The sequence below is a fragment of the Antechinus flavipes genome, chromosome 5, assembly GCF_016432865.1.
Source record: "Antechinus flavipes isolate AdamAnt ecotype Samford, QLD, Australia chromosome 5, AdamAnt_v2, whole genome shotgun sequence".
Classification (NCBI taxonomy): domain Eukaryota; kingdom Metazoa; phylum Chordata; class Mammalia; order Dasyuromorphia; family Dasyuridae; genus Antechinus; species Antechinus flavipes.
Window position 1 is genome coordinate 189002985 of NC_067402.1, and position 72089 is coordinate 189075073.

The window sequence follows — 72089 nt, forward strand, 5'->3', positions numbered from 1 at the left end:
CTAGCAGAAAGATAGGGGCAGCTAACTCTGGCTAATATAGAGTCAAACAGAAAATAATTCTAAATGAGCTTAATTTGTGTTTAGGGGCTCAGCAGTCTAATTAAACAGCTGTTTCCTGGATATGGTGGAGTGACAGTTTTGAAATGATATCAAGCAAAGCTTTAAAACAAAAGTGGAGTGGAAAATCTATTCTCCCCAAACATTAGGTGGTAAGGGGAAGATCAGTATAATTACAATCCTCTACTCCTTCGTATGTGTTGCATGAAGGAATAGGATATCTTCAGGAGAAATGAAAGATGAAAAATCAATTTTAAAAATACAGAAATAATGATATTAACATCCTTATTTTAAATGATAGATGGTGAGGGTAGCAAAATTCCAACCTCCCAATTATTTATTAATTGGACATAGTTCTAGACTAGGGAAGTAGTTTATTCATAATTCTTATTAGGTATGTTAATGACAGTTTTAGAAAAGCCAGTCATAGGCCAAGAGAAAAAGAGACTACCTTCAAGGAATGGTACTGTGAAAAAATTTGGAAGTTTTGTACAAGTTATGATTTCAGAAAGAATGAACAAAAATAATTCAGGGGATCTGATCTTGGGAATTTTGAACAGGAAGGGGGAATTTAATTAAGGGAAATTCTATGGATTGAATTGAAAGACAACAACTATTGGAGTTCAGAAACTTTGAGAAGAAGCTTTTTTATTCTAGGGTGAAGCTATAAATCTAAGGTTCCTTCCAATTCTGATTGTATTTTTTAAAAAGTGTAACTAGAACCAAACACAAAATGCTGAGTTTTGGCTAATTATGTGATCAGCTAAATTAAGTGATGAGGTCTTGGGTCCCTAGTGGAGTTAGTTCAGTGCTGATAAAATTACTCCCTGAGACAAGAAGGGAAGAGTACTAAGGGTTATCAGTTTAACTTTATAGTCCTACCCTCTGTGGAGGTCTTGGGTAGCCCCATCTTTTTGTGTCCTGTCAGAAATCCAGTAATGTCAAACCCCTGAGGTTGTTTCCTTCCCTATCAATCTGTCTATGGCCCATATCATTTAAACTGAATCCATTTGAGTTAAGCCCATCACAGCACTCTGTCTCGTGTTCTTTCCCCTTCCCTCTCCCTTATGCCATCTTTTTTCTCATTCCCCATAATACCTCATGGTGTTTTTCTCCTTTTTATAGCTAACTAACTCTTTTAGGGTATTAAATTCCTTTACGGGTTTACTCTGCCAAGTAAGAGCATACTCCAACCTCCTGTTTGTTAGTTCCACTAGGAAACTTGTCTTTTCCATTGTTAATTGTTATATACTTTTCCAATTCTATTTCATATTTACCATTTCTGATGTCTTTTGTATCTTTTCATTTTGTCAGCAATCACTTCTCCTAAATAAACCTATCTTTTCCCAAGAAGAATTGCCATTGTGAATTCTTCACATGATTGAACCCCAACATTTGATGCTTGAACCTCAATCTCATCATTTGGTGCTAACCCAAAAAAACATTATTTGGAAATTACTCTCCTAAATCATATCATAAGTATACTTGGTACTGTTTGGACTTCTTTCTTTCCTTGGACAGCTACAACATCCTGTTTTCAGTAGATTCTGCTAAATGAGTTGTTTCTTTTTCCAAAAATTTTTATACTTTGTTAGAGGGCTTTCTTGAAGAAAAAGGTTCAAAACTCAAAACAAATATAGCTTTAATGGTTAAATATCAAATGCAACGACATGCAACAGAAATTTTATTTTTTTAACTAAAGGTTGTTTTCTTACACTGTTACACTACCTCACAAAATAACCTATACATTTAAACAGAGCTTTCCTGAGGCTGAAATATGAATTAAACATGATCTGTGGAGTACTTTTTGTATTTGTATTCTCAGTCTAGTATATTTCTGGCATATAGTTGGAACATAATATATGCTCATTGATTGATTTGATCCTCTAGCCTCCCTTTTTTGGATTGTATTGGCTCCTTCAATATCCCTTCAGATATTCAGCTTCCTTTTGTTTTCTAATCAATTTTAAAATTCAATTTAATCAAGTAAATCAATTTTAATTTAATTTGATTTTTTTTTCTAAGCACTTTTAAAAGATTTTGTTATCATTTAAACTAGAACTGAAATACATTTCAATTGTGTTTACCTCCTCCAGGCTTAAACCTTTAATCTCTTACAGAGAAATGAAAGGCTTTGTTTCCTGTTAAAGGAATTCCAGGCAGTCAGGAAGAGGGAGGAGATTGTTGAGAATGGGGGTGGGTAGCTACAGATTAGGAGACCTCTACTAACTCTGAATTTATAAAATACTTAATTATTTAAAATCCCTATAAGTCGGATCAAAAAATATAACTGTGATCTTTATCACTCTCTCCCTGCCCCCATTCCACCTCCCCTCATCTGAGGAAGACTTCAGGCCAGACTTGTTAGAGGCTTATAGTATCTGACTAAACAGAAAATTAGAATTGGAAGGTAGACCTAGAAGACATTCCTGCTTAACCTGGACTTCAATAAGGATCCCATTTTTAAAATCCCCTGTAAATGGTTCATCAGATAATCTTAAGGATTTCTGGGAGCAGGAGGAACTCATCAAAAAAGGTTCTACTTTTGAATAGCTCTAATTGTCAGGAGATTTCTGTCCATTGTTCCTAGTTTTGCCATCTGGGATCAAGTAAAACAAATACAGTTACTTTTCATTCAGTCAGAGAACATTTATTAAATTCCTACTACGTGCCAGGAACAGTGCTAATATTGTAGATAGGGGAAGACAATAAACAAAAGGAAGGGGAAAAAGAGAAGTGAAAGAAAGAGATAATCCAAATTTCTCTTCTTAAATGGAAGTTTTGGAGCTCATGCATGGCCCTACTCTCCAATCAGGGGGCCTACTCAGAATTGCAAAAGACACTAATAAGATATGAATACCAAAATTGACAATGTATCAGAATAAAGAGATTTCCCAATGATATGGTTCCTGGGGCAAGAAGGCAAAAAGGACATGGTCAAACAAATCCAAAAGCAGTGCAGCTTCCACACTTCCACAGGTTTATTTGTTGTTCAGTCATGGCCAACTTCCATGGGAACATCCTTCAAATTCTTCGAGACAAGTATAGGGCATCCTGAACTGAACATAATACTGTAAATTTGATCTGACAAGGAAAAAAACAATGGCATGATTATCTCCCTAGACAGTCTCATGTCTCTCAATAGAGCCTAAGATTGTACTATATCACCTTTTTTGGCTGCTGTATCACACTCATGAGGTTCTGGGTAGCTAGGTTGGGTAGCAGAGAAAGCCTATAACTAAGATTACAATATTCTCAGAGGCAATAAGGGAAGGGCACTGATGGTATCAGCTCACCTTATAGTTCCACCCCTGATTTGGACGTCTTGGGAAATCCCAACTTACTGTATCCAATTGGAAAGCCAAGTTATAATTCCATATAAATTTCCCATATAAATCTGCTCATTGCCTAAGACTCTTTGTAAATCCCTTTTAGGAATTAGCCTATCAGTCAATGGTATATTTGCCCCATGACATATTTCCTTTCTCCTAGTTAATTGTGAGTTTCATTGGGGAACAATTTTCTATTGCTAACTTAAAAAATCCTTTTCCTTGCTAATTATAATATTTCCATTGATCTTCTAAATCTATTTCATATTTACCACTCCTAGTAACTATTTTATCTCATTTTGTTTGTAACCTCTTCTTATGAATGAAGGTACCTTTTGGCAAAGAGAATGCCATTGTGAATTCTTCACATGTGCCTTATACCTTGCGTCTTGGATGAACTAGGAATTGCTACCCCAACCCTACCAACACTATTGATTCATAATTAAACTTGAAACTCCAAAAAAACCCATAGATCATTTCCATAAAAATTGTTATTGTTGTTCAGTTATATATATTTTCTTGACAAAGATATTGAAATACTTTGCTATTTTCTTCTCCAGATAATTTTACAGATAAGGAAATGGAGATAAACAGGATTAGGTGACTTGTCAAAAGCTATACAGCTAGGTCACAGTCTGAGGTCATATTTGAATTCAGGCTTCCCAATTCCAGTTCTGGCACTCTCTCCACTATGCTAAATAACTACTCTCTACTACATCTATCTAATAATGTCTCTTCCATTATGGTACTTTTAAAGATGTTTGTTTTTAACCCACATGTAGAACCATAATTTGGAATTTTTGTGCAAAGTTATATGAAATATATTCTTTGCTTAGAAGAAAAGGAAGATGGTGAAAAAGACTTCAGGATAAATGTTGTTCAAGATATTGTTAAAAGTGATTTGTGTACTTAGAAATAAAAAAAACAGTATGGGGAAGGCACAATTTTCCTCTGGTTCATCATCTGTTAGCTTCTATGTTTTACTAATTATTCTTGCAATTTAGGGGGCAAATTCTATTGTTTTACATGTTGTTGAAATACTGAAAACACTGACAGCACCCTTTAAATCTGGAACAAAGCTCTGGTCAAATTTAACCCAAAAGTAGGACTTTACCTTTATCCCTATTTATATTTCCTCTTTATGGGCAAATGTCACAGTTAAAAGAGGATCAGCCTTATGTTCCACAAAAAAATACTTTAAGTTCTTTTTGTGACATATAACTGTGTGATCATGACAAGTTATTTAATCTCTCAGTTTATTGATCAATTCTAAAATGTTAAGTTCCAGGAATTGGAGGGAATTTCCTTACAGGGGAATTTCCTGTACTGATAAAATCACAGATCTGAGGGGGGAAACCTAAATAGATTTAACTTAGTGATCTAACCTCTTGCAGTCATAGGCTCTCAGTTGAAACAGAAGACACTAACCATGAACAAAAATGTTTTTTTGTTCTGTACCCAAATGATAAGTCAACACTCAATTAAATACCTTTAATGAGAGTAATCCATTTTGTCCTGCAGCAAATCATTTAAGTTGACATCAACCTGTTATGAAATCTTATAGTAAGTCTAAATTTGTCTCTTTGAAATATTTACCCATTGATTTGAGTTCTGTCCTATGAAGTCAAGAACCACTGATTTAATTCTTTTTTTTTTCCTTCGACATGAGAGTAGAGGAGTGAAATCCTCTACTCAATGATGAACATTTTCATGTTGATCATATCTTTCATATCCCAGCAATTCTGAACTCCTGTAGATCATCATCCAAATCACAGTAACACTCCCTATTATTGATTCCTCAGTCCCATGCCCCTCAACATTCCCTCCACAAAGTTTCATCCTGATTCTACTTAGTCCTTCCACTGTGCCCTCTGAAATACCTTTTCCATAGGCAACACATTTCCCTTTATCTTAAATTTATTCTTCTTTCACTCTTTTCATCTATTATCTGTCACTGAAATCTGGCTTTCCTCTGTTGAACAGCCTTTATGACTACCCTTTTCAGTACTGGTTGTACCTTCACTTATTCTCAGTGGTTTACTGATCAAAATAAGGGAGTTAGAATACTCCTTGTTCCCCCTGGCCACATGTAGATTTTCTTCCTTCCTCTTTTACTCAATAACTTCTCTTCCTTTGAAGTTCATACTACCCATATCTACCACCCAATCAAAAAGTATGGTAGTCATTGTTTGTGGCCTCTAGGCTACTCTCCTTTCTTCTTCAGTGAATTTGATTCTTAGCTTAAAATTTTCTTTCCTCCTCATTTTATTCCTTCTCCTTTCTTTCCTGACCTCATACTAGGGGACTTTAACATATGCATATTGATTCTCCTTCACATATTCCAACCATTTAATTTCTCAACCTATTCACCTTCCATGAACTACTCTTCCATTTTACATACACACACAAATGGTCATTTATTTGACTGTTATTTATTGACTTTTCACCTCTCCCTTTGCTTTTTTCTATAACCTTGCTCTTCATCCTCATTGTGACCTCCAGTCCTTTGACCCCTCGATTCTATCTCAAGCTATCTCCCTATAATAGCCATTCTCTCTTCTTCTCACACTCGTGATTCCTTAGTAAACCAATTCAACTTTATACTGTCCTCTCTTAAATCTCTAACCCTCTTACATTGCTGAGTATTCCCAGTGAGTCTCAGCCTTGGATCACTCCCATCCATTCATCATTTTCATACCTATACATGAGGCTGAATTAAAGTAGAGAAAATCACATAGCCATTCTGAATATACTACAGATTTTTTTTAAAATTATTTATTTTTAATACACATTGCTTTATAAATCATGTTGGCAGAGAAAAATCAGAGCAAAAGGGAAAAAAAAAAAAACATGGGAGAGATAAAATCTCTCTGATTTGTTGCAATCTCTGCTGGGCCTTCAATGCCAATGGCAATCTAATCCATTCCTTACCGCACTCTCCACAATAGTGATTCCAAACCTTTTCACCCCTTCTCAAACCATTGCTCCATATCCCCTACTCTCTCAGGAGAGACCCTTGCTTTATTTTTTTGTAGGAAAAAAAATGAGGTCATTCACTTTTTTTTTAAAGTGGCAATAAATTTCTTTTTTTAAATTTTATATTATAGCTTTTTATTTACAAGATATATGCATGGGTAATTTTTCAGTATTGACAATTGCAAAACCTTTCATTCTACTTTTTCTCCTCCTTCCCCCCCAACCCCGTCCCCCAGATGGCAGGCAGACCAATACATGTTAAATATGCTAAAGTATATGTTAAATATAATATATGTATACATGTCCATATAGTTATTTTGCTGTACAAGAAAAATTGGACTTTTTAATAATGTACAATTTACCTGTGAAGGAAATCAAAAGTGCAGGCAGACAAAAATGGAGGTATTGGGAATTCTATGCAGTGTTTCACACTCATTTCCCAGAGTTTTTTTGCTGGGTGTAGCTCTAGTGGAACTGATTTGGCTCATCTCATTGTTGAAGAGGGCCATGTCCCTCAGAATTGATCATCATATAGTATTGTTGTTGAAGCAAGCTTTTTTTTTTTTTTTAATAACTTTTTATTGGAGGTCATTCACTTTTAATTCCCTCTTTCTCCTTCTTCCTTGTCTCATATCACTCAGATTCCTTCTATCACTTTCTCCTCCTTCACCTCTGTTTTAAGTGTTAAAAAAGCCTTACCCAAGATTAAAGTTCCTATTTAATTAATCCCATTCTATCCCACTTCCTCCAACAAATTGTTCTCTCTATCCTAGGACTTAGATCAGAGAAACATAAGTTCAAATGAAGCTTCAGAAACTTATTAGCTGTGTGACTCTGTGCAAGTCATTTAACTTCTATCAGCCTCAATTTCCTTATCTGTAAAATGAGGATAATAATAGCATCTACCTCATAAAGTTGTTTTAAGGATCAAATTACACTTTGCAAACTTTAAAGTGCTACATAAATGCTGATTATAATAATGATAATGATAATAATAACAATAACAATAATAATTATCATTGTTATAGCTTGCTTACAAGGAGAACAAGGTAATTTGTCTAATACTCTGCTATATCCTAACTTATCACAGGATGTCAAAATGAAAAGTTGTCATACAGAATTCTCCTTCACTACCTCAAAACATTAAGAAATATGACAAATGAAGAAAAAATCCCAATCATCTAAAGAAAATGAGGAAAATAGAATAGTCTTAGGTAGTTACTGAGGGAATAAAACAAAAATGGAGGATTGTCCTATCTCCTCCTTGCCCTGCTTTATATCCCACTTGTCTCTCACCTCCACTTCTTTTAAGCCCAGTGTCAAGAAATTCCCAATGTGGTAATTAGAGTCAGAAGAAGGCTGACTCATAAGCAATAGGTGGAGTAAAGCAACACTAAAGGCCTTCTGCCTCTGGGTCAGTTCTCTCATTCTGCACTTTGAGTTATCATGCTCCACACTTCAAGAGATATATATATATATATATATATATATGTAATGTATGCTGATAGTAGCAGTAGTTTCAAAGACAGAAGACCATTAGATCTAACAACAGATGAGAGAGAGCCAATATCAATAAAACAAGCAAAACTATTTGCTCTTATATAGCTTATATTCTAATGGGAGGAAAATAAAATGTAAGAAAGCTATAAAAGGGAATAGGGGAAGAGATATGACATGGAGGTGGCCACGAAATGGGAGGGAGACCTGGTTCTGAATAAAGAAGGGTAAAAATTCAGCCAAATTTCTCAGGGCTGAGTGCCAAGATTGGAGGGTAGAAGAGGAGAAGTGACTGATTACTGGAGTGGAGAAAACACAATGTGAAGAAGTGCTTAAGAAGCAACTCTGAATAAATTCAGGGACAGAAGAGTGATGGGAATAAAAGTAGAGGGACTAGGCTTTTGCCAGCTATTTGCACTACTTCTTCAACAATTTATTCCAATCCCTCCACAGTTCAGCTATAAGAAGGTGAGGAGAAAAGGCCTTGTAAGAAAAAATAAAATTCAAACTTAATTATCAGAATGAATGAGAAACTGAATAGCAAAAGCAAACTATTAATATAATGAAATAATTCTATGGGAGTATTAGAGTTCCAGAATAAAAACTGAAGAAGAAAAGAGTAATTCTGTAACCAGATTCTGAAATGACCAAAAGAAAACCTAGAGAGTTTATATGACCTAATAAAAGAATTGCATGGAGAAATATGGATTCAAATAGAAAATTTTAATGTAAAACCTTAAAAGGAAAATAAAGCCTTACAAACTGCAAAACCCAAGCAAAAAAGTGGATACTATAAAAAAAAAAATAGGGAAAAAATTCACTGATACAAGATATGTTTGATCAAAATCAAGACACAGAAAAAAAAAAGAAAAACATAAGATTGATTCATTCTTTAAAACAAACAAACAAAAAACCCTCTAGTAATAATGTTAGGGTTCTTGCTGTGATAGTTGAACTATAAGGAAAGCTAAATATTTCAATATTTTCAAATTGTGGTGGAGAAAATTTTTGAAATTCTCAGCATATCAATCTATATGTAAAGAAAGTATTTCAAACTTTCACTGGATGGTCAAATACTGAAGCTGAAACTTAAATATTGTGGCCACATAATGAGAAGATGGGATTCAATGAAAAGATTCTGATGATGGGAAAGATTGAAGGCAAAAGAAAAAGGGATAACAGAGAATGAGATGGATAGATAGTATAATGGAAACAATGAAGATTAATCTGGACAGATTTTGAAAGCTTGTGGAGGATAGAAGGGCCTGGTGTGCCATGGTCCATGGGGTCACAAAGAGTCTAACAGGACTAGACAACTGAATAATCACAATAGTAAAAGCCAATAGTTGGGGAAATTAGGCACAAAGACAATCTAAGAATCATTGGTCTCTCAGAAAAGCAGAATTCAAGAAAAAACTTGTATACAACACTTTAAGAAATCACAAAAATCACCCTATTTCAAGAAACATGGAAAGCAAAGAGCAAAGTTTAAAATAATAGTCCCTGAAAAGAGAAACCCTAAGTATTAAATACATAGAGATACTATTGGCAAGTTCAAAAGTCCTCAGGTCAAAGAAAAAAAAAAGCCAAAATAGTGAGAAGAGACAGATTACACATGAAGGAAACCCAATCAGATTCAGGAAAGGTTACATGTCAACAACATAAAGGAAAAAGGTAGAAGCAAAGGAAAACGATATGTATCTAAAATAATACTCTTCAACTTTGAGCACAATATTCCAGGGAAATTATACTTTCAATAGAATTTATAACTTCTATAAATTATAGTTTAATGAACCAGAGTGGGACAAAATCTTTGCAAGGAAATTTCAGTAGGTAAGTATAACGAAGGTAAGCAACTCTAAATAACTGAAAGTCTGAGTTTAGATCCAATACTTATATTCTGAAAAAAAGAAGAAAATATTATTGATCTTCTATAGTCCCTACAAGGTTCAATGGTCAGAGAAGAGAAGAGAAAGACAAACTATGGTTCAAAGTGTTAAAACAAAACAAAACAACAAATAAGATTAAAAATATAATCTAGTGAAGGAGAGTGAGCAACTTGGTGAACCTGGGAAGTAGGAGGGAGGTTTTTTGAATCAGGGTGCTAGGAAAAACTATTTTAAAGCAGAGAAGAATGTTGGGGAAGTGTGAACTTTGGTGAATCTTGATTTTATTTGGTTTAGGCAGGGTAATGTTTAAATAGGGAAGGAGGAAAAGTATAGTGGTAGAAGTAGATTAAAATAAGAAGTTTTCTATGAGGGATAGCAGTTTGAAATCAAGGGGGTGACATGGGGATGGATACTCTTAAGAGAAGGGAAAATGTGTGTGTATGTGTGCCTATGCTCCCGTGCTGTGATTTCTGTCTTCTCTACTTTTACTTCTAAACTATTAAAGAGGAAAAACTTTTAGAACATATTGCAGGAAAAAATAAAGATTATAACTATACATGTAAATAGGTTGAACTTGCCCATAAAAAAAAAAAAATGTACTAGAATTAAATTTATGAACTAGAAAACAAAAAAACTCAACAACTTTCTATATATAATATAGATTTCTCTGGCTCTTTTTCTCAGGTTCAGTCCAGCTAAATCTCCTCTGGGTTCTAAGGTATTTTGAGGGGTTTAGAGTATGAAATGAAAATTTGATTTTTAATCTTATTTTATTAAGACTTAATCAAGCCAGATTTAATATTTCTCTTTATTGTTCCTTATGTTGTATAGTTTACAATTTGTACTTTCTTCTTGACCATGAAAGGAAAGGTTTGTTTAAATCAAAGAGTGATTTAAGGATGAGTGAAACTTAATCCTTATCTTTAAGTAATTCAGTTAAGTTAGTTGTAAATATTAGAAATTATAAATCCATATTTTATTAGTCTCTGGAACCAAAATTTGTAGATTATGGCCACTGTACTGTCCATTCCAGAATTTGGAATAATTTTCAATTTCTATAAGAAATCCTAACTACTAAAAAAAAATAGACTGTGCGGATTAAGCATTAGTTAAGTGATCCAACTTGTCTAGTGTCTAAAAACTGAAAAAAAACTGAAAAAAAAAAAAAAAAAAGATTTAATTAATCTTTCCCCAGGGCTGTAATATATTTACTTTTTTAAAGAGAGAAGAGAAAAAAGGGAAATTGAACCTGTTTGCAAGATTCAGTAAAAAGAGGAACTAAAACTGCAAATAGCTCTTGATCAGTAAATTTTCAGGAGCAAGCAGTTTAAATTTATCTGACTCTTTAAGAACTGCGTTCAGGAAAAGAAAGTCTTATGGCCATCTAAAAAGTAAGTAAACTTCAATTTGCAAGACAACTTTGCGAACTACTTTTTTAAGTAAGCCAGAGGCAAAGATCTAAAATTTATAGATCTTTAAAATAAAGATTTTTTTAATACATGTGAAGGCAAAATGTTTTAAAATAATATATTTTCAACTGTAATAAAGACAAATAAAGGAAATTTTTATTTTATTAAATAGAAATTACACCAAGAGCTTTATACTCAGCAACAGTATTATTCCTGATAGTAAATTGAGCATTTAACATATTTTTGAAACCACAATGAGTATTTTTGAAATTTATTTAAATAAAATACTTTACTTAAATATTATACAGTGTTAGTCTCTTTAGCACTTCATTGCAATAGCTCTTTACAATTAATATTGATCTTTGTTATTGTTCAATTGTTTCTTTTATTTTGTGACTCCATTTGAGGTTTTCTGGGTAAAGATACTGGAGCTGTTTGCCATTTCCTTCTCTAGTTCATTTTATAGATGAGGAAACTGGGGCAAAAAGGGTTAAGTGACTTGCCCAAGATCATACAACTAATCTTCCTGACTCCATTCCCGATGCTCTGTACCACATTGATGCTCCCAATTAGAAGTTGATCTTCTAATTCCCTAAACCCATAAAGGTCAATATATAATCTAAGAATAAAATTGTTTTATTAATGATATGAGGCATTTGGTGATTTTGATTGTTTTATCTTGAAAGTAATTTAAGGTGAGATGTGTTTTCCTATTAGGGCAATTATGGCAGATGAAAACTTAATACAAACAATACAAACTGTTGATATTTGGCATCAAGAAATTTATTGATTATGTGACCATAGGCATATTATTTTGCTTCTGTTTATCTCAATTTGTTCATCTGTAAAGTGATTAAAAATGGTACTTACTCCTAGATTTATTGGGAGGACCAAATGATATAATGATTGTGAAATGCAATGTTAAAAAAGTAAAGTTTATCTGAATAATTTTGAACCATAGATGAAGTTGTTAAAAGTATGATGCAGCCAAAGAACTAGAAGACATTATAAAATTAAATTAATTTAATTAGAAAGATTTTTTTTTATATATAAACAAAATGAATACAGTCAAGATTAGAAGAGAAGCAGGAAGCTGGGAAAAATTTTTACAGCTTGTGTTTCTAAGAAAGGCTTCATTCCTAGAATATATAGAAAATTGATTCAAATTTATTAGAATACAAGCCATTTTCCAATTGATAAATGGTAAAAAAATATGAACAAAAATGCAAATTAAGGCAACTCTGAGGTACTACTTCACATCTCTCAGATTGGCTAAAATGACAGGAAAAGATAATGATAAATATTGGAGCGGATGTAGGAAAACTAGGACATTAATGCAGTTGGCAGAGTTGTGAAATGATCCAACTTTTTGGAGAGCAATTTAGAACTATGCCCAAAGGACTATCAAACTAAGCAAGCCCTTTGACCCAGCAGTGTCTCTACTGGGTCAGTATCCACAAGAGATCATTAAAGAGAGAAAGGACACACATATGCAAAAAATATTTATAGCAGCCCTTTTTGTAGTGGCTAGGAATTGGAAGTTGAGTGGATATCCAACAATTGGGGAATTTCTGAATAAGTTATGGTATATGAATATAATGGAATATTATTGTTCTATTAGAAATGATGACCAGGCTGATTTTAGAAAAGCCTAGAAAGACTTACATGAATTGATGCTAAGTGAAGTGAACATAACTAAGAGAACATTGTACACAGTAACAGCAAGATTATGTGATGATGAACTGTGATGGACTTGGCTCTTTTCAACAATGAGGTGATTCAAGGATATTCCAATTGACTTGTGATGGAAAATGCCACCTGCCTCTAGAAAGGACTATTGAAGACTGAATGTGGATAAGTATAGTATTTTCACCTTTTGTCGTTTTTGTTTGTTTGATTTTTTTTCTTTTTCATATTTTTTCTTTTGATCTGATTTTCTTGTTTTAGCATGATGAATATGGAAATATGCTTAGAAGAAATGCATATATTTAACCTATATTGAATTGTTTGCTGTCTTGGGTGGGGAGGGAAGAAAAAATTGGAACACAAAGTTTTGCAAGGGTGAATGTTGAAAACTATCTTTGCATGTATTTGGAAAGATAAAACGTGATTAACAAAAATTAGTAAAAATGTGTTCCTAATCATTAGGAAGATTTATGTGTTATTTCAATAGATAATAAATAATGATAATCATTTTCTGTGAAATTTGATATAACAAAAGATATTATAAGATGTCTTAAGATCTTATTAGCCCTATTAGTAGTTTAAAGTGATTAAGTTTGAGGAATAATGCTGAAGTCTGGCAACATACTAGCAAATGGGCAAAACTTCAGTACTTTAAGATTTTTAAGAATTAGCCATAAACCCAGGCTAGAGTGTGACAATTTAACTTTAGTTGAAAATAATAATACATTTTATAGTTCCTCACACCTATTTAGAAATTACAAAGAGATTCCATATCTGCCTATTATAGTAGACTGTTCTAAGACAGAAACTTTTAACTTAATATACTAGATAATTATCATAAGATGAAAAATTTATAGGGTAAACTTGCTAATTTGTGGAAGAAACTGTTTAAGACATTTGCTATTTAAGCCTAGTAAAAGTGGGAGAAAATCTAATGAAAGATCATTTAGAACTCAGTAGTCTTTCTGCTTTCTAAGAAGTACATATTAACCTTAATTAAGATTTTGTATATGAGAAACTTCACATTAACATTAATATGTTAACTTTAAATAAATAATAATAGACAGTTATAATTTTACCTAGATGTTAGATCTAAAATGTTACATTGACTTCCTGAGAAGTTTGTGAAGAACTTACAGTTTTGCTTAGTATATAAAAGTGACTTAGATGATTTGTGATTATGAAAACAAAGGTAATCATCTAGTCCTGTGATCACTGAAATTTTGCTATTTAAAATTAAATTCCATGGTACTTTATTTCAATATTGTTTTAAATTTTGATTTCAGATATTATTGTCTAAATTGCTATGAAACCAATATTCCATCTTTGCAATTTCAGTGCTGCTAAAAAAGGAGTGTAGAATGAGGATTGCCACATTGCCTGGGAAAATGGAAGGAATGACCTTTCAAAAGCAAAGGTAAAGAGTCTCTTGATTCAGCTTTACATAGTGATATTTCCTCTCTGGATAAGAAATTTTCTCATTTGGTCTTTTCTGAGCCTGGCTTGTTACCCTGTGAATATGGTGGAGCTTTGCTTAATGATTGGCTCTCAATTATGACTCCAACCTGGATTCCAAACAGAATGAAAGGGGATATTTTCTCCTTGCATAACTATGTCCCTCCTTTTTTCTTTTATAACATCTTAAGGCTTAGATATGATAATTTGATAAAACAGACATTTCTAATGAGTTACTAGAAAGGAAACTTAATGTTTCTTTTCTTTTCCATGTGCTGCTATTTCTTTACTGAAAAGGACCCAATGGAATTTATGAATGTGTTGGTCAAGAGTGGTGTCAAAGAAGAAAGGATAAATTATTATAAGATTAAGTCTGATAATTTGAGGGCATCCCCTCTCAAATTACTCTGTTAAAGTAGAATATTTATACTCAAATTTCCAGTTCCTATTTCCACATTTTGGGTGAGATACCAGTCTACTACATGAACATATCAAGGGGCCTATGCCTTGTCATAGGGACTTTTGGTCTCATGATTGCCTTTTGGCTTTGATAAATTGGTGTCTAAGAAACTCATAGTAGTTCAAAATGATTCAATTTTTTTTTCATAGCATTTTTGCTCCTATGATTATTACTTCAAATTTATTAAACATAGAGTAACAGATCTACATTATTTTTACTACACTTTGACTTGTAACTTTAATCAGGCTAAATGACTCATGGGAGGCATACTCCCCCTTCCCCAAAGAATCAAAGGGAGGAATTGTGAAATTAAAAATTGACTTTTAATTCTAGTTTGTTAAAATTTGACCAAGCTATTTTGTGGTGGCTGAGAATTGGAAATTGAGAGAATACCCATCAATTAGGGAATAGCTAAACAAGATGTGGTATATGATTGTAATGGAATAGTATTGTGGTATAAGAAATGACAACAGGATAATGTTAGTAAAACCTGGAAAGACTTACATGAACTGATACAAAGTGAAATGAGAAAAAATAGGAAAATTTGTATACAGTAAAATGGAATGAAATAAAACGAAGAACTGTGAATGAGCTATTCTCAGCAATACAATGATCCAAGACAATCTCAAAAGACTCGTGATGAAGCAAACTATCCACCTCCAGAGAAAGAAATGATACTGTCAGAATACAGACTAAAACATACTACTTTTCACTTTCCTTTTTACATTTTTTTTCTATTTGAGTGTTCTTGTGTACTAAATGCCTAATATGGAAATATTTTATTGCACATGACTGCACATGTATAACCTATATTGAATTGCTTACTAGGCAAGGCAGAGGGGAGAAAGAAATTAAGAAATAGAATTGGGAACTTAAAACTTTTTAAATAAGTTTAAAAATGTAATGAGGAAAACCCAAAATATTATATTTAAAAATGCAAAAAAAAAAAAAAAATCTCACTGCAGAGTTTTGGGGGCATGAAGGGAAGAAGGGGAAAGACTTGACCAAGCTAGATTTGTTATTTCTCTATGCTGTTTCTTAACCTTGCAACTTTTTTCAGGTAACTAACCTCAGCTCACTTGAGCCATGATTCTGTTCTTGCCTTGAAACATTTTTGTCTTTTGGCTTGTATTTTCACCCTTGTAATTTCACCTCTTATTCACATACTTGACAGAAATTTGTTTAACCTAAAGGTCAAGCTTATTTAATCTAACCTGTTGTGGCAACTTCCAAGTTTTTAAATCACATGTTTTGTTTGTGGTTAAGGGGATTTCAGAAGAGAAGGTTCAAATTTTATAATATCAAAGCTTTGTGGGAAGTTTTTAACTTTCTAGCTAACCAGAAGATAAACCTATGATGCTAGAGGGTTTGTTCTGTTTTATTAATCATTATGTATAACTTTGTTCCTTCTTCCTGAGAGGCTTTGGTCACTGAGAGGCCATTGGCTCCATTTATTGGCTATTTCTAGCCTTGCTAATAAAGGGATCATGCTTGGAACTTTTTCTTAGATTTTTTCTTATGACAGAGCATATTTTTTCCCTATTATTATTGGTCTGAGTCTTATTCTGCTATATTTCCCCATTATTAGGGGGCTGTGACTATCACCTCAATTTCATCATTTAACATTGTTTGGCTTTTGCAAAGGGATGCTTTCTTCAAAAATATATCAAGAACAAATATATATGGACATTTCCCTTAATGGCTCAGGGGCATAATCCCCCTCCCCTATATTATTTTAATCTCTAGAGAAATTGGTTCAAAACTTAGTTCAGTTCTTATAGAGATCTGGTTCTATGAAGTTCATGTTCAAAGACAGCTTCTATATTAGATGAGACCTTACCTCTGCTTCCACATGCAGGTGAATCTAAGTCATTCTGAAGGGCTGATTTCAGAAAGTCCTGGAAAGACTTATATGAACTGATACTAAGTGGAGTGAGCAGAATTAGGAGAACGTTGTGAACAGTAACAAGATTATGTGATGATCAACTGTGATATATTTGGTGCTTCTTAACAACAAGATGATCAATTATATACTTCAACAACAATACTATATGATGATCAATTCTGATGGACCTGGCCATCTTCAGCAATGAGATGAACCAAATCAGTTCCAATGGAGCAGTAATGAACTGAACCAGCTACTCCCAAGGAAAGAACTCTGGGAGATGACTAAGAACCATTACATTGAATTCCCAGTCCCTATATTTTTGCCTGCCTGCATTTTGGATTTCCCTCACAGGCTAATTGTACAATATTTCAGAGTCCGATTCCTTTTGTACAGCAAAATAACGGTTTGATCATGTATACTTATTGTGTATCTAATTTATACTTTAATATATTTAACATCTACTGGTCATCCTGCCATCTAGGAGAGGGGATGGGAGTGGGGAGGGGAAAAATTGGAACAAAAGGTTTGGCAATTGTCAATGCTGTAAAATTACCCATACATATAACTTGTAAATAAAAAGCTATTTAAAAAAAAAAAAAAAAAAGATGATCAAAGGCAATTCCAATAGAGTTGGGATGGAAATCCAGAAAGAGAACTATGGAGATTGAATGTGGATTTTCACCCATTTTTTGTTTGTTTTATTCTGTCTTGCATTTTTTTCCTCTTTTGGTCTGATATTTTCCTGTACAACATGACAAATATGGAAATATGTTTAAAAGGATTATAGATATTTAACCTATATCAGATCTCTGGCTGTTTTGGGAAGGGAAGAAGCAAGGGAGACAGGAAAAAAAATTGCAACACAAAGCCTTCCAAAAGTGAATGATGAAAACTATGTTTTATATGTATTTGGAAAAATAAAATTCTATTGAGAAAAAAAAAAAAAAGTCATCCTGAAGATCACTCCTTGCTTCTCTGAGCATTAGTGAAGGACTGGATGCAACACTCAACCTGCCCCGACTGAGTTTGTAATTCCTGTGATTTGCAATTCCAAGTTTTCCAACTCCCAAAGTCAGAGACTCTATTTCCTTCATAGAGGGAAGAAGTCATTGAGATTCCTCAGAAGTGAATGGGGTGGACATGGTAGGTCACTGACAATTCTTTTTGAATGCCTTTGAAGTCCAAAGATTCTCCTTTTATCATCTCATTAGCCAAGTGGAATGAGATGGAAAATGTCTATGCATGCTCCCAGTCTCTTTAGGACTTTACACTTCATCATGTTCTTTTAGAACCAGGCTTCCTAGATTCTCTACCTGAAAAGAAGTCATCCTAAGGAGGTAAAAACATGTACCAGAGCCCTCATTATATGAACTTACATTTAGACTCAGCTTAAAGACCCCTATTTACAGAAAATTTGGATATTGTTACTGCATCTTTAAAAGAATAGGAATAAAATCTTGAGAAAAACTTAATTGTTATTCTATGGAGATGCTTGGTTGATGTACTCAGAGAGGACAAAGAGAAACTTTCTGGAGGATTTGAAGAGTTTGGCGAAATAATAAGTAAATTCATCTTGTATATTCTGGAGAAACAATTTTGGAGAACTAAGGTGTAAATCATTATTTTGAGAAGACTTTTTTGTTTTCTAGCAACTTAATATTTTCTGGGTTTTTTTACATTTTAAAATGTCTATGTTGGTTAAATTTATGATATAATGGGGGTTTATCAGAAGAGATGCTGACTGCTGGACCACTGGATCTTAGACCACTTCTATTGGGTCATTTATATTCTAGTTCAATGTTTAAGAACTTGTTGCTTTGGGATATTCACTTCTCTTTCCTAACCCTGTGTCAGTAGTAAAGTGATAAACAAGTTAAAAAAAAAAAAAAAAGAAAACTTCCAATATGAACCTATCAAATGGAAATCTATTTTTGGTCTTTCTATAGGTTGGGGCAGGAATGAGGGGAATTGCTTTTCTCATCACTTCCTGGAATGATACATGGCATTTACAAGTATATGTGCTACCTATCATAATGTGAATCAGTTTTCATTCATTTGCACACATTTCTGCTTTTTAAAATGTTTCTTTCCCTGAGCATAGGTGACCAAACAAAAAATCATTGGAAGTGACTACCTTGCTTGGAAATTCCTCAGTTCTTCAGTCAGAACTAGTTGCACTTTGGAAAGTCTTTTCCCGCAACTTTTACAATGCTTATCAGAGAAAAAGGTCACCAAGAAAAGAATGAATCCCAAAGCTTGGTCTGCCGTGTAATATAAGCCAGAAGACATGAACTTTGAAGAGAATTATTCAATAAAGACAGAGCCAAGATGAAACTGCAATGCCTATCCAACAGTCCCATTAAATGTTGTTTGTTTTAATATTTTAAGTATTTATTTCCCAGGATAATACATACTAGAATTTGTAGGTTACAATTATATTTGTTTTTAACATTTGAGTGTTTTGTATTTTTAGCATTTCTTTGAAGTAGAGGAAATAACTCTCCTATATCTGATCTATATTGTTCATTGAGAATCTTTCTACTTCCTTTTGGGGAGACAGACTTTAGATAAAAAGCCCAACCTCACTTTAAAGTGATTTTCTCTCCAAGTTCCAGTATAGTTCTGATGTAAAAAGCTAAAGAGTTTCAGAAAAAATAGCTTCTCTTTAGGAGCTAGGCTGCCCCAGGAATGAACCCAATTCACATGTGTGATTGAGAGCTTGGGGCCCCTTTAGAGGCAGAGGGAAAGTACCTAAGTTCCCCCATGCCAAGAAGTTCTGTGTTGTTACAATAATAAAAAGATGATTTTAATTATAAGTAGACATTATGTGAAGATATTCTGAGAGACTAACTTCCAACTTGAGAGAACTGAATTGTTGGAGACCTGCAGCATTGAAGAGAAGATTGCAATTGGTGAGAGGTGACTCGGGCTGTGCAATTTAATATGACTATGACAAATGATGCATATTGAAGCATATATATTTCTTTGCATTATTTATTACTGTTAATATATCACATATCTAATACTATAGATGTTTGTCTAAGTCTGTGAACCTGGAGGATGAGAATAACAAAGGAGAGAAAGCCTACGTGAATAGAGATTTCTATGTTTTGTGCTGAGGGTAGCAACTCAGAATAAACTGATAAATTAATGAAATAAGTTCACTGCCTGGGGCAGTTAGGTGGATTGAGCACACCCCCTGAAGTCAGGAGGACCTGAGTTCAAATCGGGTCTCAGACACTTCACATTTCCTAGTTGTGTGACCCTGGGCAAGTCACTTAACCCCAATTGCCTCAGCAGAAAGAAACAAAGAAACAAAGAAGGAAAGGGAAAAAAACGAAATAAGTTGTGTATTTGTGAGTCTTTGTGAGGTAATATCAGTACATACCCCTTGACTACCTTTGAATGTAACAAGAAAGAATTAATTAATACAAGTAAGTAGCAGGAAGAGAAATGGGAATTGGGGCATTTGTCCAGGGGAGCACCTGAAAAGTTTTGTTCTCAACACATGTTCATCCATGAGATTACTGCAGAGAAAGTAAACAAAAGGCCTTTTATACAAAACCATACAACATAGAAAGTTGCATACAGAGTCTGAATAAAGGGTTAATTATGCCCAGCTGAATTCAAAATAGTAGAAATGGCTTTTATGATCTAAGACAAGGCAAAAGCAAATATAGTTAAGAGAGGGAGGCAAGAAAATGAGGGACAAGCATCTTATGCTTAAAGGCACCATAAACAATGATAGTGTCAGTATAATTTATAATTGTACTGAATAGTATGGCATTAAAGTACTAAAGGAAAAACCAAGGGAACCCCAAGATAACCCAGATGGCAGATAATTGGTATGGTATAAAATATTTGTATGGTCAGAACTCTGGAAAAGTATACTTGAAACAAGGATAGTTACAGCAGAGTGTTTACTCAGTGTGATTGAGGAGATAATGGTTCTCTAATTCACATATACTTAGTATGGTGATGTAATGGTTCTACAATTGGCACATGCTCAGTGTGCTTTAGTGATGTAATTGTACTAAGGTATTTAAGGGCTGAGAGGACTGGAAACAGGGAGAGTGAGAAAGTTAGTGAAAGTGTGTGAACTCACACTCAGACTCCAGACTTGAGACTCAAGAATAAAGACTCCAGGGGCAGCTAAGTGATGCAGTAGATAGAGCAACAGCTCTGAAATCAGGAGGACCTGAGTTCAAATGTGACCTCAGACACTTAACACTTCCTAGCTGTGTGACCCTGGGCAAGTCACTTAACCCCAATTGCCTCAGGGGGAAAAAATAAAAGTTAAAAAAAAAAAAAAGCTTCTCAAAAATATCTCAAAAAAAAAAAAAAAAAAAAAAAAAAGAATAAAGAATAAAGACTCCAGACTATCCCTGATTACCCTTGGGATAACCCTCCTGCTAAGACCCAGGCCCATCCAGAGATCCTCAAGAAAGCTAGCCTGGACACTATAATATGGGACTTCAGTGTCATGTTATTCACAGAAGATCATATATCCATATCTCAGAGACCATTTAATCCAGACTCCTCACTTTACAAAAAGAAGAAATTAGACTTAAGAAAGTTACATGATTTGTCCAAGGTCACAGAGACAATAAGCTTCAGATATAGGTTTTGAACCCATATTTTTTTCACTTCTGTTCACTATACTATGCTCTTTCAGATTTTGAACAATCTAACAGAATGACAAAGAGATAAGGCTCTGAACAGAATTTTTTAAAGTCATGACGGATCTTTGTTGATTATTGGATATGAATCTTAAAGTGTATGCCTATTTTTCATCATTGTCTGGCATTTCATAAACACTGTCAGTTTTTTAGAATAGTAATCTTAAATTTTTTTAATTATTGACCTCGATCACAGTAAAATAATTTTTAAATAAAATAGCTTCATATATTCAAATATGATAATAATTATGTATACTGTGAAACTTACACAAAAATGATGGAGTATGGAAGCACTGAACTCTCCCCCAAATATATTGGATTTCAAGACTCTCTCTGTAGAATCCACCAAATGTTGGGATGTGGGATTTTTAAATCCAAAATATATTGGGATTTCAGGCCAGTGTCATAAGGTGTGTCAAAAGATTTGATAGGTTTAGACCATCTCCAAATCAATAGGCAAAGGTTTTATTATTTCTCTGTTGGCTGGTAGACTAACTTCCCCCAAAAGAGTAATTAGATATTGTGGCACTTAGCAAGTGCGCTAAAAGGAGTTAACAAAGAAGTGGGATATCATTAGGTTCTTTTATAGGAGAACAATAACCTCAGAGGTTGATATCATAACTTGGCTTTTTAATTGGATACAATAACTGTGGGGTCATGATGATTTTGTCAATGCAAGAAATTCAACAAGGACCAACTGCAATAAAGGCCCACTTAAGTACAACAAAAGGTCCCACTTAAGAACAAGATAATCCTGTCAATGCACCTCCCTGCTTGCCTCAGGTGGTAGTTTGGACTCCAGATTGCATACAGTAATTCAGGTTCTCTCTTATTAAAGCTCTTCCTTGTGATCTACCTAGCTCCTCAGGACTGGTGTTTTTTTTTTTTTTTTTTTTTTTCTGAAGTCTTATTTACTCCATCAAAAATAGAAATAAAAAAGAATGAGAAAAATAATATTTTTTCCTAGAGTTAATAGGAAAGCAACACGATCATATCTGTTCTTTAGGAATATTACTTTGCCAGATGAGTAGAAAATGAATTGGAAAAGGGACAGTTTACAGCCGAAATCAATTTAGAAATTATTGCAATAGTCCTAGTGAGGAGTGATAAGGGCATGAATTTAGATAAATGAGCAAAGATAACACTGAAGTTAACAGAACCTGGAAGATTAGAAGAATAGTAGTACCCTTGAAAGTGATATGGAAGTTTAGAAGAGGGGTAGATTGGGGGCTGGGAAAGATAATGTAATTATATTTGCAATGAAGATCAAAAATTAGATAAGTCTGCTTAGACTATGTCAATTTGTCTATCACAAGCAAGAAGAAAAGGGTGGGGAATTGTTTTTACTCCCGATCAAGTTTTGTGAATATAAAGTCTGTTTTCTAAGAGTGCTTGTTACAGCCACAAAATAATCTTGGGACAAGTGGGGGAGGGGGGGGGGATTTTTCCCTAATGGCATGTGCACAACTGATATTGTGGGGTGGATGCAAATCCTGAGTGGCCAAGAAGAGAAATGTTGGTAAAGAGTTGGGGTATAAGGGCAGATATGCTTAAATTGAAGATAAGCCCAACATTGATTACTTCAGAGAAAAAAATGTGAATTGTCTCATTTCCAAATTGATTTATCACACAATTGGGTCAGTCTATAACCCTTCTAGGGCATGATCACAGTTACTCAAAAAACCTCACCCCCACTTTGAAGACCACTATGTTAGACAGTAAAGAACTCAAACATAAATGCAGAAATTAAATTAAACCCTCTTTAGACATAACAATATAATAAAAGAGTAATCGGTAAGGGAATACAAAAAAAATAAATTTGGAATAAGTAATATTATCATAAAAATGAATGAGTGGGCCAAAGAATAAATAGAACAATAATATTAAAGAAAATTATATGACAACACGCCAACATTTGTTGCAGTTAAAGCTTTCCTCAAAGAAAAATTTCTATTTCCATATACTAGATAAACTAAAGGGAAAAAACCACTAGTGAGTCACATATACAGTACTAGAAATTAATCATCTCTAAATTAGTTTCAAAGTAGAAATAATAAAAATCAAGGAAGAGGTAAACAAAATTGTAAACAAAAATCACTGGCTTGCTTGCTGTTCCTTACAATACTTCATCACCTCTTTCTTTCCCTAAACACTCCACAGCTAAAATGTTCTTTCTTCATTTCTGTCTCCTGGCTTCCCTGACTTCCTCCAAATCTCAGCTCCTCTCAAATTCCAACTTCTAAAAGAAGCTTTTCCTATTATCTCTCTCTCTCACTCTGCTTCTTCCCTACTGGAAATGTCTTCCCTTTTTTATAGTGTACGTACTTATAGGTACATATGCAGAATATCTGTCTTCCCTCCCCCAACAATTAAAGAATAAAACTTTCTCCCTTACTGAAAAGTAGCTGTTGTGATACGGGAGCCACCTGCTAGTGGCTGCTGGAGGTTCAACTCAGATCTGTAGAATGGATATCTTCATGTGAGAAGATGATGATGATACAAGGAGACTGAGAAGCAGTTGCTGTTCTCTGACCTCTCTCCTCTTCCCTCTGCCTCCAATTTATTTCATTCCCATTCTACAAGGAACATCTGCATAAGTAAAGGTTGCTTTGCAACTCCTTCAAGTATTATGATTCACAGCTGTGGAGGCTCTCTGAGAATTGACCTGCCCCTTCACTTAGGCATGGTCCTTAACAAGTAGCCTCAAAAAAATTACTTTTAAACTACTATTTGTGAAATATAATTACAAAAAGTTTCAAAAGGATAAGCATCTAAATTTTTAAAATTTATATTATTAAATAAATTGAATCATAACAGGAGAAAATACTTCTTCCAACTATGGTTAAGGATAGGATTTGTAACTAAACAAAACATAAAAGTAATTTTTAAAAGAAGAGCTAGACAATGTAGAAGACATCAATTTTAAAAAGAAGAAAAATTTTTTTTCATAAAAAAATGTCCAATCATTATTGATGGGGGAAAATAATCACCTCTACTCCTTTTCTTGTTAAAAAATTCTTATATTCATATTTATGAGAGATATATGCTTTTATTTTTTTCACAAAAAAATTTTGTTTGACTTTATATATTTTGATTTATTCATTTGAAACTGATATTGGCATAGGGGAGAATATGCAGTTCAGTCCCTGAAAAATATAAACTAGGTGGGAACAAGACCTTACTTAGTTTTGAAGGAGCAAAGTTCTTGCAAGGATCATTGGATGAAAACAGAACAACTAAAAAAGAAATGTGTCATGACTGGCTGAATGAATCATACATATCTCTGAACCTATATATAACATAAGAAGCTAATTTAAAAGCATGTAGTGTGTCATCAAAGCAATAAATATTAGATACCTTTCAGATTCAGAAGCACTATAAGGAGAAAAGCACCAAGGGGAGAAGGGCAAAGATTAAGTCTATGGGAAGTGTTCTATTTCTCCTTACTCTTGCTGATACACTGGAAGGCCTGACTCAGAAGAAAATGCATCTAACTAGGAACTGGGAGACATGTTGAAAACAAACCACGCACACCTAGGACAAGCAAATTCAGGCCTCTATAAAGGCACTGACCTTTGGAGCCCAGCAAAATGCTACATTCCCTAAGGAAAACTTCATGAAGATTCTGAAAAAGGGAAAAAAAGACTTCCAGTAACCCCTTTGCTACACTACCATTATATTAAATTTAAACTCAGTTTTCCTTTAGAATTTCTGGGAACTTATAAGAGTGTGTGCTCTCAGATTTGGGGGAAGAAATATTTTATGTTAACCATTTTACCAATATGATCTATGGGGTGGGATTTGGTACCAAATGATGGTAGGTACTAAAAGTTGGGGTTTGGTTGTGTGAAGAATTCACAATGACCATTCTCTTTGGCAAAAGTTAATTTATTTAGGAGAATAGGTTATAGACAAAATGAAGGGATACAATAGACACTGGGCATAGGAAATATGAAATAAAGTGGGAGAGCATATGAAAGACAAGTTCCCCGTGAAACTCACAATTACCCAATAGAAAAGGAGCACCTCATGAGGTTGGGACAAGCACGTAGCTCTAGCTCGTAGGCTAAATCCTGAGAGGGATTTAGCACTCTAAAAAAATTAGTTATCTGTAAGGAGGAGAAATGGAGTTGGGAAACATAGTGGAGTTAGGGGAGATACCATGTGGTATGTGGGAAGGGAAAAGACACCACAAGGCAGAGTAGTGTGGCAGGAAGGAAGGAAGGAAGGGAGGGAGGAAGGAAGGAAAGAAGAAAGGTTCACAGCTTATTTCTGAAACAGACTATGTGACCATGGGCATGTTACTTGCTCTTCTCAAGTCAGCCAGCTATTTTAAGTCGACAAATTACAGAGGAGTTGCTGATCTGTATCTTTGAGGGGAGTTCTCATGGTGATTAAATCATAGGTCTAGATTCTCACTCTAATCTTAAGTTCCTGGACTTCAGTTTTATGAAAGCACACCAAGAAATGTAAAAAGCACTATAACAAATCTGGTAGGTATTGTTATCTGTATTATAGATTAAGTATAGAGAATCATAAATAAACAAACGCAGAAGGAAAGGGAAAAAATTGCAAATAATTGTCCAGAAGTAACAAATATGAGGTCCACCAATAGCCTTGAGTGTAGCCCAAATTAAAATGTAATTGTAAATGTAAAATGTAATTACACAAATAAATTAAAACATAGATAATATTAACATGATTGTCAAAGCCAATATGTAACTTTGTGGAAATCCTTATTTCAGTTTAGAGATCCCCAATATGATATTATTGCTCTAGAAGACCCCTTTTATCTTCCTATTACATTCATCTATCTTCCTACCATAGAATAACCATAGAATAAGCTATTCTTTGAAATATAGAAACTGTAAAACTTGTTTTTTCACATATATTAAAATATGCTAGTGTCTCCCTTCTATTATTTCTAATTTATTTTCTTTATACATAGTTATTTGTGTGTTATCTCCCAACTTGAAATATCTTCAATGCCTTTTAAATTTCCTTCTCCTAAGGACAAGAAACCATTAAATGACATAGAATGATATAGATTTGTTACATATCAAGCCAAAACTTTTGGGAGATTGGCCTGAGTCAGGTCCAGTCAAGAGTACTCTTCTGGATCCTTTTTCCTCGAGTTTTTGTAATTCTCTTTTATCATGTTTCTCTTTCTACCTTCCTGATTAATCTATTTCTGTCTCCTTTTATCATCCATGTCTGATCCCTATCAGTATATCTCTGTGTACTGCTTGAATTCTTTTTTTCCTCTCTTTCCAATCTTTCTTGGTGTTTAATTCTCTTTCTATGCTAATATTCTCAGATCTTCAAAAACAGCCCCCATTTCTCTCCTCAGATCCAATCCCAAAACCCTAACTGCTTACTCGACATCTTCACATTTATGTTTCACAGACATCTCAAATTCAACTTGTCCATCCCCTTAAACCTTCTTATCTTCCTGTTTTTCCTATTTCATTTCAGGGTATCACCAGCCTTTCAGTTAAAGAAACTGAACTTAGGAATCATCCTCAATTCTTCAATCTCCCTCATCCCACACCAAAAATCCTAGAATATTAAGAGTTAAAAAGGATCTCAATGGTCATTTAGTCCAACCCACAATGAAAAGGAATCTTCACAATAATATATCAGCTTTTGCTTAAGACATCTAAGGAAGACCTCATTACTTCTCAAAACAATACATCCCACTTTTAGACAACTCTAATTGTTAATATTTTCCTGACATGAAGCCAAAACTTGCCTCTGAAATTTTCATAAACTGCTCCTGATTCTTTCCTCTGGAGCTGTACCAAATAAATTTAATCCCCCCTCCAAATAATAATAGCCCTTCAAATACTTGAACACATGTATCATGTACCTTTCTGTATTCTCTTCTCCATATTAAATAGTTGCTTCAACCAGTTCTAGTATGACATGGGTTTAAAGCCCTTTATCATTCTGGATGTATCCCACCTAACACCCTCCGGCTTATCAATGTCCTTCTTAAATTATGGCACACAAAACTGAATACAATCCTTTGGAAAAAGTCTTTCCAGGGCAGGTTATGTTGACTATCACTTTATGTTTGAAAACTATTTCTCTCTTAAATGTAGTTTAAGATTATGGTAGGGTTTTTTTGGTTTGCTTGTTTTGTTTTTTCTTAGTGTCACATCCCATTATTGAACTATATTGGGCTAGCAGCCCCCTGAAACCTCAGATCTTTGTTATAACAATTGCTGTTTAACCATATCTAGCTTGTACCTCTGAAACTCATTTCTTATGACCAAGTATAAGTCTTTACATTTCTCTCCATCTCTGTCTCTCCAACACCCAATGACTTTTTAAGTCATTTCAATTTTATCTCTATAGCGTCTCTCATATTCATTTCCTTCTCTCTAGTTACATGGTCTTCAAAATGTCACCTCTCACAGGAACTGCTCCCTCTCATTGATCTCTCTGTTTCCAGACTCTCTCCCCTCTCCAATCTATTCTCCACACAGCTGTCAATTTGAAATTCCTGAATAACAGTTCTGCCATGTCACTCTTCTTCTAAAGAAACTTTAGCAGCTCCACGTTACCTTTAAGATAAAGTACAAATTGCTCTATTGGGCACTTAAAATCCTTCACAATGACATTCTAATATATCTTTTCAAGCTACTTATATATTGATCTCTCTTGTGCACTTTATATTTTAGCCAGATTGGTTTTAGTGCCATTCTTCTCCCTCTCCCACCTTTGTATTTCCTCTCCCACCTTAATACCTTTGCATCAATTTTCCCATAAACATGAAATGATCTCTGCCTCTTGAAATCTCTAACTCCCCGATGGCTCAGCTCAAAGAAGCCTTTCCTGATTCTCCCAGCTGTGATACTAGCACTATCACTATGCATTTCTTTATAATTATCCTGCATTTACTTCTATCTGAACATCTTCTATCTACTAGTAGAATGTAAAAGCAAGAACTTTCTCATTTTTGCATTTTTATCTTGGTTGCTTAGTATAATTCCAGGCATATAGTAGAATCTTAATAAATACTTGTTAATTTATTGATTGACTGGTGATCTTCTCTCATTAAGGAAAAAAAAAAAAACCAAAACATTTACTATTATGTTAATAAAGTGTCAAAAATGTTCATATCCTTTGATCCATAGATCCTATTGCTAGGCATATATTCCAAGGTCATCAACAGTAAAAGGAAATTTACCATGGTGCTCCAAAATATTTACAGGAGCACTTCTTAAAGTAGCAAAATATTGGAAACAAAACAACAAATGTAGTGGGGAATTACTAAATAAGTTGTATATGACCATGATGGATAGTATTTTTCCATAAGAAATGATAAATATGATGAAAACAGAAAAAGTATGGGAGGTTTTACATGAAGTGAAGTGAACAAAAACAGAAAAACTATGCACAGTGACTACCACATTGTATATGGAAAGGACAACTAAGTGTCATCATCTTGATTACTTTGGATTCAAATATATATTAGCTCTTTTTATTCTGTCCTTTCCAGTCTAAGTATAAATATCCTTGGAAGTATAAATATCCTTGGCAAAGATCATACGCACAAAATAGGAGTTTGGCAACTCCTAATCTCTATCAGTTGCCATTTTATCCTCTTTCAGAAGTTGATCAAGAGCTTCCTTATTGAGTTCAACTTCATGAAAACAGTGAGTCTTTTATTAAAACACTTGATAAGGGCTTCCCATAGAGAATACACACATGTTGGTACATTATTATAAGAAAATAAAAGTCAAGTTAATTTACTTGTATTTTTATTCTATTATAAATATTTTTATTCTGAGATTAATTTTTATAGTTTGATTCTTCTTTCAGAAAGTTACTCTTTGGCAGTTAAGAATTATCTTAATTTTGAAAACCAGGAGAAGAATGTACAATAAGACATTTTTCATTTGATATGAAAAAATGCTATTTCAATTTTATATTTCATCTAAATTGGTTTTAAAATTTTTAGTGAAATCATTTACTATTTACCTATTCTAGAAATAAATTTTGCAATTTTAAAATTTCCAGATCTTTACCTTTTTCTTATGACTAAATCTGGATTATCTGTGGGGGAACTAACTAATCAGAATAAGGGATTACGTGGAAGGAATGATCTTCTAATGTGAGAAAGCTGGTGAAGACTGATGAAAAAGTGATGAGTGGCCCTGCCGAGGAATGAATTATTGTTTTGTATAGTATAGCAATATTCTTACGCCTCAATTTGTTTAGCCATTTGATGGTAACTATTTTGTTTCCAGTATTTCTAGTAGTAGAATCTCTGGGTTAAAGAGTATAGATGTTTTGGTCATTTTCCAAAGCAATTCCAAATTGCTTTCCAAATGCCTCTCCAGGATTCCAAAATGGGTTTTTCAAATCAGTTACTGCCTCCAATAATACTTTAATTTGCCTACTTTCTACAATCTCTCCTTTACTGTTTTCCCAAATTTTGCCATGTTTGCTAATTTCTTGGTGAACAGATGGAATCCTGGGGATGTTTCAATTTGATATTTCTTATTAATAACTTAAAGCTTTCTTTCAGAAGGTTGTTAACTCTTATGTCATCCTCTGAACTCTTGTGATTTCTTGAAGGTTTTCTGAGACATAAGATAATTTTCATGGTCTGATCCCATCATCCCAAGATAGCAGAGGATGAGTCATATCCAGAAGACATTCCCTGAAAATGAAACAAGCATTTCATCTTTGACTTCAAGGAAGTTCTATGAGTTTCTGGAGAAGTTGATCAGAATCTTTGTTGGATATGAGTCCCTGACTTTCTGAGAGATTTTGCAACTCTACCATGTATCCTTGAATTCTCGGAAAACAGAGCTAATATATTCATTGCCTTTTGGTTCACAGGACTATAGGATTTATTGATAGGAAATAGAGATTTAATCCAGTAGTATTGAACTGTACATAAAGGATTTTTGCGGGCCATGTATTGACTTAGAAAACCACATGTTAATATTATCTGTATTCTACTGATTCTGTTAATATTTCCCAATTACATGTTAATCTGGTTTCAGCTCACAACCAACAATATGGTCCCCTGATCTAGTCCAATTTCCTTGTTTGACATATAAGAAAACTGAAGCCCAATGGTTAGTAGCAAATAGCAAATAGCATTGTCAGTATTTAAATCTAGGTTTTCTGACTAAAAATTTAGAATCTTTTCTACTATACCATGGCAATCTTTGAGTTCTAAACAGATCCTAGGATACCCAAAGTGCTAAAGACTCCTAAAGGCAGGTGTGCTTACTCCTTATAGAGATTATCTATTGCAATATTTGCCAACTTGAGATAAGACTGGTCCTGAAAAGTTAGTCCAGTATAACTCTGAGGATCTTAAACTCAGTTTTTTTTGATTCAGATGCCTTAACAGATATTCTACTTCCATTTATGACCTCCATTTATTTTAAATCTTGTACCAAATGTCAATATGCTTTATAAACAAGTCACTGAGGAAAGGATACTTAGGACTGATAATGGAGGTTTGGGGTGCTCAGGAGAGAAAAGAATTTGCACAGCATTACAAGTGTGGCTGGGAAAGGCAAACTTCCTTCAGAGTTTCTGATTGTATTTTTGAAAAGACAAGGCCTATTGGAAGTAGGAGTTAAACATCCTGTAAAAACGATGTTATTTACACTAACTTTCTGCCACTTCCTGGGGGCAACAGTGATGAGGGATGTTAATTCATACCCTTCATTTCTTAGGATCTGGAGAAGAATCAGCTTCTAACCTATTTGAGGGATTTTTGAGGTGATTTAGGAGAGAAGCAGGTTTGGAGTTGCTTGGTAGACCTTATATTATTTTGTTATCTGCTCTTTTCTTATTACTGTATACTAGTTCTTTGACCATCAGTTTTATGTACAGAGTAAACATTGACTATACAAGATTATGGTCCCTACAATTATGCAGAAGCAATTTCATTTTGCCAAGATCATGTGACAAGGGCTCACTGAAATACAGCTGGTTCTGAAAAGAGACTGGCGAGACCTCCGAGTTTGTAGGGATCTCATGGGGTAGGGCTCACCAGTGGGTGAGGGTTCCAAAGCTGAATTCTGATTGGGTAAATCTACATACTTACTGCTCATGAGACAACATTGCTGCAGAAAGAGAGACAAAGCTGAGAGATAGAAAGTCAAGGATTTAACACTATAGAGAAAATTTACTCACTCACCACTTCTGCCCCAGGAGAGCATGCACAGATTGTCAGGGTGAGTGTAAGATTGCCCAGGACCCAAAAGCTTTTTTCTAAACCAGAGGAGGTCAAAGACTATCAATACTGCTTGATAATTAAAGAAGTAATTTTTGATTTATAACAAAATAATGAATAATTCTGAATTTAAAATATTTTCACTTTTTCTCATAAAAAGTAAGTCTGCATAAAATGAATGCATTTTAAGGAAAAAGAATTGAATATACTAGTTGAATTTAGAATACAGTACATTTGCATTGGGCATTTGACTTACACAAATTAAACTATACTCATTCAGTAAAAATTGATACTCAGAAATTAATAGCAATTAGACAGTGTCTGAGGTTTTGCCTGCCATTCTATTTAGAATGCATAGGCTGGAGAAGGAAAATGGAAAGCTGTCCTTTCCCCCTCCCCCATCTCCAGCTCCAGATGCAATTTCCCCCTAACAGATGCCGCTTCCTTCCTCCAGAAGAAGGAAGGGGTTAGAATGAAAGAGGAGAGAGTGGGAAACGTGGGGCACCAGCCAGGAGAAGGGGGTACCTGATCCATTTTGAATTCAGAGTTTCTCTTCCCACACCATCTTGACAAACCCAGCTCTAAAACCCTTAGCTCTAAAAGCCTTATTGGAGCTGGGCTTCCAGACTTCCCTTACCTACAGTGTTTCTACTTGCCAGAGGCTGTTCACTGAGGAGAGAGGGGGAGGGGAAGAGAGAAGAGGGAGAATAGAAGGGGAGATGATAATTTTTAATCTATTCAATTTTGCCTTATGAATTTTGCTTTTAGAACGTAATCCACAGTAAAATGTAACTCCATTGTAATTCATTTGCCCTTCCATCAAGGAGCAGTTGACCTTCAACTCCCTTCACCTCTCTGTCTCAATTATGTCATAGGCAAGAAAGAGAAATCAATCTTAATCCTTAAATCATACACCAAAACTGAAGCACTGATTATATTGAGGAGCTGAATGAAGAAAGAATGGGGGTGGGGCTTGATTTCTTCTTTCCCCTCCTCCTATACCCTCCTCCTCCTTTTTCCTTCTCCCTCTTTTCCCTTTCTCTCACTCCTCTCCTTCCTCTTCCTTCCCTCTCCCACTTCCCCTTCCCCCACTCCTAGGTTCTGAACACTTCTTTTCATGTGTTAATTTATAATCCAAGGGTAGCAATCAGCTCTTTTCATCTTTTGGTCCTGATACCTGGAGAAGTTATTTCTATAATGAATTCATTATTTAAAAAAAAAATTACAGTTAGAAATGTTTTGAATAAGAGGGAGTTTTTAAGTAGTGAGATTTTATGTATAGTAATAATTACCCTTTTCTCTCCTTAATAAACTTTCATAATTTAGAGTAGTTATGAGATTGACTAGTATTACAGGTTTTGAGCTCCCATTTTGATGTAGGAGAACAAAACGGCATTTTCTACTAAGCTTCAGGCTTAAAAACTGAAGTCCCATTCTCCATCTCTACTCCTTCCCTGCCTGTACTCCCCGAGGTGACTGGCTTTGTTAGCTAAGAAGACAAAAGCCTTTCCATGGAGTGATTTTTACAGGTAGAACCATTGTCATTGGGTAACTAGGGCAAGAAAAAATTGAGCAGAATTACTACAGCTTCATGCTCCCAGGCTCTGCTTTTTTTCCCTGCCCCCTTTCTAAGCTCAGGAAAACAGAGGAGGGAAAAAAAAAACCAAACAACAACAACAATAACAAAAATCAGGTTTTTTCCCACTGCATAAACCCTCCATGTCTTTTCTTTGCTTTAGAGAAACAGTCTTTATTAGGCAGAGAACTATATATGGCTAAGTGTTATATGAGACGTTTGTGCAATACCCAGAAATACAAAATGCTTTAAAGGTGATGCACTGGGCTTAGCTTGTTATGCAACATGTGTAAAGGATGCAAACTGGTTTGTCTTCTTTAGCTGAGATGTGCATTAACTTGCCCTTTAATATTTGTAATGGTTCTAGTTGCATGTTATTTCTTCCTATCTGCATTTCAGATGGAGAAGAGGAAATCACATTTGGTTATCTCTAATGCTAATTGAAAGGTTCGCTGGGTAACTCGGTTTATCTCCCTCCAGGATCCTGAATAAGCCCCGGGCACTTCTGCAGTGGTTTTGAAAGCTTCAGGGAACATTCTCTGGGACCCAATTTTCTCTCCTCCATCTAAAAAGAGGCTATGGCGGGCGGGGATGGAGGATACTCATGGGTCACCCCCACAGGAATTCTAGAACTAATTCTGGTGGCTCCTTAGGGGAAATCCAAGATCTCAGGTTTCTCTAGATAATTCTCCCATTTTGAATTTAAAACCGTCCCTGAATGGGCGCCTCCCCCAGGTTCTCTGGGTCCCGGGGGCTTAAAGGAAGCAGGTATTTCCAGCGTGCTTTGCACTGAGTGGGTCCCGGGATTTAGGCATCCATTAGCTCCCCAGCTGCACTCTAACCACCATCAGAATTAGGTCTGATTATAGTTTAGGACATTCTGGAACCTGGGAGGAGGAAGGGGGGGAGGGGAGACTGGAATATAATACTACCATTGTAGAATGCGCACAGGAGTTTGCCAAGTGAGCCTCTGGGTTTATATATAGATAAATTCTGGACACACGTGAAAAAGAAGCGACGTGCTCCTCATGCAGCATGTGTTGAGTGTTCCAGGAACTATGAACATGTGTGGTTAGTGCATGGGCCACTTTTATGTGGCAGGCTCTCGGAAGGCAGATAGGAGAGGGCTGGGTGGGGCATGAAAGTGTGCAACGAGGAGCCTGGTGTGTCACAAGGTGGTGTGAACTGCCAAGGTGTGAAGGCTCTCATGCCCTTTCTGACCCTCTGGCATTTTTTTCATTCTTCTAAGAACCACAAAGGCACGAGCCTCCCCTCCCCCAACCCCGCTTGCTTTCTCTCCCGGAAAGCTGATACCCAGAGGCCCTTTTCCCTTTGCAAGCTATAATAAGGGGCGGCAGACAAGAAAATGTGGTCTGGATTTTAATACAGAAGTTGGGCTGTTTCTCTTTCTCTCTCTGTAATGGGCTATTCCCCTCCCTGCCCCCTTTATTCCAGTCCTTATATTTCATCTGACTTTTGCTTCTCCGGGAAACTTTTTTTCAGCTCTTGAGACTCCAGCCCGAATCCAATTTCACTGTAGAGAATCCAGTTCACATTTTCTACTCAGTCCTGGTGCAGTCTCAGCAGCTGCTGTTGTCTCATTCCAGCCTTGAAAACTGGCTCGAACCGCCCTGAACTGGTTTCTGGCTGTTGAGGCAGTTAGCTGCTGCCTCTTTGTTAGGGCGGATCCACCCTCATTCTTTTTCAGGCTCCCTCCCGCCTGTTTTCCCAATCACCCAAAGCACTCTCCCTCCTCCTTCTTCCCCAGTTTGGCATTTATATCCTTTTCTAGTCCAGTACCCCACGAAGTTTCAACTTTAATAGTCTAGGGCTGAAAAACTTAATGCTTTTATTTCATTAAGTATTTAATTCTGCTTTTTTTCCCATAATTTTGCAACTTTATAATTAATTGACATTGGGGGAAGAGGGTTTAAAAATCTTGGCATGTTAGGCTACCCTAATGTTAATTTTTATTTTTAGTGGATGAAGCCGTCTGAAAGGGGAAGCTTTTCATCTTGTGGCTAAAATTACCTTAAATTAAATTTCAAGATTTCTTTGCTGACAAATGACAATTAGCATGTATATGGGAAGCTGCAAGCAGCCGTCCAGAGTGGAATGTCTCATGAATTGTGGAATTTCTGGAGAAAGGCCTAGCCCAAGAGGGAAGATGTTTCTGATATTCGAAGATGAAATCTCACCTCTGAAAACAAATTGTGAGGATTGTGTAGTGAAGGAGGCTGAGCTCAATGGAGATTCAGCCTACCCTTCCGCCCAATGCAGGCTGAGGCTGGATTATTTCTTTGTAGGTAGGGAAAAAAATGGAAATGGCAAAAATGGTTTTTTTTTATAAAAAGTTTATACAAAGGAAATCATTATTAAGGGAAAAAAAGAGCATTTTTCTGTTAAAGAGTAGCATTTTTTTTAAGGCCTTTTAGAGATATTACATAAACATTTTATAGGCTGGGTGGGGCTCCTCGTGGGCTTGGAGACTCATTTGTCTCCCTCTGCTGGTCAAATTCTGCCAACTTTCTTTATACTCGAAAGCTTTCAGACTGCAAAATATGGAAGGTGAACATGGACGACATTGTTTGCCTAGAGGCTGCATTCTTTTTATGTATATTTTATTCCCCTTAATTTACGTACAACTTTGATTTTTACAGTGAAGCACAGATCTATTTCTTCTGCCGCATTGTATGCTGTACAAGAGAGTAATTAAAAATTAACTATTTAAAATTTACCCAGAAATCCCAACACACTTGGATATCTCAAATAAAAAACAAAGGAAATTGCTCAGTAAACCTCTGGGGAAAATGCCACAGAGGAAGGTCCGGAATAGAGATGTTTTTGTAAGCAACACGAAAGAGCCATTGCTTTGATGTTACGATTATAGATTTGGGTAGGAGAACCTTTACAATACAATAGGAAATAATATAAAAAGTAAGGAACCTTTAGATTGGCAGTATTCAGTTTTGTTATTTAGATAAATCTTTCAGAGTTATCTGGGGACTGATGTCAGAATTTATAAAATGTCAGGGGAGGGAGCTTGGTAGGGTCAAAAAGATCACCAGCCTCAGGGGAAGTACACTTGAATTTCAATTAGTTTAGATTTTAAAGACACTGTATAGAAGAGACCAGTAAGAAGGTGAATATTATGGTGTTGATGAGGTCCTGGAATATCCAGATACAGAATAGCTGAGAAAGTCTGATTCACTGTAAACAATCTGTAAACCTAGCTCCTCCCTGAGGCAAGCAGGGAGGAGCACTGATGAGATTATAAATTCCCTGAGGCAAGCAGGGAGGAGCACTGATGAGATTATAAATTCCCTGAGGCAAGCAGGGAGGAGCACTGAAAGGATCTTCATAATCCGTGAGGCAAGCAGGGAGGAGCACTGAAAGGATCATCATAATCCATGAGGCAAGCAAGGAGGAGCACTCATGAGATTATAAATTCCCTGAGGCAAGCAGGAAGGAGCACTGAGAGCACCAGCATAATCCATGAGGCAAACTTGGAGGATCACTGTTAGGATCATCATATCCTGGAGGCAAGCAGGGAGAATACTGATAAGATTATAAACTCCCTGAGGCAAGGGGTGGGTAGGGAGGGTGGGATTGGGGGAGGGGTGAAGAGCACTAATAAGATCATAATGCTCCCTGAGGCAAGCGGGGAGGAGCACAGATAGGATCATCTCAGCCTAAACTGGGCCTTTTGTGTTTATGTAGGCCTTTTGTTCAAGTGGATTTTTGCTTATAGTTCCATCACAGGAGGAGGTTTCTGGTAGTCTCACCTTTGCTGTAACCAATCAGAAAACCCAGGTTATGATGTCAAACCCCAGAAGTTATGGTTTCCCTATAAAAGGACTTAACTTTCTCGCTAGCTGTTAACCCCTTTAGCCCAGGATTAGTTAGTGAGCTAATTTCAGTTAGAATTTAGCTTGCCCTTAGCATCATAATAAAATCTTTGCTCTTTGATTTGGAGGCCTACATTCTTTTGAGACACCTTATGACCCCAGACTGTAATTCCAATATGCTTTTAGGTGGAACTCCATACCCCGTCATTTTGATGGGAAACCCCGTCATTTTGATGGGAAACCCCATCATTTTTGTGGCCCTATAAAGGAAAGAATCTGATGTGCACCCAGGAACCTCAACAGGGTTTTAGGATTTTTGATGATAGTGGAGCTAATTAATCTCTTTCTTTTCAAGGTTCTCTTATCAACCATCTAGTCACTCCTCTCTTTCCTTTGCTGAATTCATATCCACAAACATACTTGATTGACCATCTGTATCTGAAAATGCTCTGTCTTGGACCCTGAAGCAGGTATGTAGTAGAGTGGATTAGAACACTGGTCCTAGAGTTAGAAAGTCCTGAGTTCAAATTTGACCTCAGCCATTTACTAGGTATGCAACCCTGACAATTCATTTTACCTCTTTCTGCCTCCATTTTCTCAACTGTAAAATGGGGCAAATAATAGCACTTAATTTGCAGGATTGTTGTGAGGATCATATGAGATAATGTTTGTAAAGTGTTTAACACGATATCTGGCTTATAGTAAATGCTTAATAAAGGTTTATTTCCTTCCTTCCAATTCATTATCTTTCTCTTCAAATCTCACCCTTTTCCTACCTTACCTATTACTGTGGAGAGTTGTTATCTTTGATTTCTCACTTGTACTCAATCCTATATTCAATCTGCTGTCCTGTTCTGTGTTGTATATTCTATATTCTATATTCTCTCTCTCTCTCTCTCTCTCTTTCTCTCTCTCTCTCTCTCTTCTCTCTCTCTCTCTCTCTCTCTCTCTCTCTCTCTCTCTCTCTCTCTCTCTCTCTCTCTCTCTCTCTCTCTCTCTCTCTCTCTCTCTCTCTCTCTCTCTCTCTCTCTCCTCTTCTCTCTGACATAGCACCTAGTGCAAACACTTATCACCTCATTTCTGGATTCTTTCAGTAAATCTTTTGGCTGCCCTCATGAAAATATTTCATGATAAATCCAATGTCTTTCATTCACCTGTTGGATTAAATGTAAATTACTCTATTTGCTTGTAAAGTCCTTCCTATCCTTCTAGTTTTCTTACACTTTACTCCTCTCTACATATTCATTGATCCAGTGATACTTAACTTGCTAACACATGACAATGGGGACTCTGTGATGTACCTTTTACTAGTAGGCAAGATAAATGGCACAGCAATAAACCTGGAGTCAAGAAGACAAGTTCAAATCTGGCTTTAGATACTCATTAACTGGGCAAGTCACTTACTCTCTGTTTACCTCAGTTTCCTTATCTGTAAAATGGAGATCATAAAATGACACATTCTTGGCAGGATTGTTGGGAGGATCAAACGAAATAGAACAGAGTGTTCCAAAGATCTTAGTACAGTTTTTATCTTTAACAGCTTTAAACTACACAAAGACTTTTAGAAGCATGAAGACTTCAAAGAAGCTAGAGAAACAATGATATAAAGCTGAGGAATGAGAACATTTAAGATGTGGGATAACTAGTAATAATGGCAACTAGCATTTGTATAGAGCTTTAAAGTTTTCAAATCAATTTAAAAGCAAAGTATACCAAAAGTTTTAGCTTTAACAACTTTGAATTTCTTTAAGACTTTTGGAACACCTTGTATTTGTAAAGTGATTTTCAAACTTTAGAATGTTATATGAGTGCTAGCTATTATTATTACTACCATCCCCCATGCCTAGAATGCTTTTATTTTTCATCTCTGTCTTCATGATTCCTTGGCTTCCTTCAAGTTTCAATTTAAATGACATCTTCTGAAAAAGATCTTTTCTAATTTTTTCAATGTTAGTGCTTTTCTTCTGAGATTACCTCCAATTGACCTCCACACACACACACACACACACACACACACACACACACACACACATTCACACACATAAATATGTGTACTTGTTAGCATGTTAGAGCTTCTTGAGAGTATGACTGTCTTTTGTCTTTCATTATGTCCTCAACCCATAGCACAGTGTCTTCATGGGTAGGCACTTAATAAATGCTAATTGATGGCTGACTCATTACACGTCTGGAGCAAAAAAAAAAAAAAAAAAAAAAGGATTTGTAGAGGTCCAATTCACAGATAATAATGATGCAAAACGGAGTAACACCTTTTAGTTGTCTGAGGTCAGAACTGCTAGGTTGACCTTATAGCTCAGATCTGCTATTGGAATAAGATGAGATGCTCATAGGTCATTCAGTAAATAGAGCTTTACTAGCTTAGGAAGGATATGGCACTTAACTCAGGTAGAAGTGTGCTTTATTCCCTTATCTCTATAAGAAATGTGTGTGATCAATAAAGCAAAGTAGGGTGACTCACTTGACTTTTAATTAGCTTGAAATGTAAAGAACAAAGGAATAAGCATTTATATAGAGCTATGTGTTAGACATTTTTTAATTGAAGCTTTTTATTTTCAAAACATACAAGGATAATTTTTCACCACTGACCCTTGCAAAATCTTGTGTTCCAATTTTTCCCCTTCCCTCCACTCCCTCCCCTAGATGGCAAATAATCCAATATATGTTAAACATGATAAAAAATATATGAAAATCCAATATAGGCATACATATTCATGCAATTATCTTGCTGTACAGAAAAATCAGGGGAAAAAATGAGAAAGAAAATAAAATTCAAGCAATCAACAACAAAAGAAATTAAAATGCTATGTTGTGATCCACACTCAGTTTCCACAGACTTCTCTGGATATAGATGGCTCTCCTTATCATAAGATCATTGGAACTTAATCATCTTACTGTTGAGAAGAACTATCTCCATCAGAATTGATCGTCGTATAGTCTTGTTGATGCTGTGTATAATGATCTCCTAGTTCTGCTCATTTCACTTAGCATCAGTTCATGTCAGTCTCTCCAGACCTCTCTGAAATCATCCTACTGGTCGTTTCTTACAGAGCGATAATATTCCATAGCATTATATACTACAATTTACTCAGCCAATCTCCAAATGATGGGCATCCACTCAGTTTCCAGTTCTTTGCCACTCCAAAAAGGGCTGCCACAAACATTTTTATACTTATGGGTCCCTTTTCCTTCTTTAGTATCTCTTTGGGATGTAAGCTCAGTGGAAACACTGCTGGATCAAAGGGTATGCACAGTTTGATAACCTTTGAGTATAGTTCCAAATTGCTCTCCAGAATGGTTGGATCAGTTCACAATTCCACCAACAATGTATTAGTGACCAGTTTTCCCATATCCCCTCCAACATTTTAGATACTTTAAAAAAAAAAAAACAAAATTCTTCATTTGATCCTCACAACAATCTTGTGAAGTAGATGCCTACTATTACCCCTAATTTATGGTTAAGGAAACTGAGGCAAACAGAAACTAAGTGACTTGCCCAGAGTCAAATAGCTAGTAAGTGTCTGAGATTGTATTTTGAACTTAGAACTTCCTGATTTCAGTCCCATTGTTCTATCAACTGTACCACTAGTTCTCCTAAGGAGTCAATCTCTTACTCCTTGACTGTGGACCACTTTTGTGCCTTTAGCTGATCAGAGAGCAACATCAATGGCATCTGAGTCCATCAGGAAGCTATATTAACAGTGGCTTGAGTCTTAGACTTGAGTCTATCAATTTCTGTGGATAACTTTCTTGTCTTTTAGGGAAGAATATTCTAACTTATATAATGAGAATAGGGACAGTCCCTGGTAGATGTTGATCCTATCACACTGCCCCTTGGTTGCTAGGTCTTAATAAATGGTCTTCTAGAAGACCTTCCACCAATTAAGTGACTTTAGGATTATGACATGATGGTGATGGACATGCTATTAAAACAATTATATATGGGAGAAATTTTGGGCAAAATTCCCACATTGTTCTGATCCCAAAGTGGATTTAACTGACCTCTTGTCCTTAGGAAGTGCTCAAGAAATGATATGGAGACCTGGTTTTAGTTAAAATAAGCAAAAGCTCATCTATCAGAATAATGATTTTGTTCAACTTTTTGTAATTCACTGCAAGCTGTTGCCATTTACATTCCTCATAGGCCATATATATATATGGGGGATCAGTATAGCAAAGTAGTCTGCCCTCCTGCATCTCCATTAATGGAAGAAGCATCTTTTCACCCTAACCTCTGGGGACCTGAGATTGTTTAGTACAAACTACCCAGATTGCCTCAGGCAACACAAGAATTTTCACTTAGTTCTCCTACAACAATAAGACAAAAGAACTTGTACTGGTCCCAACTTCCAAGAACTTATCAGGGCCATCTACACAATATACTCATCTGGATTAGCTGCTATAACTGTGATCTAGATGAAGTAGTCCACTTAAATTCCTCCTAAAGGAATCTCATTTGGAAATTGGGTTGCCTCTATGTATGTACCTTTTAGACATTCTGATGACATAATAACCTAATTTTCAGCATCTAGTATTACTGATATATTTTGCACTCAGGTATATGACCTTTAGTCTCTTCATAGTCCTATAGCAATGGAGAGTTTCTGGGGAATCTTGAGATTGATCTTGTTGAAGGCCCACACATATAAAATTTCCTTAAGAGTAGATTAAAAGACTTATGTGACTCAGGACTGCAAGGCTAAGTTAGAGCTCTTAAGAATGGCTTAAACTCAAGTGGAACAGAAGGATCCTTATAGTCATCCTAGATTTCACAGTCCAGTTTTACTGGAAATCCATAGGCCAACTATTGATTGCTTTCTCATAAATCCCATGTTTCAGGAGCTTCAACAAAATCTCCCTTTGCCTACTTGGTGATTTTTGTACCTCTTCTCATCATCTCTAGAGCACCCATTTGTACAGACATTTGTATTTACCCAAATAGCTGCTGCTATTCCTATCTTATATTTAAATATCTTCAGTTGATTTGCCCTCTTATTTATGATTGTATGTATTAGAAGAGAATACTAGATAAAGCCTGAGCTATTCTGATGTGAGTCCATCTTGAGAGGGGAATCTAATTGAGGACTAAAGGCCTGGAAGCCTTACAAAATTAAGTCTGCCAAGTTCTGAGATAATTTGAGAAGTCTGGATATTGCAAATAGTGAACAGTTTTGGACTAACTCCTGCATCTCTATTAGAAGGCAGTGGGCAAGGTGGGGGAGGAATTTTTCTCTCTTTTTCTCTCACCCTCACTGGCCATGGCGTCATGTGATTGAGCTACTTGCTCAGCAGGTGACACTACACAAAGCAGGAAACAGAGAGAAATAAAAATATAGTGTTCAGTTCAGGAAACAGCTTCAAGGAACATGACTCCTGGCAGTAGAGAAGAGAGCCAACTATTGATTAAAAAGAGAACTAGCCTTGGCCAAATTGAGCAAAGAAGAATAGTCCCAGATAGTCTAACAAGAATTATGTATTTTTGGGAGGAGCAGTGTGAGGACACCACAGAAAGAAAGTACTTTGCAGCCATGTAGTACCTTGGCCACACATTTGTTACATTTGTACTTCACCATCATTATACTCTAAGTTTTTGTCCCCTTTTCTCACAGAAGCTATGTGTATTTAAGGAAAAGTAAGCTAAAAAAAAAAAAAAAAAAAAAAGTAAACTCTAGGTTTGTCAGGGAATGTTTTATAACTATAACTATAACTATAACTATATATACATTATTTAATTTCTTAGCAAATAGTTGATTTTGTTTTGAGCTAATTTTATCTATTAATTAAAATTCAGCACAATGTAGGGGACATTAGTTTGAGAATTGCAGGTCTATCCTATACATTAAAGTCTTAATTTCTTGGGAACCACCTACAAACTTTTGGGTATTAATAAAACTTGAAGGGAGGTAGCCCCCCAAAATACATAATACACTTAATGAATATAACAAACCTGCTTCTCAGTTCTGAACTATTATATTACCTCAGTATCTCAATTAATAATAATTTCAGGATAGAGAGAGGCAACTGGTGAACAGGCTATTGTTGATAACAATTTTTTTCCTCTTCCCTCATGTGCAGCTAGGGATCCTATGCTTTCTTTGGGGCAAAAAGCCCCTGGACATGAGGAGGGAATCTAGATCAGAATGCAGGCCTTATGGAACATCCTTCCTGTTCAGTTCAGAGACACAGAGAAATGATACTCTTTTTTTCATCTTGTTCTTGAGCCTGAGAACTTTTGGAAGAGCCCTATGGTTACCATCAGTGATTCAGAATATTGCTGACTACTGCTACTTCCTTGACACTCAAGATGCTATTTACTTATGATGGAAACTTCTCTGAGACCATTGCTCTCAAAGGGAAATCAGACCAGTCTCAAGATCAGGGATGTGAATGGCTAATGAGAGAAACAGCTACATGCAAAGTAAGTAGATTTTGAGCCTGCAGTCAGGAAGACCCAAGTTCAAATCTGGCTTCAGTCACTTAATAGCTGTGTGACTCTGGATAAGATTATTTAATTCTGCTTTCTTCAGTTTCCTTATCTGCAAAATGAGCTGGAAAAGAAAATGGAAGATCACTTTAGTATCTTTCCCAGGAAAACCCCAAATAAGGTCATGAAGAATTGGACATGACTGAAATGATTATACAGCTTCAGTGGGAGAGAAATGGGGATGCTGGATAGGGAAGAGGCAGAGTGAGCTATCTTTCCTGTTTTTCCACTTTTTCTTCTTAGCTTGCAGAGATGACTTTATGTGGGTTCCAGATATACAATCCTTTTTTTTCCCCTCATCTTTTCCATGACCTTGGGCAAGAAAAAGGGGAAATTAACAATGTCTCTTTGATACCCTAATAGGGAACCCTCTCCTAGAGCACCCTGAGAGGAACATTTGAGAAGAAAGAAGTGCTTCATGAAGGGGACAGTTAATAATTTTCCCTGCAATGTTGCTATGCTTAATGAATGATGTGGTTATAGAAAGCAAGAAAGAAAGTCAGTTGCCTGTGTTACATAAATACAGGGCAGTGGTCAACAAACTTTTTGGATCATGTACTTTTAAGAGGAAAAAACCGTTTTTGAGCACTGCTTCTTGGGAGAGTCATAATAAATTAGAATGGAAATGCCTTGGAGAGACTTTGAAGAATGTGCAGACATTATGTAACTGGTTCTAGTCTGCTACCATGTGGTGAATGAGAGTCTCTTTTATTAGCTACAGTTGTGGGGAACTGAAACTCTCTCAGGTACCGTCAAAAGTCCTCAGTTGGCCTCGACCTCTCTCTTAGTGTTGAACCTTTTCTCTTGGTTTGATTTCTTTATTGATGATTTATTGGTATCTTTATTGATACATATGATTTTTTAAATATATTGATCATATAGTAAAAGACTAATTCAGGGGACCGTCTCTTTTTTCCTTTTAAGGTCACCATCTAACCTCATGGATGTGAGCCCTGATTCTCTTCCTCAGAACTTGTTTTTACATTTTAGTTAAATTTAGAGGCTAGGACTTCACAGGTTTTAAAAGATCAGAAGACTAAACCAGTTAGAAGTCTTACAGTATGAAAGTTTGGGAAACTGAGAGTTCAGGAGTCTTGAGATGGGTTGTACCCAGAGGATGGGGATAATGGTCAAGTAGTGATCTTTGACTTTTTGGGATCCGTCCCAGGGACAAATTATCCAGCATGATGCATTCAGAAATTAAGTGGAAATAATATTGTGTAGTATTATAAGAATTCACTCTACACCCTGGCCCCCTAAAAGTGGTATAGGAAAGGATTTGCCTGGAAATTAGGAGGAAAAAGCTGTCTATATTTCTATTCCTTCTTTATTCTTGAAGTGAATAGTCTTTCCAGAAGCTAATTGATGTTAAATGGTCAAACAAAATTGAGGTGTTAGTCATTGTTGCTTAAAAGAGGGGAAACATACTTAAAATAGAGGCTTGAACCAATAATGTTATTGGCTCCATAATAATGTTAGTATGAAAGAAATGTAACCAGCCTGATTCTGGGATAGTGAGCCAAAAAAAAATCAGAAAATAAAGCAATTGGCAATATTGCTAATTAGGAAATTCACATTGAACTTCCCCTTGCCACCAACCTTATAATTGCTAGTAAAATGGCCAGGTTTGTGTCAGTTTTCTTGTCAAGAATTTCCCTCTTCAGTGCAGAAATATTCCCTGTGACTAGCCAGCTCCAATCAAAACAGATCCAGAACCTCCTACCTTTCAAATTCACAAGATCTCTTTCAAGTCTGAACAGGTCCATCTAGGAATATGGATTCACCTAAGATTAGGGAAAAAACAACACCTAAAGAGACAAAACCAGTCAGTGGCACTGACTAGTCTAGGCTGGACATGTGCTCACAGCTGCTTGGAGGCTCAGAGAGGCCCTTTCCCCTTCCCCCACCCAACTCTTTGAAACATCTCCAGGCCTAACATGCTTTACACACCGAAAAAAGAGAGTCAAAGGGGCTGGTTGATCTTTTTTGTACATTCACGTAGTTCACTACTCTAGCTCAGTAGTGGATTAGGAGACTGCATCATCTTGTGATATAAATCCCTTGATATGATAAGTCCTATGTACCTGGAAGGTGTCCCCAAAGCTCCAGCGCAGTCCACTATACCATAGTAGGCAACTCTAATTATATTCTACTGTTTTATGCATATGATTATTAAGTTAGAATTAATTTACACATACATCACTGCACTGATAATTATGTACACCTGAAAATTTACACAAAATAAAACTTTTAAAAATATGGGATAAAAAATAATAATAATCGATCTGTACTTGGTAGAGAATCACTGGAGTTTATTGAATAAAGTACTGACTTTGCTAATTTAGGGGAGGATGGCTTGAGAGGGAGACAGATTTGAGGCAAAAAGACCAATTATGAGGGTATTGCAATAGTCCAGATGATACGTGATGTCCTAAACTGGAGCTGTGACTATGTGAATAGAGAGGAAGGGATAGTTGTTAGAGATCTTGAGGAAGTGGAAACAAAATGTGGCAACTCTTTGGATATGTGGGATGGGGGAAAGTGAAGCGTCAAAAATTACAATGAAATTGTGAGACTGAATGATTGGAAAGATACTGATGTCCTTGTAATGGGTAACTTTAGAAGTAATTTGAGTTTTGGGAGGAAGATAATATAATAAAGTTAACTATGCAGATCATACTCCATCTGTGCAAGTTCATCTTGTATGACTAACTCTGCCCCAAGCAGGCAATGTGTGCGTGCTCCTAGAAGGGGAATTTTTTTTTTTTTTCAGTGCATATATCAGAATTCTTGATAGGACTACTGGGCTGGGGAATTGAGTATGGTGTTCTTCACTGGGCAAATTATATAGTAATGGTTTATTAATGATAAAATCATCCTGTGGATTTGTATAAAGTAGTATATGGGTTACTATTGTTGTTGAAGTGACTTGCCCTATTTGGAATACCCACCAAGTACACACTCTGTATATAACATTTTACTGTTGTATAGTGTATAAAATAGAACATAGTTAAGGGGATAATAGGAATTATAAGCAAGAATTTTTCAGGGTCTAAAGAAGGAAAGATTCTATTTGGGGCAATTAAGGAATTACTTTCTTTTGAGTTAGGCTGTAGGATTTCATCTGGTTGAAAATGGGATGAAAGATATGTAATGTAGTGCCAGTGGGAAAAGAGGAAGGGAAAGTAATGTGAGAATATTGTCCTTTCTGTCAGTGGTCATTTTTTAAAATACAGCAAATTCCTCCTGCTGCCAGCTATTCCCATTGAGGGTCCCAGAAGCTTCTAACATCTTAAATTTACAAGGCTGCCCACAAGACTAGGAATGTAGAGCAACACCCACATCTGTTAAAGGAAGGAAACAAAGCAAAACAAAATAGCACAAAATCACACTTATCTAGTCCAGTACATGTGCTCTGTCGTTTCTGCTAAGTAGCAACAGCCATTTTTGCATAAAGAAGGTCTCTCTCAGATTAAAGGGAGTCATATTTAAATGCAAATAAATAAAGAACAGTTAAGTTTTGGATAGTTTTTTGGAAATGACAACATATCTGAATCAATCCTCAATCCTACAATTGTATATGAATATAGCCAGGCAATGGCATGAGGCATCCTGATAGTGAGAGAATGCAAACCAAGGCAGCTCCCTGGAATTTTAGGATAACTTAGCAAGTGTACTGAAGAAACGATTTGAGTTTTTTGTTTATTTTAATTTAGCTTCTGTGAGACCAACCAGAATTGGTTGGTCCTGAAGCCCCCTCCACACACACAACACACACATACACAGAGTGAGGTTGATGTGGGAAAGCTTGCTTTCTAGATTCCCACCCTCTCCTAGTTAATAATGTAAATTGCCCTTTAACTCACAAATCCTGGTCCCTTTGAATTCCAATAGAAGATGCGGACCTGTCCCAGCCCCACCCGGATCTGAGTCGACTTTGGGGCTACACCTAAAAGCCCCTTGAGCTAAGTCTCCTATTATAAAAAGGCCCCGCTGGGAACCTGAAAAACTCTTTGCAGAGATTCCAAACATGGCTACCATGTGAGGACCCTCTGTCCACTGGACCCTTTGTCCAGTGCCCTTCTTATTTTTATCTTCACCTAATAATAAACCTCTTTTATCAGTCTAGTTTTCCGGGCCAATAAATGCTTTTATTGGGAACTCGCGCCACTACTAGACCCCCCTTGTGCCGAATCTGTACCCCAAACCTGCCACTAGACCTTAACCCTAATTTCATTTAGGTACCCCAAATTTAGACCTCAACAAGGTGAGAGTGAGAAGGTTAAAATGTATAACTCATAGTTTAAAAAAGAGAGTGTAAACTTCTTAAACTTGAAACAACATCCCAGTTGCCCTCACCAAATTAATTGGTGCACAATTAGAACATTTGTCCACAGATGATTAATCATTTCTAGTGCCTTTTCCAGTGATTTACACCAAAGAATCACAACAAAGATCATGACAAAATTCTGGTTGACCTCACAAATACCAGATTAAAATAAACAAAACTCAAATAGTTTCTTCAGCATATTTGTTAGATGATCTTAAAATCCTTTGGTTTTCATTCTCTCACTGTCAGGATCCCTTTTGCCATCCCTCCATTGCTTCACTGTGATCATGGAGGATTAATTCAGCTGCATGCTTTTTCCCCAGAAAGTCATTCAAAAACAAACTGCTTTTCCTCCATTCACATACAAATTTAACTTCTTCAAACTTGTAGGGGCCTTATTTCAGGAAACGCCCATGGAAGCAATTAGGTGACTATGACTATTAGCAATACAAAGACCTCCAAAATGGGAAAGCAAATTGTATTCTTCCTTATTTGCCATTTTGTAGCAACAAATTTCTTTTATTTTGCCACAAATTCAATTCTTCCTGGCTACTTCAGTAAATTGAACTAAATTGATTTTTGGGTAAATCCCCACCTGGAACTTGGAGAGGGCATTAATTGTACCAGGTTGAAAGACTCAGGCACAACCCAGCTGGAGGTCCTAAAAGACACTTTTCCACAATTATCTTCAATGTGTAGTTCTAAAGGACACTGAGCATACTTAAGTTGATCTGTTATCAATGAATGGCCATAGGCAATTGATTCTTTAATCTTCAAGTGACAAAGGAAACACTTTACCATAAGTAGGTGATATTTCTAGAGATAATGTCAAAAGAACCTTCAGCACAGCGACCTTCCCCTTAAGTGACTATCCCTTGCTTCATTATGTTCCATCCTGCAGAACTATGTCAATGATTTTAGGCTGAACAGCTCAGTTTCCTACTAGATTAGGTTCAAAATTGGAACTAAATGAGACACTTGTTGATCATTTAATGATTAGCAAAAAGATTTGCTTAGCTACTCATATCAGAAGAAGGATACCGTAAAAAAGAAAATTGCTAAAAGTATCTGTAGTTTTCAGCAGAAATCAAAGCTATCAATCATTATATTAAAAATGATTAATAATTAGAGAAATGAAAATTAAAACAACACTAAGGTTCCACCTCACACCAAATCAGATTTGCTAAGATGACAGAAAAGGAAAATGACAAATGCTGGAAGGTATGTGGAAAAATAGCTCCACTCTAGGTGGAGGTGTGAAGTGGTCCAACCATTCTCTATAAAAATTTGAATCTATGTCCATATGGCTGCAAAACTATGAATACTCTTTGACCCAGCAATCTCACTAGATCTGTATCCTAAAGAAATCCAAAAAGAAAAAAAAAAGAAAAAAAATCCATATATACAAAAACATTTATAGCACCAAATTGGAAACAGGGATTGCCTCTTAATTGGGAAATGACTGAGCAAGTATAGTTTGTGATGGAATACTATGCTGTAAGAAATGATGAACAAGAGTGTGAAAAACTAATGATCCATGATAATTCCAAAGGACAAATGCTTAAAACAAAACAAAAACAAAAAAAAACAAAAAAAAAACTATCAAACTCCAAAGAGAAAACTGATGAAATGTGAGAGCAGATTGAAGCATATTTTCCCTCACTTTTTTTTCTTGATTTTTTCCCACATGACTTATGTTTTGTATAACTTATACACACACACACACAGACACACACACACACACACACACACACATAAAATTGGTACCATTTCCTACCTTCTTAATAGTAGGGGAGGGGAAGGAGTGAGAATTCAGAATTGAAAGCAAAATTTTTTTAAAAAGTTAAAAAAGAATATCTGCAGTTGATTTACTTGTATTAAGGCTCCCTTGCCTAACTTGCCCATTATGATATATTACCCAAGTATTAGATTGGACTTGGAGCTGGTGTGTGTGTTTGTGTGTGTCTGTGTGTGTTTTGTAATTTAGCTATGTGGAAGATATGTCAACATTATGAGCTATTAGTCCCTTGAGTCAACTAAATCTCCATTATGTCTCAATGTCTTTTAAAGAAAAAGTAGCAAAACTTGCATGGAGAGAGGGGATGAGATAGTGATTCTACTATACTCTGAGACCTTAGTCAAATTATTACCTTTTAGGAATGAGTTTTTTTACCTGTATAAAGAGAAGGTTGGGCTAGCTCTAGTTGTGATTCTATGCACATAGTTTTAACTTAGGAGTAAGAACTTGAGAGTTGTGCTTGAAAAATAGAAGTGAAAGAAAGGATTATTAAATAAATAATTATTAATATTGGAGAGACACAAGATTTTTCCCTTTCTAAAATTTTATTCTCCACTAGTCCAAGCAGACATATAAAAGACATTGCTCATAATGAAATTCGTTTAACTTTCTACTCAATCTTGTGCAAACTATATCTAGTGGGGAAGTCCATTGTATTCTACTCAGATTTGGATGCATAAATTCTTTGACAAGCTTACCTAAGGGTAGGGTTGATTTGGAAATAAATGAAATGATCAAAGTCAAGTCCTCCAGTCTTTCATTAGAATAGGTGCATTTCTCATTAATTATAAGGTTGTGAGAAAAAAAGTGCAGACCATTAAGTAGCCTGAAAGAACTAGATATGTGCTAACTAGTTCAAGTATATTGGCCCTGTGACCTCACAATAAGAAGGTTATGCTACTTCACTGTCACTCAGTAAGTCGTTAATATCTTTTAATTTTTTCACTTATTCACTATCATATTTGCAAATCACTTTACATATATTATACCATTTGAAGCTCATGACAGTGCTGAAAAGGCAGACTGGCCAATGAGAACATGTGGAAAGTACTGCTGATGCAGTTTGCCAAGTGGAAAAGGCTGGGGATTCTGGGAGAGTTGTGTAATCCAAATGCCTTGGAGAGACTTTGGAACATGTATAAACATTCCATAATTGGTTCTGGTCAGGTGAATGGAAGGCGTTTTAAAATTTGCTGTAGAGGAATTTTAAAAGGGAATTAATCAGCTTCCATTCCTCTCTTTTTGTGGAATCTTTCTTTCTCTTTCACTGGATTTCCTTTTAAATGACTTCTTCCTGATACAACACATCTGGTAAAAGGCAATATTGTAAGGGGAGAAGCCTTCAGCTACTTCCCTAGCTAAGGCTAATATTTGGCATTCTGAATGTAGGCCCAAGTTCTTTGCTTGCCTTGAAGTTTGATTTTTTTGTTTTGGATTAAGGAGATCATCTAAAGCTTATGATTTTGAGAGTTTCCAAATATCAGGAGATAAAGCCATCCAAAAATACAGTCTGACAGACTAGTCCATGCCAGATTTTGAGCTAGCCCAAATCATGGGTCCTCTTCATTGATCCTCCAGCTGAAGGGGCCACATGCGATCTTTTTTTCCTCCCCTAACAAGTTGGGAGAAAAATTCAAGAAATTTCTCTTCCTGGCAAGTATGCTGAAATCTCCCTTTCTTCCCACAGTTTCCATAGGAACACTGCAATTCGGGAACATTGTATGTGAATTTCTTTCTTAGGCAGAGTGGATATGTACATATTTGCTTGCCATGTGCTTTGTGAGGAAAAAAAAGGAAAAAAATCTATCACTGTCCCTACAACTAGTACCGCTTGTTGGATCAGGAAAGTACACTTTACTCCAGTCTCTGACTTCTGTTCATGTAATTCTGTCACAAAATCTCTCTGACTAGTTCCTGAGGGGAATAGACTGTAAATGTATAAATGTCTTCCAGATAACTCTAAAGAACAACTCTTTTGGGCTGTGCTCTTCTCTATTTGAACAGGAAGAGGCAAAAAATTCTCTTTAAAAGCCATACTGATCTATCCTATAACATACAATGTATAGGATATCTCAAAAATGTATTTTTTGTCATTTTATGTCATTTTTTAAAAGTTTATCTTTTAAAATTTAATTAAAAAATAAATTTAGTTTTAGCTTCTAAATTAATGTAGTTCAGTTGATGAATAAATCTAATATATTTTATATGATTGAATGTTTAATAAATATTTGTCTTAAAAATTAAAATTTCCTGGGCACTTATCCTAATGAAATGTGCACTATATATATGCCTATAAACCTCACAAGAATGATGGCTCCTCTGACAAAAATCCATTCTCTTGATCTTGGAGGCAACCCTCATCACTGAAAATAGATTAGAAATTGTACTTGTCATCTAAACTAAGTACCAACAGGTATACATCCCTATTTTTTCAGTGGAGAAATAACCTTTGGATCCTAGAGAAAGGCTGTTGTTCTGTAAATTCATAAAAATGATCAAGGACTAGCCCTTCCCCTCCCCCATTCCCAACACACACAAACATATATACAGGCACATGCACATATTCATACACTAAAAGTAACAAAGACCTTCAGAAGGTAGAATTTTACAAATTGGTAAAAAAAAAATCAGTTGGGGAAGGAAGATTGAAAAAGTCTTTCTGCTCTGGGCTCTACAGTTCTATACATGTAGAAATAAGCATTTTATGAAGCTGTTGCCTGTGGGAAAAAACAGAAAGATGAACAACGAGGGAAATAGGATTAGAATATTCATTGATTTTAGTCCTTTTTTTTTTTAATGTCACATGAAGGTCAGAGTTCTTGCTCATGATCTCTAGGAGCGGCTACAATGACTACTTGTTATAAACAGGGGAGGGATGTCATGTAAGTAGTCTCAAGTTGGGGGTAGGAAATTTAACATAAAAGAAAAAAATAATATTTCCACATTCACAGCAGAATACAAACGAGGATTCCATAGGAAATGGATTCTGATATACAGAAAAAAAATGATGTAATAATTTTTACACTATGCTTTTAAAACTGTCCATTTGTCTTTGTTTCCTTTTAAACTTCCTTTTGTTCTTTTCTACTTATTTATTTTGGAGAGAGGGTAAAGTGACTTACCCAGGGTCACATGGCTACTAAATGCCTGAGGTAAACTCCAGACCTCCTGCTTCAGGGCTGGTGCCCTTAAAAAAAAAAAAAAAGTTACAATAGTCATTTTTGGGCATTGCTCTTGGTTACTCTTTTCCCCTCATTCTTTTTCCCCAATTAATAGCTGAGAGAAAGGAAGAGGGGGAAAACCAAACTGCCTGTAACAAATATGCATGGTCAAGTAATCCATATGATGGCCATTTCCAAAAAAGTATTCCTGCACCCTGTGTCTATCACTTCTCTGTCAGAAGATGAGTAACATGTATCATTATAAGTCCTTTGAAATCTTAGGTTAGTTATTGCATTGATCATAATTTTTAGGTCTTTCAAATTTTTTAAAAATAATGTTGCTATCTTTGTTTATATGAACTATTCTGGTTCTGCTTAGTTCACTCTGTGTTAGTTCATTCTAACTGACAACTTTTTGGAATTGTCACTTTCATCATTTCTTATGCTATAATAATAATACATCCAAATACTCTAATTTCTTAAGCTATTCCCTAGTTGTCTAAGAGGCAATCTAAGGCACCTCCTGAGATTCTAGTTCTCTTTCAGGATCAGGAAGGGCATTTTAGTTGTGGCTATTCCTCCCTACTATTTTCTTCCTGCTTAACCAGTATCCCATATCTCCACTTAATCCCCATTCCTATTTGTTTCACTGTTGATAGAGATTGTATGCTAGCCAACATAAACATAGCTTAAGGCTTGCAAATACACATTATCTCATCTGACATTCACAACAACCTGTGAAGTAGATGTTATTATCCATTCCCACTTTACAGAATGAAGGTACTGAAGCTGATGAGGATTTAGTGAATTGTTAAGAAAAACTAGTAAGTGTTTGGGACAGGATTTGAACACAGGTCTTTTTTATTCCAAATTCAGCATTCTATCCACTATGCCATCTCTCTCTCTTAGATATTGAGTTTGACATATATTTGATATATATTTTACACTAATCCTCTGTTTTCAATTTCAGATAAGAAAGAGGATAATCAGGTAGGTCTTCTCCTTGCTCCATTTTTCTCTTGCTTCATGTTTGTTCTCATATGCCCTGATAATGGGATATTATGTTTCTTCTTTCTTCACTAATGTTATTCTTCTTATCTCTTTTCTTCCTCCCTCCCTTTTTAAGGCTTTTCAACAAAACCAATCTACATCTAGGACCTCTATTTCTCTTGTTCCCTCAATATCCTTTGATGACATTTAGTTCTGATGGTACATTTTTTTCCCCCCCGATTGGTATTTTCTTTGGTTTACTCATTATTCCAGCTTTAGTTCCTCAGTTTGAGCTTTTCGGCAATGCCGGGCTCCACTGTCTGCTGGGTTTTTAGGTGGAGTGGTTGATGCTGTTAAGTCTCTGTTAATCTCTTAGGTTCCAGCATGGAAGGTGTTCCTGTACCTTTCAGGTTCAGATTGTTTAATTTTTGGGACCTTCTCTTGCATGTCAGAATGTTAGGATGTCATAGTCCCTGGATCTAAGTTGTCTCAATCCGAACACTGCATACTATCAGTGTTCCTGGGGCTTTTGACTATATGGGACTTTTTCAGGCTAAACCTCAATTCTTGATGTTGCTGGACATGGAGACTTGAAGTTTATACTTGCCTGATCTATTGGTTCCATGGGAGACTACTCTGTACTAACTTTGGCTTTGCTACCGGGGCTTTCTTTTTTATTGCTTTCTGGATTACTATTATTATTTGGTATAGTTCTGTAGCTGAAGAAGTCATTTATTGTCCTTTTTCTTTTAAAAAATTATTACTATTATTATTTTTACTGTCCTTTTTCACTGGAGTTCTTGATCTTTTTTTTTTTTTTTTTTTGGTTTAGTATCACCTTTTTTTTTTTTTTTTTTCTTTTTTTCTTTTTTTTTTTTTTTTTAGGTTCTTTGTAGGTCTTTGCTGGATTTGGTATGTGGGACTTGGGTGATCTGCCTTCTGTTCAGACAGGGCTATCTTATCTAGAAAAGTTCTCAGAATTCAATTTCAAATATATTATTTCATGTCACCCCTAAAAAAGTCAGGTTCATAGATCTACTAAATACTTTTCCAAAACTTCCTGCCTACTCAATTCTTGTTCATTTTCATTTTGCTTTTCAGGTCTTAGCTACTTTCTTTAGTACTCATATGTTTTTGGAGAAATAAGGCTCTTTCCTATTTGGATCTTAGATACATATTTCTGATTAAAACCACATGACCATTGTGGCAACTTATTATTATTTTTTAAATTAAAGCTTTTTATTCACAAAGCATATGCATGTGTAATTTTTCCAACATTGATCTCTGCATAACCCCTTGCCGCAAATTTTCCCCTTCTCCCCCCCCCACCTAGCAGGCAGTCCAATACATGCCAAATATGCTGAAATATGTGCCAGATCTAATATGTGTACACATATTCACACAGCTATCTGGTTGTGCAAGAAAAATCAGGTCAAGAAGGAAGAAAAAGAAAAACTGAGAAAAAAGAAACAAAATGCAAGCAAATAATAAGAGAGAGTGAGAATGCTATGTTGTGGTCTGTTCCCATAGTTCTCTTTCTGCATGTAGCAGATTCTCTTCATCACTACACAAGTGGAACTGGTCTGAATCATCTCATTGTGGAAGAGAGCCACGTCTGTCAGAATTGATTGTCATATAGTCTTGTTGCTGTGTACAGTGATCTCCTGGTTCTGCTCATTTCACTTAGCATCAGTTCACATAAGTCTCTCTATACTTCTCTAAAATCCTCCTGCTGGTCATTTCTTACAGAACAATAATGTTCCATAACATTCATATATCACAATTTATTCAGCCATTCTCCAACTGATGGTTATTCATTTAATTTCCGGTTTCTGGCCACTACAATCAGGGCTGCCACAAATATTTTTGCACATGTGGGTCTCTTTTCTCCTTTATGATCTCTTTAGGATATAAGCCCAATAGAAACATGTGGTATGCATAAATTAATAACTTTTTGAGCATAGTTCCAAACGTCTCTCCAGAATGGTTGGATGCATTCACAGTTCCACCAACAATGCATCAGTGTCCCAGTTTTCCCACATCATTGTGGCAACTTATATACTGCCTTGTAACTGAATACCAGAAACTTTTTTTTCTTTCTTTCTTTTTGTCAGAGACCTGACATTTTCCATTAACATATATTAAATATGAAAATAGCAATGATGACTCACCTTTTTTGCTTTAGAATTATAAAGCAATTTACTTATTCACAATTTACCCAGTGAAAGGCTCCCAGAAAAAAAAAAAGAGAGAGAAATAACATGGAGTTTGCTAGAAAATCAAGTAGTTCACCTTCTCTCGTCTTGCCTTTTTGCAGGGATATCCATATTCTACAGGATGACTCTAAATACTGCCTAACTAGCCCCTACAAAAAGAAAGGCTCAAAGTTCACTCTGTACCCCAATGATACTTTCTTTCCAGGTATATCCCTGAAACTTTTGGACTAAGATGGAAAGCTCACAAGATATAGCCAATCTCCACTGAAAATAAGAATGGATAAATGTAAAGAGAAAAAGAATGGAGCCCCGTTGTCCACAGATGAGAAGTGTCCCAGTTGCTTTCTTTCCAGAATACAGAAAGTAGTGAAAAAATCATAAGGTGACCAGGCCCTGACTTTTGAATATACCCTACCTTGGCCATGCACTCAATTAAGCAGGCTTATATTTGCAATATTTGGTGGAGCAAAAGCAGTTATAGAAAATCTGTGCATGTTCCAATAGCCACATCAGAAAGGTAATCTGGGATGTTCATAAGTACTGGGTTCACTGACCAGTTTCTGTTACATTCTAATAGGGAAGGATAATGCATAAAGGAAATTCTGGAGCAGTCTATCAACAAAGAGGCAATCTGGAAAATGAATTGATGATGTCTGTGGTTGCTCAGGAAATGATGATGTGGGCTAAGAATTCACCAGTTAGATAAAAGAGCTTATCTTTAGGGCTTTATCAAAGGTTGCAAAACTGCTAGTGAGAAGGTGAAGAAGATGAACTAAAGATAGTATCTGGGAGCTACCAGAACATCCCTAAATTAAATCTAGGTAGAACCAAGAGTATCTGGCCCAGATAAATGATGAGACTAGCAGAACACCACCAGGGGAAATTAAATGCTATTGCTGGGAGACTAGTGGAGAATATGGAGAATTAGTAGATCTGATTAGATCAATAAAGGAGCAATGTACCTGGCTGAGATGTCTGCAGTGAAAAGCAGATCTGAAAAAGCGTCATGAAGACCTCATTAGAACACAATCGTGCAGTGCTGTCCCTCTACAAATTCCCCATGGTGGGCCACCGGTGCACTGGTCATTTGAATATATAATCTGTTTTTCCAGACAACGCTGGATCATTTTATATGGGACTTGCCTAATTGGTGGGTATGTGTATGTGTATGTATAGATCGGTCCTGACAGCTCTCTCTGGAATTTTTCCCACTCCTCTCCAAGGGAGGCTGTGATTCCTGCCTGGAGATAAGAAGGGCCTTGAGGTTGGATAAATTGTTCTCTGTTCTCTAGAAGAGACATTGTATTACAAAGATATCTCTCTTGACTCCCTAAAAATTCTGGTCTAAAGTCATGATTGGTTCAAGAAAAAGGCTGCTAATTTTTCTTGTCTGTATCTCTTTGGGGGGAAGGAGGGGAAGGGTTGGGGTAGCCCTTATCTTATATTTACCAGTTTGATTTCTCCCTTATCTTATATTTACCAGTTTGATTTCTTCCTACCAAAAACAAAAGCCATCACAAATAGTAAATAGTGAGTAAACCCATTTATCTGAGGACATGACAAATAGAAATTGGAGTTGTACAAATGAGAATATAGCAGAAAATTCACAGAATAAATGAGATTTTGGTCTAGGAAAAGATAGCTTAAAACAAGAGAGAGGTACAGATTTTAGCCAAGGGAGATTCCCCAAAATCTATGGAAATCAAGGATATATTGAAACACTGATTTCCCTTAAATGTCTGTACCTTTCAAAATCTGTCTGTATGTCTTTGTAGTTCTCAAAGAGTTTGGTGCCATGCAAATTTTCTCTCTCAGAACAACAGCAAAAAGTGTTTTCTCTCTCCAGAGCTTTTTAACAATTCTACTCTCTCCAGGTATACAGAGTTGAGTCAGCATTCTTTCCACCAATTAGGAGACTTATGTAAACTATCCTAGGCTTAGCTGGAAAGCCGAAGTTATATATATTTGTGGGAGAGTCTATCCTAGGTTTATAGAAGAATGTTCTATTATGAAATTTTGGATTGTAATATTTTGTAAAAATCATTAAAAAAAAATCTTGATTTAAAAAAAATTCTTGCCTTTCTTGAGAAAACAAACATATCATTGGAGGCTCATGGAATATCATTTTAAATGGATGTGGACCTACAAAATAACTTGAATAGGAGGCAGTATTTTGGTGATTACGCATATGAGAGTGGGGACCCCAGGTGCTACTTAGAAAACATTTTACAAACATTGAGGCACTATGTAAATTCCATTTATTATTTTTTATTTGTATTTATAACATAATAACTTTGTAGGTCGCCATTTTACAAATAAGGGAAACTGAGTTCCAGCAAGTGTCTGATACTTTTTCTATTACATTGAATATCTGTAAAAATGATAGTAACTCATAATTATATAGCACTTTATTTCCACAGGATGCTTGTATAAACCATTGGAATTCTACTTCATTTTCTCTGCCTCTTTGGATTTCTCAAGAGCTGGAAGATTTGAATATAACAAGATGAGGTAGATTTTGAAATATTATCTGTGTTAAAGTATTATTCTAAAGTGCTTTGCTAATTTCCCCTAAGAGAGAAGACGATATAAAAATATACTAGCTTATCTTAATATCTTAAATGTCCCTTGGGCAGCAATACTGTTAAATGTTTAACAGGGAGTCCTCAGGGGGGAAAATACTCTCAGAGTCCACTTTTAAGGTTAATCTGCATCTATCACTCTCTTTAATCTTTTTTTTTTTTTTAAACAAAACAATTAATCAAGTCCTAATTTGCAACATTGTAGATTTCCAAGGGGCAAACACGCTGAAAATTTAATAATCTGAGGAGAAACTGGCTCCAGGGCACCTATGAGTCAGGGGGATTTGAGAGAATTTGACTATTTTAGAAGGAAGAGAAGTCAGTGGAAAAGGAAAAAATCACTACTCTCAGCTAGAGTACTAACCTGCAGGCTTCGAATAGCTATAGTGAATTTCGTCTAGCAATGGTTTTAATTGAGCTGGGAGACATTTTGTCCCTTTGTCTTTCTTCAAATTAGAATAACATGCCTAATACCTTCCCTGTTCCCCATCCTCTTGGATGCAAGGGGTAGAGTGGCCCAGGAAAACAGGTTGGAGAAGGTGGGATGAAAAGGATTTAAAAAAAAAAAAAAGAGTAGTGCTTGTCCCAATCTAAATGGTTTCCAGCTGGGAGAGGAGTAGGAGGGCTGTGCCCATTTTGCTTTTATGTATATAAACAGTGCAGTAGCATGCCTGAATTCATTAGGTATGTGGAGAGAGACAGAATTATTCAAAAGGGTAAGGGTTGAGCCAATATAAATGAAATAATTAATATTGTAAGTATTTATTTCTACCTTATTCATAAAATTCCGAAAGTCTCATCATGTGGAAGGAGAGGAAGCCATTTTCTGTTGCTGAAAGAAAAAAAATAAAACAAAACCCAAAGCAGCACCATTGGAAAGAGTAGTTTGGGCTTTGTTCACCCTCTGGTGGTCGAAAAGAATATTGTAACCTGCTGAAAGGTTGAGAGCCCTAACTGGTCCAGAGAAAGAGGCAACAACTCAAGGAGAGCCATGGCTCAGATAGCACACTCTTAGGTACTCCAGACTTCTTTGCATAAATTTTAATCAATCATTCAATGAAAAAATATTTATAAAGTGTCTCCTATGAACCACCACCGAGAGAGGTGTTTGGGATGCAAATGCAAAAGTGAGAATATTCCTGCCTTCAAGAAATTTACTTTCCATGAGAGTCATTTTTCGCTATAGTAAGGAGGGGTCACCAAGATGAAAAAGTGTCACTCACAAAAATACATTTTGCTTTCTGATCCTCAAAAAAAATTCCATTTTCCCACCTCTCCCCAAACAGAGTTGTTCTGAGGATGACTTCTCCCTAACTAATGCTTGAGACAGGGAGACTATTAGAAATTGGACTGTTTTTTGTATAGAGGCCAGATAATCTTCTGGAAGTGTTTTTTTTTTTTTTTTTCCATTTTTTCCTTCTTTCTATGCATTTTGTTTTCTTCTAATCTTCCCCTTCATCCTAAATATGGAGTACTGCAAAAATAAAAAAAATTTCGATTTTGGTTGAGGTTTCACAGTATTAACCCCAATTCTTTCCCATCCATTCCCTAATAAACTTCCTCATGTAGGAGTATCTGCAAGCCTACACAACCTGTGATAGGTAGACTGGAGGTATATGAATCAAATGTAAGAGACAGTATTCAGCTGAATAGCATAATTCTTGTCTATCTTTACTCCAAGTCTTCAGTGATATGTTATTTGTATGCTTCTTAAAAAATTGGGGTTTTTTCTGAGCTTGAAGGTAATAGAAGTCTATGACTAGGATTCATATAATTTGAAGGTCTTGTACAATGGGGGACCACCACAATGCTGGGCTGGACCACTGTAATACAGGATCTAATGAAAACTCTAATAAAAATATTTGTGATTTATAGATAGAAGACTGTTCATTCACATAACAGAACAGCTATTTAATTAGTACATGAATTTCTTTTCTCTCAGAATTACCTTTACAGAGCACCCATATGAAAATAATAGCTCTTATCTAATATTTGTAGTTTACAAAGCTCTTTCTTTAGAATAACTCTGTGAGATGGCTAGCACAGATTTTGTCTCCTTTTTTTATAGAAGGGAAAAATTAAGTGAATTTTTTAAAATAGCTTTTTATTTACAAGTTATATGCATGGGTAATTTTATAGCATTGACAATTGCCAAACCTTTTGTTCCAATTTTTCCCCTCCTTCCCCCCATCCCCTCCCCTAGATGGCAGGATGACCAATACATGTTAAATATGTTAAAGTGTAAATTAAATACAAAGTAAGTATTAAGTGAGTTATTTTATAAAAGTAGCATCAGTTTTATAGAGAAGAGTGAGGGTCCTTTAAAAAGAGAGGCTATGGGGCAGGTAGGTGGTGCAGTGGATAGAGCACCAGACCTGAAGTCATAAGTTCAAATCTGGCCTCAAACATTTAACACTGTGTGTTAACTGTGTGACCCTGGGCAAATCACTTAACCCCCAATTGCCTTAGGGGGAAAAAAAAGGAGAAGCTATTTGGCTTTCTTGCAATCCAAGATATTTGCCCAGAAAATGGGAAGGTAGTATTAAAATTCTTAGTGTCATTCCCAGTGCCTTCTGGCCACAAATGACTAGTTGATGTAAAGAATATAGAGGCAGGGTTGGGGGAAGGAGTGGAAAAATTGGAACAAAAGGTTTTGCAATTGTCAATGCTGAAAAACTACCCATGCATATATCTTGTAAATAAAAAGCTATTTAAAAAAAATAGAGACATGCAAAGGGGAGTAATTTATTTTATTTTATTATTTTATTTTTATCAAAGTTAATTTACCTGATTTTAATTTTAGGAATTGTGCTCTTATTAATCATTCCAAGTAAAGCAAACTGAGGTATTTACAAGTCACTGGATGTTTAGCAAGGAGATTTATCTTGCCCCAAAAGCAAGAATTTGCAACAAGGATACAATTGCAAGGCCAGATGCAACTTCCCAGGCACAGCCACCAGAAATAAGATAAGAACAAAAAATATTCCCCTTTGGAGGGTTTACTAAATATAACTGGTTTTAAAAGTAGGCCCTCCAACTCTTTTTGTAGTGGCAAGAAACTAGAAACTGAGCAGATACTCATCAGTTGGAGAATGGCTGAGTTAGTTATGGTATATGAATGTAATGGAATATTATTATTCTGTAAGAAATGATCAGCAGGATGAATACAGAGGTGAATACAGAATACATGAACTGATGCTGAGTGAAGTGAGCAGAACCAGGAGATCCTTGCACACAACAACAAGATTATACAATGATCAATTCTGATGAACGGGACTCTTTCCAACAATGTGATGATTCAGACCAGTTCTAATGATCTTGTGATTGAAGAGAGCCATCTACACCCAGAGAAAGGACTGTGGGAACTGAATGTGGATTAAAACAGTATTTTCACTTTTTTTGTTGCTGTTTGCTTGCATTTTGTGTTCTTTCTCATTTTCCCCTTTTTGATTTGATTTTTCTTGTGCAGCAAGTTAATTGTATAAATATGTATGTCTATACTGGATTTAACATATATTTGTACCATATTTAACATTTATTGGATTACTAGAGAAGGGGATAGGGAAAGGGGAGGAAATTGGAACACAAGGTTTTGCAAGGGTTAATGTTGAAAAATTATCCATGCATTTGTTTTGAAAATAAAAAACTTCAATTAAAAAAAAAAAAAATAGGCCCTCAAAGAATTTCCCTGGCATGGAAATCCAAAACAAAGGGACTCCTAGCATTGCCTTCATTAGGCCACACTTTCATGAGCTAGGTTTCCTCCCTTCCCCCCTCCCTCCCTCCTTCCTTTTCTACCTCCTTTTCTCCTTCCCTCCCTCCCTCCTATCTTTCTTTCTCTCTCCCTTCCTCCCTTTCTTTCTTTCTTTTTTTAAATTATAACTTTTTATTGACAGAATATATGCATGGGTAATTTTTCAATATTATCCCTTGCACTCACTTCTGTTCCAACTTTTCCCTTCCCTTCCTCCACCCCTTCCCTAGATGACAGGCAGTCTCATACATGTTAAACATGTTAAAGTATATTTTAGATACAATACATGTGTGCAGATCTGTACAGTTCTCTTGTTGCACAAGAAAAATCGGATTCAGAAGGTAAAAATAACCTGGGAAGAAAAACAAAAATGCAAGTAGTCCACATTCATTTCCTAGTGTTCCTTTTCTGAGTGTAGCTGATTCTGTCCATCATTGATCAATTGGAATTGAATTTCTCCCTCCCTTTCTTTCTCTTTCCCTCGCTTTCTTTTTTCTTTCTTTCTCTCTCTCCCTTTCTTTTTCTTTCTTTTTCTCTCCCTCCCTTTCTTTTTTCTTTCTCTCTCCCTCCCTTTCTTTTTCTTTCTTTCTCCCTCTCTCCCTTTCTTTTTCTTTCTTTCTCCCTCCCTCCCTTTCTTTTTCTTTCTCCCTCCCTCCTTTCCTTCTTTCCTTTCTTCTTTCCCTCTCTCCCTCCCTCCCTCCCTCTCTTTCCCACCCAAATCCTCACTTCTCCTTAGTGAGAACAAAATAAAAACAAAACTCATAACAAATATATATATAGTCAATTCAAAAACTTCTGTTTTTGAATTTCAGTTTTTCCACACTTCTCTTCTTTTCATCAAAGAATCCTTGGAAATTTTCTGTTTCATTAAAGCTCCATTTTATCCACAGTAGCATTAATACTGAGTTTTAAAAAGTTATTCTTGGCCACAATCTTTTGTTTTTTAGAATATATTTGAAGCTCTCCACTTTTTTTTTTTTTTTAAATAGTGGTGGCTCCTAAATCATGTGTGATACTGTTTCTTGGTATTTGACTTCTTCTTGGCTACTTCCAATATTTTTTCTTTGACTCAGAATTTCTGGATTTGAATTATGATATTCTTGAGAGTCTTCATTTGGAGTTTCTTTCAAGTGGATTCTTTCTGTTTCTATTTTATCTTCTGGGTCTAAAAGATCTTGGAAATTTTCTTTTAAGATTTCTTGAAATAATGATGCCTAGGCTTCTTTTGTGGTCATGGCATTCAGAGAGTCCAATCATTCTTACATTTCCCCCCTTTAATCTGTTTTTAAGATAAATTGTGCTTGCTATGAGATACCTTATATTTTCTTTTATTTTTTTCACTCTTTTAACTTAATTTTAATATTTCTTGTTGCCTCATAGAATCATTGGCTTTTATTTGGTTTATTTGGATTTTCAGGGAGTTTGATGCTGGAGCAATCTTGTATACCCCTTTGTGCCAAGCTCTTAATTCTAATTCTTTCTTCCAAAGCTCTTCCCTCCTCCACTTCCCCCCCTCAAACATTCTCATTCTATTTATAAAAACATTTTCAAACATTTTTTTTTTTTTGGTACTATAAGTTTTATTTTATTTTATTTTATTTTTTAATTGAGGAATAATATTATTTAATATTGAAAGTTACTTTGGAAAATGTCCTAATTTTTTTTTAATTTTTATTTAATAATTACTTTATATTAACAAAATCCATGCTAGGGTAATATTTTTACAACATTATCCCTTGCACTCGTTTCTGTTCCGATTTTTCCCCTCCCTCCCTCCACCCCCTCCCCTAGATGGCAAGCAGTCCTATATATGTTGGATATGTTGCAGTATATCCTAGATACAATATATGTTTGCAGAACCGAACAGTTCTCTTGTTGCACAGGGAGAATTGGATTCAGAAGGTAATTTTCTTCCCGGGTTATTTATACCTTCTGAATCCAATTTTCAAACATTTTTAAAATTCTTCCTTCAGTTTTCAGGAATTCTAGTTGAGTTAATGTCCAAGCTATGTTTTTCTTTGAGGCATTGCTTGTAGATGTTTTGGAGTCATTCTCTTCTATCTTTGTATCCTGATCATTTCTGTTACCATAACAACTCATTATAGCAAGGCTCTTTTTTATTTGCCCTGCTTCCTAATTTTGAACTTAATTTTAGGATTGGCTCCCTCACACTTCTGGAAGGAAGGTCTGACTAGTTCTAATACTGCTTTCTTGGAGAATTGTGTTATTAAAGGGATTTTAAGGGACAGACTGGGAACATGCAATAGGAACTGTATCCCCTTGATCTTTGGGGGGAGGTAGATTTGGATTGGAAAAACCCTAAATCTCAACCCATCCTGACCTTTGGGAGCATCCCCACCCTCCTACTTGATTCCCAGGGGAAAGTCCCAATAATCCCTATTTACAATTCATTTGGAGATCTTGGCCTGGGGCATAATTACTACCCATTATTGAGTCCCTCAAATCTTCTGGAGATCTCTCCCTAGCCCTGGGCCATAGAAGGCTAAATAAAAATCAAGGCTGTGTACCCAGTCCTTTGCTAATTCCTAATCAGGAACTGGCTCACTGAGTGGCTTCTCAGTATAAATAAACCCGTATTTGCCAAAAACCTCCCTTGGAGAGCGGGACTGTGAATTCTTTGGCAAAAAGAAACCGACCTGGGACCCCATCACTGTTATTATCTCTCACCCCTCAACAGTTTTATCTAGGGCAAAGTTTGATTGCTCCCCTTCTCCTTTGAGCTCTGCAAGTTCCTTATTTGGGTTTTGTCTATGTTAGAGTAGACTAGTGCTACAGTCAGCCCATATCAAAAAGTTGGAAAGCTCTTGTTGGTTTAGTGTCAGAATTTTGGCTCCCCTTTGGTTTGAAATCCCCACCTTGGCTATTCTTCTGAAGACGGCTAGATGCTGGAATTGATTACCTGCTAAGGGCCTAATGAGCCACATCATTGCTGTTCCTGGTTTCTGAACTTCCTCTTTTTTCCATAAACTGTCCAGAATCTCTCTGCCTGAGAATGGTACCATTCTCCTGTCCATATCTCTTTCTCAGTCTACCCCATTTCTATGACCAAAAATTGTGTATGGGCAACAAAACTGACCATTTACACCAATCCCTCCTCAGTGACCTGGCTTGGGGCTGCCCGGTTGTGCATCTGGGATTTCCTGTCACAGATTCTCTCCCTGAGCACTGAAATATTGCATGGGGTGTGCTCCTGGTCAGACTGCCTCTAGCTTCCCTGTCCATCTCCCTATGCTGAACTGGGACAAATGGCTTGTTTTGATTTTTTTCCCCTGAATTTTCCCAGCAGGATTTGAACTGCATTTACTAGCTCTGTTTGGATGCATTTGTAGATTGGAGCTCAGTCCCGCTGCTTCTTATCACTTCCTTATCATCTTAGCTCTATCTGCCTGTTTCTCCGCTTTCTATTGCATTATTTTCAGTCTGACTCCAATGACAGTGCAATTTATGTACAATGCTCAATTTAGGGAGTGTTAGTTTTGGGGCTTTCTTTACCCTCCTGGGCAGTCCTTTCCAGCAACTAAAGAGTTAAATTCTTTCCCTGAGCAGGATCATGCTTCCCGTGCTACACAGAAGACAGTTACTTAGTTCTGTTTTTATTTCTGTAAAGAATATTGAATAGTTGCATTCATACAGTTGCTGTGTATATGTGATTTGATAAGTAGGCTATCAAAGATTTTATTCTTTATGTAATTATTTTGAATGGAATTTCTCAAATTCTTACTCAGGAGTATACCAAGTAAGGGGCCTGGGACCTGAAATATTCCAAGGAAATATTAAATGAGTTGTTTGTCCTTCAGTCTGTCTTTGGGGCCTTGTGATCATGTAGTTTTGGACTTTCCTGTCTATGAGAACCAGTGAATAGAGCCTTTAGCAAGTATCAAGACATGGCCAGACATAATTACCATTAGATTTCTGGAATCATAAACTCCTTAAAATAACTTATAAATAAGTTTATAAATAACTTTATAAAATAAAATAACTTCAGTTTTGCAAAATAGTTGCTTGGTTATTTTGGAGCTTTAGTTTCTACTGAATGGATGAAGTAAAATTACAGATTAGGAAAATCTTAAGCTAAGCTGTCTCTACTCTTTTTGAAAAAGTACTATATTAACTTAGTAGAGGAGAAGTCTGGCCTATTAGTGAAGTGGTGTGCCCTTGTTCCAGCTGCAAAGCAGTCAGGCCAGCCTCAGAACAGCCCAGTGCATCCCAGCAGCTGAGCAATCTCCCCAACACAGATGCTTTTCCCTTATTGAATTAATGTTTAAAAATATATAAAGTTATAGGTATCACAATCACATAATGGTTCATTTCAGTCTTCTTTCTGAATATGTATATGCTGAGTGATAATAAGCATATTTCAGTACAAATCTAAAATCTATGTATACAGTTTATATTTTATTTTTAAAATCAGGCAAAATAAAATAATTTATATGCTACCATTTGTTCTTTGAATTCAATAAACATAACATCATTTATGCCCTGCTAAATGACAAGAAATCTCTAGTCTGCATTCATTCAGTAAACTCTTTCTCCAGTGATATGCTCATTTTATGCACACAGGCATATGTACACATACATATTATATATATATATATATATATATGTTCAAGTCCTGAACCATTAATTTCCTCACAAAATTTGCATGAATACTGGTTTTTGAGTTTTGATTATACTTACTCATTAGCCTGAGTCCAGCCTCCCAAAGTCCCCATCATCACCATTACTATGTATTCTGGAACTTTTCTGAACCAGATGCTGACATACTGTTTGATGTTTTTCAGTTTTGCCTTTTCTGACCAATTGAAAGATGGAATATTTATTTTTCAAAGATAACATCAGGAATAGTGGTAGTACAACTCTTTTGGTTAAACCTGGTTGAAGTGCCTCTTCTAGTTCTGGAACAGTCAAATTTATTAGAACCTTGGTGAATTCTGGCACTCTGATGGCCTTCACAAGTCTATGTAAGATAGCTTTGTGCCATTAGATAATTACCCCATTCATTTTAAAAATGCAGTTGTAAAAACATACAAAAATATATTTTGTTTGGCTATCTTTCTCCTTCTCCCCCTTTTCTCCTCTCTCTTACTTCCTCTCCTCCCATTTTCCTCTCCCAAAACTATGCTAGCAACTTGGGGCCCCAGAAAGGTGACCATCCTGAACAATCACCAATGCTTTTCATGAAACAATCAGCAAGTTTTATCAACTTTTAAAGGCAAAGCAAGAATGAATACTGCATAATATTTTACCCATAACTTTAGGGCATAATCTCCCCCAAATAGGAAGAAATGGCATATGATAGATAATAAGAAACACATGTAGCCAAAACAATCTATAGTTTTGGAACTGAGAACCTTTATGTTCTTTGTTTTGCTCAGGGATTTTTCTCATAGAAGTTCATTGATGTATTTCATTCTGACATCTTGACAGATTTAAAAATTAAAAAAAAATTTCTAATTAGATGCAAAAACAATTCTTGACATTTTAAAACTTTAAGTTCCATATTATTTCCCTCCATTCTTCCCTTCCACCTTTATTGAAAAAGCAATTTGATATAGGTTATACATGTGCAATCATGCAAAAACATTTCATATTAGTCATGTTGTGAAAACAAACAGACCAAAAAAAACCTCCAAGAAAAATAAAGTTTAAAAAAAAGTATGCTTCGATCTGCATTGCATTCTTTTTTGTGGAGGCAGACAGCATTTTTTCATTCCAAGTCCTCTGGAATTTCAAAATTGAGTTTTAGGGACTTCAGATTCCTTAGGCCTGAGCTGCCAGTCTGAGTACTACAGAACCACGTTGGCCACTGCCTGCTGTTTGTTGCTTGCTTCTCCGGGCTTCCAAGATCCTTACCATACAAGAAAAAGAGAAAAACATAACCGCTGCATACAATCTCCTAAGTGGTCTCATGCCTGGAGAACTCAGAATAAGGCAATTAAAGGCTTTCTATTTTGGAATACTTCTGCTTTCAACTAGTCCTACGCCTTTCCCATCATTTAAAAAAGTCTTATTTGATCCTTTTGTTTCCACGAGATATCTTCCTATGTCTCTTTCCCTACTCTGAGCTAAACTCCTGGAACAAATCACCTATACCTGATGCCTTCAATTTCACTCTTCTAAACTTTCTCTCAAAATCTCCCTCCTTGATTTCTTTCCCTCAAGTCTCTTTCCAACTAAAATTCATCTTCTACACATTTGCTTTAGTGCAGTAGGTCTGCTCATGTTACATCTCATCCCCCCTCAATGACCCCCCAGTGGCTCAAATATAAAGTTTATTATCCGGCATTTAAAGCTCTCCACAACATGGTCCTTTGCCATTTTTGATCCAACAATGGCAGTCTGCTTGCTATTTGTGACCATATGACCCTAGATCTCCTATCTCATCACCTTTTCACTGCCTGTTTCCTGTGATTTCATCTCCAACTCTTAGTTTGCTTGACTTCTCTCAGGAGTCAACATAGTGACTTCTGGCCAAGATGACACCCTGAATGGGAGGTAAACTGATCAAATTTCTGGTACCCACTCCAGCAAAATCCTGGGGATGTTCATACCAGGCTGAAGAATTACCAGGAAATCCAAACAGCTTCAGCAAATGACTTCTTTCTATCCCACAACAATGCAATATCCAGAAAAGGAAGTGCTAACCTCCCTGTAAGACCAGAGACAGAAAACGAGACTGTTGTGGTGAAAGATAGCGAGAATCTGCCCCGAGAAAGCCTGAAGAGCAGGCAGTAGCCAGCATGGTTCCTGGCACTCGGACTGGATCCTCACCTCCTGGCTATTATGTACCTGCGAAATCTAGACTTAACTCTGAGGGGCTGGGGCCAGTCACTGTCTAATTCTTTGAGCCCCTATTGATACCCTTCCTCCTATGATGTATCAATTATAATAGTGCTTAATTGTAGTTGCTAGATGGGTAGAGCATGGGACCTGGTATCAGGAAGATCTGAATTCAATTCCAGTCTCAGACAGTTACTAGTCAAATTTAACCTCAACTTACTAGCTGTGTGACTCTGGGCAAGTCACTTAACCCTCTTTGTCTCAGTTTCCTCATCTGTAAAATGAGCTGGAGAAGGGAATGACTAACCACTGTAGTATTTCTGTCAAGAAAACCCCAAATAGGATCAAGAAAAGAAATTGCCAAGATGACGAAAAAATCCAAATCATTTAGTTCTAGGAGTTTAAAATAGGGATGGAGAAGATAATACCAAAGCTGAGGTGTTCTTCCCCCTCCCCAAAGAGGTTTATTTTCAGGGGTTATCCTTTTTTTTCTCCACTATCAGATGTTTGAATATCCTGGCACTCACCTAACTTGATATTTTATAGACAATCCAAAGACGTAGTGATGTGAGCAATTTTCCTCAATTGATCTGATAGGTCATATCTAATTGCAATATCTTTGATCTGATATTTGTTACACTTGGTCAAAGAATCATTATTAAAGAATTATTATTAAAGTGGGAGGGGGGGGTGATGATTGACTCAACCAGCTGGCCCTATTTATCTTTAATAACGGAAAGAAGTGCTGATAGATGACATTGCTCATTCTGAGAGATGCCCAATTACATGCTCTGTGATCTTGGACTCCCACCCTACTAGAAGACCTTACTTCTGTTTAGTGTAAATGAGCCCATACCCTTGAATTCCCCCATTGAAGTTTAGAGTAACCCATTTTATGAAGGAGAAAATCAACCAGTTTGGTCTGGGTGGAGATTCCTTTGTCCAGATTACTAGAGATGGCTGAGTTTCACAATCAAGTCATACTCTCAGCAGGAGGAACTGAAAGCTTTTTAGACTACTTCCTCATTAACATGTCTGTCCCCTCATTTATTACTCACCGATCAGGGTGACCTCCTTTTTCAGAGACATCTCCTTTTTTAAAAGTTATTTAACCATTTAGATATCTCCATGGTTTTATCTTTGGATTCTGAGACCACTATCAATTTATTGATTATCAGCTAGCCAAATTAATAAATTGATTATAAATTACCCAGAAACTCTGTCTCTGGGAATTTTCATTCCTCTTAGCAAAGTGGGTAATAGTTTGCTTAGGGAATTCAGCACTTATTGCTTATACTTTGGAACAAAATTACCACTTGGAAAATTTTTTTTAACTTTTACTTTTCATTTCAGTTATATCCAAATAAGGCATACAGGATACTTTAAGAGCTTCCTATTTCCCACTTAACTAGTCAACTATCCTTGTAGTGATAATGATTTAACAGAACTTACAATATATTACCCAACAGCATTTACAATATAAATACTCAACATTACCATTTAAGTGTTAACTCACTTTTGAATAGATTCTAATAACTGAGAGAATTTCCTTGAAGGAATCTTTTAATATCTACATTTTAAAAGCTTAGCACATATATCTTCAGCATTTTTTAATATGGGTTAAGTGTTCAAAAAATCTACATGTGTGCAGGATGAGGGATTTAAAAATAATCACTAATTGAACCAAGTCTGCTAGCATTACAGCTATATCCAATTACATAATAATGGCAGATAATTGCATTTTATTGGTTTAAACAGTTCTTGTGCCCTGGCTATTTACATAAGAAATGTTTTTATTAAAATTTGTAGATACATCATATTCTTGCCACAATAAAAATCTGCAATAAATAGGAAACTGAGGCATAGAGTTCCAAGCACGATCAATTTATTAGCAAAACTAGCAATTGCCAATAAATAGGATCCAAAGTTCTTCAGTAACCAGGGATGCATTTGACAGTCACAGTGGCTGTTTTACAGTCAATATAGAAGAACTGATCCCCCTATACAATCTTAAGCAACATAGATTCATCTTATTTCTGACTGCATACTAAGGTCACCAATCACAGATTAAATGAGACATTATTGTCATCAGATAGACAAACATCTTTTGGGAAATTCTGTGGTTTGATCAGCAATTTCTGAGGAGGACAGGACATTTGTGGTTTACATGCTAACAACTTCTAATATTTTACAATAAAATTTAAAATATTGTGACCGGAAACTCCTGAGGAAGTAAACTTAGGAGTGAACAAGGGTGGTTTGTATTGGAAAAATCTACAGGCTTAAGGAGTTCAAAGGGAGTTCAAGTTCCCATACAAATAAAAGAGAGAGTATCTAATACATAGCAACTTGATCATTAATACATAAATTGATTAAGATAATAAAATAATAAAAAAAAATTAAAAAATGGGGCATTATTTCCATTTCACATCCTATAGTTGAGATACAGATTATACTTTTAGGACTTAGTAATATTTCCCTCATCAATCAATAATAATGATAGTTAGCATTTATATAATGCTTTTAAGATATCCTTTATAAATATAATTTCAGTAGTTACAACATTTCTAGGAGATAGGTGCTATTGTAATCTCCATTTTACAGATGAGGAAACTGAAGCAGATGGAAGTTAAGTGACTTGTTTAGAGTAACACAATTGGTAAATTAGGCAAGATTTGAACTCAAGCATTCTTAATTATGTTCAGGGCTTTATCAACCAGTACCACCTACCTGCTGATGTTTAATGCCTTAAAAATTCATCAGCAGGTATTGAGGTGAATTAAATATAATCTAGTGCCCTTTTAACTCTCCTTCTACCTAAAAATCTTTACCCTAGATTTTTGTTCAATGGTATGGCCATAGCCAGAGGGATACTTCTTGAAAGCTTATCTGGGAGCTCTCTAGCCTGTTGAGAAGTCTCTGGGACCCCTATTTTTCTTTAGGAACTGGGAACAAAAGCAACAGAGCTGAATTAGACTAGGAGCTAGAGTAGTTAG

At 35.8% G+C, this 72089-nt stretch overlaps 2 long non-coding RNA genes across 2 annotated transcripts; both read left to right on the plus strand.

The window, feature by feature from the left end:
- Positions 1 to 13025: 13025 nt before the first annotated feature.
- On the plus strand, positions 13026 to 19097 carry LOC127564682 (uncharacterized). The gene is made up of 2 exons (XR_007954331.1): positions 13026 to 14260; positions 16617 to 19097. It is a non-coding gene; the product is annotated as an uncharacterized LOC127564682 (long non-coding RNA).
- A 17674-nt stretch (positions 19098 to 36771) lies between these two features.
- Positions 36772 to 58253, plus strand: LOC127564706 (uncharacterized). The gene is made up of 3 exons (XR_007954340.1): positions 36772 to 37432; positions 53721 to 53740; positions 56058 to 58253. It is a non-coding gene; the product is annotated as an uncharacterized LOC127564706 (long non-coding RNA).
- The last annotated feature ends 13836 nt before the right edge of the window (positions 58254 to 72089 follow it).